This window comes from Amblyomma mixtum, chromosome 9 (genome assembly GCF_055824585.1).
Source record: "Amblyomma mixtum isolate Tamu chromosome 9, ASM5582458v1, whole genome shotgun sequence".
NCBI lineage: Eukaryota > Metazoa > Arthropoda > Arachnida > Ixodida > Ixodidae > Amblyomma > Amblyomma mixtum.
In genome coordinates, this window is record NC_143020.1 from 68,548,390 (window position 1) to 68,620,033 (window position 71,644).

A 71,644-nucleotide genomic window follows, 5' to 3' on the forward strand; every position below is an offset into this window, starting at 1 on the left:
AAGCTATAATTGTAATAGTAATTCAGTTTATGTTGTATAGTACTTGTACTCGAACGGAATGAACGCCTAAATGTGCATATGTAGCCGTATCTCAGCAGTGATGCGGTGCTGATATCAAGGTATAGCTCTGCAGTTCAAGAAAGGTGAGCGATTCTACTGCCCCTGAAGTCAACCAATAGCTGACGTGGAATCGCAGGGGGAGTTAACTTCGCAAAACTTATCAACTGTGTTGTTCGGGAGATGATTTCATTGCAATGAGTGTACCTTTTTTTGGTTTGCAGGTCAAGTGCTGGAATGCCGAGAGCGGTTGCCCGCACGTGACACCTGCTTCAAAGATCAGCGATAATTTCCAGAGGGAATGTCTGCACCACTCAACTCGCTGCTCGATGTGTTCGATCAAAGTTCTCTGCGGCCAAATGTGCGCGCACCTCAGATCCGGAACTTGCGGCTCGTTGACTGACTCCGCTTTGAAACCCCAAAGCAATTGTGACCTGAAGGATGGAAATGAGTCTTTTGGTACTTACAGCCGAGTATTTGCAAAGTAGGCGGATGAAATCAAGGGCTATCTCGACAGAATCACTGCTGATAATAGTACGCACGATGACGGGTTGAATGACATGTTTCACGATATCAACACATTCAAAGAAGGTGTAAGGCAAGAACAGGCAGCTGCCGTGCCTGAGAACTTGAAGGAAACCTTGCGTGAAATCTTAGCGTGAAACGAGGAAATCAAAGAATGCTTGACCACACGCAGCGACGCCATAAACAATCTTTCCGTAGGGATGGACCGATTGGAAAAAGTGCTGAAAGATCACTTGGGTAATATATGACAGCGGAAACTGCAGGAAGCATTTCCCAAATCACAGCTCCCCTGGAGCAAGCCACAACAGAAGGGAGGGAGAATGGTCAGAAGACGTTGGAGCGCATCACAAAAGTGCATACACTGGCTCAGCTGCAAGCAACGCGGTGCGAGTTCTTTTACAGGGTGTGAAATCACTCGAAGAGAAAGCGCTGAACGAATGCACTTCTTGGTATTACAACGAGACAGTGTACTTGCGTGATTACTGCTTGTCACGCGCCTATACTTCTGGAATGGAGGTGACTCGGTTACTGTGCATGTTTGCTTGCAGGTGCACGAAGGCGACCTGGACGACGTTGTTCTGTGGCCATTCGAGCAAAGAATCAAGCTGAGCGTCGTGCACCCGCAAGGAGGCGCCGAAGGTGAGGTCGAGGATAAAGCAATACGTTCTTGGAAGAATTACAAAAAGCCGGAGACTTCAAGCAATTTTGGCGTTTATCTCCTGAAGACGTCGTTCGTCCTAGCGGATCTCCTGATAGGCGGCTTTGTTGAGGACGACAAGCTTCGAGTCAAGTGGGAGCTCCTGCCTTGAGTTTGTCTTCTAACGGCGCAGGGACAAGGAAGTGGTGCGTGTACTTGGCAGGAATAAAGTTTTTTTCTTATTAATTACACCAAATCTGAAGAAAGCTTCGTGGCAACTATAATATTTAGCACTTCTTCCAATATAAATTTGCAGTTTATATCTCAGTTACCATGGTTAGCTTTGCACGTCATTACTGTTTCGCTCTTCATATCACTGCTTTTACGCGTCTTATAATGTCTGTTGCCAATCGAAATATGGGTTTGAAAGTAAAAGCTTTTACTCCTGCTCATACCCTGTTTCATAGTCGTAACTGTGTATTATATATTTCTGGGAATAAAGAAACCCTTGTGTTCGTCGTAATATGTCATAGAAGAATGCCCCCACGTTCATGTGCTAACTTTAAAAAAAGCTATCATTGTGCCGTGTCTACCTCCTATAGGTAAATCTAATCTTTTAAAACGGTGCCCTTGAAGCCTGGTAACCACCAATACCCACATCAAGCAAGGAAAAGTCCGCAAACCTTTGTGCAAAGCGTAAAAGCTGGACGGAAATTGCCGCCAACTGAATTCCTTTTGAACGCGCTTTGTTCTGGCCGCTACTGAACCTTTCAACACTATATGGTGGTTGCAGAGATTTATGCGGGGCAATGGGTTTACGCACCCTTTATTTTATAAGGAGGCCGCGATAAAATTCTGAGATAAATGCAATAGACAGATAAGCGCGAACTTGTATTTCCCTTCACTCCGCGGTTTAGTGGCCTTGTACAGCGATTAAGGCTAGTACCCAAATGACCATGTTCGATTTTATCGTGTCTTCATGTGAGGACTGGAAGCATGTAAAAATTTAATGCCCGCAAGACGAGTTCCCTGCCAGATATAAAAGCTTCGGATACCAGGAAATCCAGCCGTAGCGCTCTTTCGTGTGTAATTGTATTAAGCTTCGTGAACATCCGTGGAGAATTACTGCCAATATGGTACGACCACAGTGACGGTGGGGAGATTAGAAGTTCCCTGCCAAACTCTATCTATGAAATGGAGGTGATGTCTTTGGCCGTCTCCTCCCACGTATTCACCAGAATGTATTGTCATTTTGGTTTTGCGCTTTTCGGAGTGCGCTGGCCCGGTTTTTTTTTCTTTTTTAACCTCAACGCTGCAGCTATTCGGATCTTCTGAACTGCATGATGGGGGCTCAGAGCTTCCCTTTCTCCTTTTTTATTTTCCCTTTACCGAAATAAGGTTCCAAGCAACATGGTGTATTGACCATGCAATGTGCGAATAAAACAGTAGTCCTGCGTCGCATGCTCAGGCGAGCGGACGCTTCTAGGAATGCCTCAATGGTATCCAGACAAACCAGGCGTGCTTCAATATGCGCCGCTCTTATTCACGCTTACGGTAATGTAAAGCTTTTAATCTCACGCCCTACGAAAATGCCAAACCTCGGTGAGATATGGATCTCGAGAGGCAGCTCAAATTATAAATTTTCCGACTGGATATATCACATGCGGTTAGTAATAAGCCCAAGTATACTACGATGCCGAAGTTATGGCCAGTATCTCTTTATGTTAGCTGTTTATGGTTATTGTTTACCAGGAATTTAAGTTCATTAAAATTATACTCTCGTCACAGAGACTCATAGCGTCGTTCCTGGGAAACCTCTGGTTACTTCGCGTTGTAAAAAAACGTGACCTCGGTTCAAAGGGTAGGACACTGCCTCTTGAGTGGTCATAGAAAGATTCTTTGGTTATTTGCATTTTCCAGTTCCTATACAGTTCTACATTTTGCTTCTTTACATTAAGTTAAGTTTCAACTATCTGCGTATTTTACCTGTCGCTTAAAGCTCTTTATTTTATCCACCTTGTTCCCAGCATACTTACTGATTAGTTTGATAGTGCTTTGACGGCACTCTGAGCCAGCACTGTTTCTGTAGAAGTATTTTAAAACCTTAGCTGCCTGCTCTTATCGTCTAGATTCATCAGGCGTTCTTCTTATTATAACGTGACGTCAAGCCGATGAAACTAGGAATATATTTATTGTAAAACATTTTATCCATCGGAAAGAGCTTGGTGCTAAGATGTGGCGTGAAGTGGTCGAGAGTACATAGCCCTCGACGACTTTGTCAGCCCAATCCACCACCAGAACTTGCTTTCTCAGATCAAAGCTACCCAGCACGGTCTCTCACCACTCGAGAGAAGCAGCAGTAACTAGATTTATTTATTTATTTATTTATTTATTTGTGATACCCTCAGGGTACAGAGTACATTTCAGAGGGGAAGGGCAGTTGATAACAAGAAAAAAAATTAAAAAAAGCACGATTCATACAAAACTATAGAAGAACGGAGGCAGGATAAAAAGAAGTGAGCAATATTAACACGGAACAGATTAATAAAATAGTTTAAGAGCAATACTAGTACGTGGAGAACACAACACTACAATAAAATACAAAAGCGATCATTATGTAATCAGAGTGGTAAGTATTCTTCTAAATTGAGTTGAATCAGTGATGCTAGTTAATGATGCGGGTAGGGAATTCCATTTTTTAGTGGTTAGCGGAAAATATGATTGCGCACATGTCACTGTGTTACAATGAGGCACTGTGACTTTGTGTTGATGATCACGACGGTGAGAAATGAACGGTGCTGGTTGAATCCATCTAAAGCGAAGTTGAAAATTGGAGTAGAAAATCTTATGGAATAGGCAGATGCGGAAGTGCTTACGGCGGGTAGCTAGGGGCACGAGGTTTAAAGACCTTTTCATTTGGATGACGCTAGATGTACGATGGTAATTGCCTAAAATGAATCTAGTTGCACGATTCTGGACAGTTTACAGAACCTGTGTCAGTGAGACCTGTCCAGGGTCCCATATGGATGAAGCGTATTCCATTTGCGGTCGTACGTAGGTCGTGTATAATAATGATTTTAACGAAGACGGAGCAAGTGTAAAATTTCTTCGAAGATAACCAAGCGTTTTGTTTGCTTTAGATGCTCTATGTTCTATATGATGTTTCCAGGACAGGGTGTTAGTTATATGTATGCCAAGATACCGGTACGATCTTACGCTTTCAAGAGGATGACTGTGAAGAAAATAAGGAGGACAAGTAGTATTTGAACGTGAAACTCTCATAGATTTCCATTTTTTAATATTTAGTTCCATTTTCCAATTATGACACCAGTCTAGTATGTTATTAAGATCGACCTGGAGAGAGCGAATATCGGAATCGTTAGTTATTTTACGGTAAATCACGCACCCGGAGATAACCCGGAGGTGGCTCTATTTTGCAAACCCATATGAGATGATCGTAGTTTTCTCTTTGGCTGCAGTGTGTTTACAGTTCGGGTGGTATAGATCAGGTTAAATGTGCCCAATGGGTGATGGGACTGGTATCGATCTCGTCTGTAGGCGACACCACATTAACCTCTTGTTCGTTAGTCAGGCTTTTGACCGGAAGGGGGAAGTTCTTCTCTCTAGTTTAAAATGATTGGTAAGATCATAATATGTGATTATGTACTCCGTCGTGAAATCGAGGGAGCCAGTCTCATCCACTCCCCGGTCGACGAAACTTCGGGCTTTATTGTGGGCTGCCTCGTTCCCCAGATTCCACAAATGGGCTGCCACCCATATCAGTTGGGAATAATTTCGTGAGAATTTGGAGGCGTTAAGGATAGGACTACGTGAGAGATGGCGATGGCATGATTTTAATGGCGGCGGGCCTTGCGCGTGCTCTCTGTGCCACGGCACTGCCCACTTTGTCGCCTTCTAGTCCGTCACGCTACCCGGCGCCACCGAGCGATCATCCTGCTCGCGTGAATTAGAAGAATGGCAGTGACGACGAAATGCAGAACGTGACGACAGGAGCGATTGACACAGAAGAGAAGATCTAGGGCTTGCCGTCACGATGAAAGAGGCAAGGAGGTAATGGTCGGAAGAGCGCTAGACCAGGGATCTCCTGGGCCGTAGCTCTTCTTGAGCAGATGGCCAAGGCCCATGTAAGCACCGAAGGCCGGACGTTTGACACAATCATCAAACAATTCCGCCGCTTCGATTAAGCGAAGGGCAGCCGAACTGCTCCACAGTTCACGCGGTTACCGAATACAATCGCGATGTCCCCCTGCGAAGATTCGACTTCGCCGTGGCCCCCGCCTAACTCCGAGATCCTGACATGACTTTTGCGCCAGGAACTAAAGGCAGTAGCCGCCATTGCTTCTGAACCACCAGCACCAGACAGTATTCCAGCAGTATCCCTCATACTGGCTGTTTAAATCCGTTGAAATAAGTTGAAATATCTCCATTGAAAGGTAACGTTTATTGCGTCCTCAGATGCAAAAGCCGTACCTGCATTTCTGTAAAGAAGAAGTGAACAGCTTCATGAGTACAAGTGAAACAGGTATTGCTTGACAGTATGGGCTGCAGAGCAAATGCTTTGGGCGCTCTGTACGGTGATATTTTTTTCTTGTATTCACTTGTGTTCACACGGCATAGTGGCCAATGATATGTTTTTCATCAATTTTGTAGGTTCCTATGAAAAGTTTTATGTGCTTCAGCTAGCTGCCCAGGTCAGAGGTCATCAGGTCTGAATTTGAGCCATGAAACCTGGTGGCTCATTTCGCATCGACAGAGCTTTCACACACTCGATGGTCAAGAGAGCTACTCTACTAAGCGCTTAGTGCGAGCGTGCTTCTCCAACCCTGCCTGTACCCCAACCCAAACCCCACCGTGCAGTACTGGGAGGCGACCTTACTCGCTCGCTCCGACATGAAATCCCAAAAGGCGACGTTCGGACGAGCAATGGCAGCAGCGGGATCCGCTGGAGTCCTGTACTAGGAGCAGAGCACTAAGCCTGACCCCACACCAACCTCCATGTAACCCTATCTTTTGAAAGGAAATAAACATTTTACCACAAACCCGAAATTTAATTTCAACCGTTACGCGCTGAAGAGAAATCTTTGATTCGCTTGATTCCAGGATAAAAAAAAACGCGGAAGCTAAGGCTCTAAAAGAGATCGCAGTTGAAGCACAGCAGATAACGAACGCAAAGTGGCGCGACACATGATACGCCCCGCGAAAGGCAGCTGATCCAGCTGATATCGTTGGTTTGAGAAGCACATGCAAATAAAATTAGATAACAGCCCGCATCACGCGGGCTGAAAAAGATATTTTTTCAGGCGGCGTGGCAGCGAGCGGACGTTGAGAGCGATGTCTCTTGTAGGCACCCAGTACACGCTCGTCGGCTTCGGCCCGGAACTCGACTGGAGGCGTCTCAGCTTCGTGGAGCCCATTCCGACGAACAGGGTGTGCAGTGCCTGCGGGCTGGTCCGGAAAAGAGCCGCGTTGCTTTCCTGCATGCACGTCCTTTGCGACTCTTGCTACGAACAATGCGCCCAGGAAGAGATGCACGTCTGTCCTCTCGATGGCCACGAGTGGCACGACGAAGACTACGTCGACTGGAGAGACTTTCCTTTAGATGAGCTGCTGGAGAGATAGACAATGGACTAGACTCTCACCCTTTGCTTTTTCCGGCTGTTCTACCCCTTCATTTCGCAGAATAAGTCTTAGGTTGTCCACTGCTACGCATGCAGCAGGATAAAATACGGACGTGAATTAAACCTGGTTAACTTGGAGGATTGCGAAAGCAACGAGGAGAGACGATGGAGAGCGCGCGGCAGCGCCGACGGCCCCGGCACGCATGCGCGATATGGCCTTGCCTCAGCCCTGCGAAATGGCTCAGCGATTCCCGCAGTGTTGCTTTCGCAACAAAAAAAAAATCTTGGACCGCTGCGCATGTAGCGGCTGCGCGCCTCTATCGGGGACCTGCGGCTGCTCTAAGAACTATGGCCTTGGCCTGCTACTCCACAATGGGGACAGAGAAAGGGAGGAAAAGGAAAGCGCGAATCAAGGTTCATGGAACGCCGTAGCGGGGTGGCCGTGCTCACAGGTACTCATGCACGCAAGTACTCACGGACGCTGTTATCAAAGGACGCTTGAGAGTGAAGGCCATGTCTCCTTCGCCCTCTTTACTCTCGGAGAAAGTGAGCGGCGTCGCGCCGGTGGTGGCATCTACTCGATAGAGGAACTCAGGCGCTCCTGGCGCCATTATAGCTGCCTGAGGTTATTTGACCAAGACTGTACATCCTAACCTCAAAAAGCCCACGCTAGAGAAAGGCCTGGAAATCCCCGCCACGTGGGAGGGTCATAGGTTTGGGTCTGCCATTCGTGCTATTAACGCTCTAATCTTTGCTTTTCAGTTTCAAGCGAAACAATCGCGTTGCGAATAGCAATTTCTTTCTTGTTTTATGGCAATCCCATGTTGCACAAAAAAATTAGAAATACTTTCACATCATCCAGCAAGAAAGTGGTAGTAGCCATGCTCAGTCGCCTTTGGTATGTCGACCCCATGACACTGGTGCGTACAGTGGCAGGGCCTATGCGTGCATGAGGGAAGAGCCTGACATACTATTCTCACTGAAGCTTTAGCTGTCACCACACTTGCCTTATTTTTGGCCGTTGGGGAATGTGATAAGGCACTGAGAAACTGGTCGATCGACAAGGGCCTGATACTTTTGAAATATGGCTAGCTGGACATTGCGTATCAGTTGAAAGCTGTGGAGAGGGTAGGCTGATTTGTGTTCTTTACATCCCGAATATTTGAATGCTGTATTTGCAGCATGTACAAAACATGTCACGTTATGGAGCCATAACTCCCACTGGAAGGCCTTGAATGTTTAACAAAGCAAATACGTATTCCTGAATTTTTAACACCACTGTACGGTTTTGGTTTATTTCTCCCCCAGTGCTATTACCTTGCTTTTAGCTCAGCGTCTCCAGATGCACAAGTTTTGCTAAAAGAAGTCTAGGGGTTAAGTAGTGTATAATGTTGTGTTGGTGATGCAACGCGAATTTTCGCTTCCGCGAGAAAAATTAGCGCCCATTGTTACTGTACGTTTGAATCTGAGAAAGTTGGAGAGGTAGTTTTATGCAGTGCGTGATGTGGCTCTCACAAACCGGTTATCTGAATGTTTGCAGAGCTTTATGAGGTAAAAAGGAAGGTTTGAGAACAAGACGTGTTAATCAAGGGCGGTGACGACTACAGGGAAAGACCTAATTTTTGCTTTTCCCGACGAAGAGAGCCTTCTGTTTTCATCTTTTTCGCTTCCGCTGTTCACTGCAATACGGTACGTTAGTGAAAAGGAGTGCAACTTTTGTGCAAGCAATCAAAAGCGACTTGGTAAGCGCGTACCCGCTGCTCTTGCTTGTACGGCCCAAGGAGAAGGCACATCATTTGAACACAACTGGCCGCAGTAATTTCGCTTGTGTGTTTACAACTCCTACCCTTACAAGTCTTACCTCTTCCTTTAGATTTCATGCATCGTATTCTGCGAGCAACACGTAACACTTTTATCATACCCAGGAAATTTGGAAGTTGCTTATTTTTCAAATACCTGATTTCATAAATTGTGCTCTACCTCGATTACTCTTCAGCAAGAAATGACGTCTGGTGTTCCGGAAGGTTTGTACGTTGATATAGAAAAAAATAGAGAATTTTTGCGAGAGTTCTATAAACATCCGAAAACAGGATGGAATGAACGTTAGCTTGTCTTGTTAGTTTACTCTTGGCTTTCTAATACCGGTTTGTCGTGATGATTTTCAACTACTGTCATTGTATTTAGGGAAAACTAAAATTGCAAGAAGAGCCGTAGGAAGGTATAATTGTAAAAGTAATTCAGTTTATGGAGGATAGTATCCGGAGTGGAAGTGAATGAACGCCTAAAAGAGAAAATGTAGCCGTATCTCTCCAGTCATGCATTGGAGATATCAAGTTATAGCTCTGCTGTTGAAGAAAAATGAGCGATTCTACTGCCCCTGAACTCAACCACTCGCTGACGTCAAAAGGCAGGGGGAGTTAACTTCGCAAAAATTATCAACTGTGTTGTTTGGAATTTCATTGCAATGAATGTACCTTTTTTGGTTTGCAGGTCAAGCGCTGGAATGCCGTGAGCGGTTGCCCTCACGTGACAGCTGCTTCCAAGATCAGCGATCATTTCCAGAGGGAATGTCTCCACCACTCAACTAGCTGCCCGAAGTGTTCGATCAAAGTCCTCTGCAGCGAAGCGTGTGCGCACATCAGATCGGGAACTTGCGGCTCGTTGACTGACCCCGCGTTGAAACCCCAAAGCACCTGCGTCAAGGATGGAAATGAGTCTTTTGATACTTTGAGCCGAGCATTTGAAAAAAAGGCGGATGAAATCCAGGGCTATCTCGACAGAATCACTGCTGATAATAGCACGCACGATGACAGGTTGAATGAAATGTCTCACGATATCAACACATTCAAAGAAGCTGTAAGGCAAGAACAGCCAGCTGCAGTGCCTGAGAACTTAAAGGAAACCTTGCGTGAAATCTTAGCGTCAAACGCGGAAATCAAAGAATGTTTGACCACGCGCAGCGATGCCATAAACAATCTTTCCGCAGGGATGGACCGATTGGAAAAAGTATTGAAAGATCACTTGGGTAATATGACAACGGAAACTGCAGGAAGCATTTGCCAAGTCACAGCTGCCCTGGAGCAAGCCAGAAGAGAAGGGATGGAGAATGGACAGAAGACGTTGGAGCGCATCACAAAAGTGCATACATTGGCTCAGCTGCAAGCCTCGCGGTGCGAATTTTTGGTACAGGGTGTGAATTCCCTCGAAGAGAAAGCGCTGAACGAAGGCACTGCTTGGTATTACAACGAGAGAGTGTACTTGCGGGGTTACTGCATGTCACCCGGCCTATACTTCTGGAATAGAGGCGACTCGGTTTCTGTGCATGTTTGTTTGCAGCTGCACGAAGGCGACCTGGACGACGTTGTTCTGTGGCCATTCGAGCAAAGAATCAAGCTGAGCTTAGTGCACCCGCAAGATGGCGCCGAATGTGAGGTCGAGGATAAAACAATACGCTCTTGGAAAAATTACAAAAAGCCGAGGGCTTCAAGCAATTTTGGTGTTTATCTCCTGAAGACGTCGTTCGTCCTAGCGGATCTCCTGAATGACGGCTTTGTTGAAGACGACAAGCTTCGAGTCAAGTGGGAGCTCTTGCCTTGAGTTTGCCTTCTAACGGCAGAGGGACAAGGAAGTGTCGCATGTACATGGCACGAATAACGATTTTTTCTTAATAATACCACAATATCTGAAGAGAGCTTCGTAGCCACAACAATATTTAGCGTTTCTTTCAAAATAAATTTGCAGTTTAAATGTCAGTTACCATGGTTTGCTTTGCACGTCATTACTGTTTCGTTCTTCATATAGCTGCTTTTAAGCGTCTTGAAATCTCTGATGGCACTCGAAATATTGGTTTGAAAATAAACGCTTTTTCTTCTGCTCATACCCAGTTTCACAGTCATAGCTGTGTATGTCATATTTCTGCGAATAAATCGAGGCTGCGGGTTCGTCGTCATATGTCATATAAGAATACTCCACAGTTCATGAGCTAGCTTGAGAAAAAGCTATCGTTGTCCCGTATCAACCCGCGTATGGGCCAATCCAATTTTTTAAAACAGTGCCCTTGAAGCCTGGGGACCACCAATACCCACATCGAGCAAGGCAAAGTCAGGCAATACAATGAGGAACGCGGAAAAGATCGAAAGAAAAAGCCGCCAAATGAATTCCTTTGGAAATCCCTTTGGTCTGCCGTCACTGAATCTTTAAACACTATACGGTGGTTGCGGAGATATTTGCGGGGCAAGAGATTTACGCTCTCTCGCTTTGCAAGGAAGTCGCGATAAAATTATGAGATAAATGCGATAGACAGATAAGCGCGGACCTGTACTGCCCTTCTCTCCGCGGTTTAGTGTCCTAGTACAGCAATCAAGGCTAGTACCCCAATTACCATTTTCGATTTTTACGTGTCTTCATGTACAGGAAGCATGTAAACATTTAATGGCTGCAAGCCGAGTTCTATGTCAAATAAAAATGCCTCAGATACTAGGAGAAAGCAGCTGTAGCCCTTTTTCTCGTGTTCTGGTGCCAAGCTTTGTGAACATCCGTGGAGAATTACTGCCAATATGCTACGACTACAGTGACGCTGCGGAGTTTTCAAGTTTCCTGAAAAACATTATCAATGCAAATGGAGGTATTGCTTTTGGCCGACTCCTCCAAAGCATTCAGTAGAATGTATTGTCATTTGGGTCAGGCGCTGTGCGCAGTGCACTGGTTCGTTGTTTTTGTTTATAACCTCAACGCTGTAGCTATTCGGATCTTGTGAACTGCATGATGGCGGCTCAGAGCTTCCATTTCTCCACCAACCTGACATAAAAAATTTTATTTTCTCTTTACCGAAATAAGGGACGATGTATTGACCATGCAATGTGCTTATAGGACCGTACACCAGCGTCCCATGCTCAGGGGACCGGACGCTTCTAGGAATGCGTCAACGGTATCCAGACAATGCAGGCGTGCTTTTATATAGCGTCCTCTTGTTGATGGATTCTGGTAATGTAATGCTTTTTATGTCATGCCCCAGGAAAATGCCAACACTCGGTGAGATATGGATCATGAGCGGCGATTGAAAGTGTAAATTTTTCGATTGAATAGATCACATACGGTTATGAATTAGCCCAAGTGCAGTACGATGTGGAAGGTACGGCCGGTATTGCTTCATGTTAGCTGTTTATGGTTTATGTTAGCTGAAATTGAAGTTCATAAAAATTATACTCACGTCACAGAGACTCACAGCACTGTTTCTGGGAAACCCCTGGTTATTTCACGTTGTCTTACAACGCGATCTCACTTCAAAGAGTAGTACACTACCTCTTGAGTTGTCATAGAAAGATTCGTTGCCTATTTGCATTTTCCAATTCCTATGTATTCTACACTTTCCTTCTTTACATTTACTTAAGTTTCAACTTTTTGCGCACTTTACCTCTCGCTTAAAGCTCTTTATTTCATCCAGTTGGTTCCCAGCATACTTACTAGTTAGTTGGATAGTCCTTTGCTGTCACTCCGAGTCAGCTCTGTGTCTGTAGAAGTATTTTAGCACCTTAGCTACCCTCTTCGTATCGTCTAATTTCCTCAGGAGTTCTTCATATTATTACGTGACGGCAAGCCACTGAAACCTGGACTACATTCATTGTAACACATTTTATTTGTCGGAAAGAGCTTGCTGCTAAGAGGTCGCGTTAAGTGGTCGAGAGAGCATAGACCTTGACGACTTTGTCAGCACACTCCACCGCCAGAACTTGCGTTGTGGGGTCAGAGCTACCCAGCACGCTATCTCACCGCTCGAGAGAAGGAGCGGCAACTTGATAACCCGGATGTGTCTCTATTTTGCAATCCCATATGACAAGAATGTAGTTGTCTCGTTGGCCGCAGTGTTTACAGTTCGGGTTTTATAGATCAATATAAATGTGCGAGTGATGTGACTCGTAGCGATCTCATCTAGAGAGGAGACCACGTAACATGTTGTTCTTTAATCAGGCTTTTGTCCGGAAGGGGGAAAGTTCTATCTAGTTTAAAATGACTGGCGCGATCATGATATGTGATCATGGAGTCTGTCGTGAAATTCAGGGAGTCACACTCATCCACTGTCCGGTCGATGAAACCTCGGGCTTTATTGTTGGCTGCCTCGTTCCCCGGATTCCCCGAATGGGCTGCGACGCATATGAGTTCGGAATAATTTGGTGAGAATTTGGAGGCGTTAAGGATAGGACTACGTGACAGATGGTGATTGCATGATTTTAATTGCGGCAGGCCTTGCGCGTGGGCTCTGTGCCGCGCCACTGCCCACTTTGTCGACTTCTAGTCCGCCACACTACTCGGGGCCACCGAGGGTTCATCCAGATTGCGTGAACTAGAATAGCAGTGACGATGAAGCGCAGAACGTGACGACAGGAGGGATTAACACAGAAGAGAAAATCTAGGGCTTGCCGTCACGATGAAAGAGGTTGGGAGATAATGGTCGGATGAGCGTTAGACCCGGAACCTCCGCGGCCGTAGCCCACCTTGAGCCGACGGCCGAGGCCCACGAACGCACCGAAGGCGGGACGGCTGACGCCATCATCAAAGAATACCGCCGGTGCGAACAAGCGACGAGCCACCGAATTTCTCCTCAGTTCACGCGGTTACCGAAAACAATTGCGATGTCGGCCTGCGAAGACTCGACTTCACCGTGGCCCCCGCCCACCTCAAAGACCCTGACATGACTTTTGCGCCAGGAACTAAAGGCAGTAGCCGCCATTGCTTTTGAACCACCAGGACCAGACAGTATTCCAGCAGTATCCCTCATACTGGCTGTTGAAATCTGTTGAAATAAGTTGAAATATCGCCGTTGAAAGGTAACGTTTATTGCCGACCTCACATGCAAAAGCCGTACCTGCATTTCTCTAAAAAAGAGGTGAAAAGCTTTATAAGTACAAGTGGAACAGGTATTGCTTGACAGTATGGACTGCAGAGCAAATGCTTCGGGCGCTCTGTACGGTGATAATTTTTTCTTGTATTCACTTGTATTCACACGGCATAGTGGCCAATGATATGTTTTCCATGAATTTGGTAGGCTCCTATGAAAGGTATTTGTGTGCTTCAGCTAGCTGCCCAGGTCAGAGGTCACCAGGTCAGAATTTGGGCCATGAAACCTGGTGGCTGATTTCACATCGACAGAGCTGTCACACGCTCGATTTTCAAGACAGCTACTGTACTCAGCGCTTAGTGCGAGCGTGCTTCTAAAACCCTGCCTGTACCCCAACCCAAACCCCACCGTGGAGTACTGGGAGGCGACCTTAATCGCCTGCTCCGACATGAAATCCCAAAAGGCGACGGTCGAACGAGCAATGGCAGCAGCGGGATCCGCTGTAGTCCGCGGTACAAGGAGCAGAGCACTAAGCCTGACCCCACAGCATCCTCCATGTAACCCTATCTTTTCAGAGGAAATAAACGTTTTTACCGCAATGCCGAAATTTAATTTCGACCGTTACGCGGTGAAGAGAAATCTTAGATTTGCTCGATTCCAGGATAAAAAAAAAACGCGGAAGCTACGGCTCTAAAGGAGATCGCAGTTGCAGCACAACAGATAACGAACGGAAAGTGGCGCGACAGATGATAGGCCCCGCGAAAGGCAGCGGATCCAGCTGATATCGTTGGTTTGAGAAGCACAGGCAAATAAAATTCGATAACACCCGGCTTCGCGCGGGCGGAAAAAGATATTTTTTTCAGGTGGCGTGGCAGCGAGCGGTCGTTGAGAGCGATGTCTGGTAAAAACAGAAACCTGGGACCGCTGTGCATGGAGCGGCTGCCCACCCCTATCGTGGCCCTGCGGCTGCTCTAAATACCATGGCCTTGGCCTGCTACTTCACAATGGGGAAAGATAAGCGGAGGAAAGGGAAATTGTGAATGAAGGTTGATGGAACGCGGTAGTGCGGTGGCCGTCCTCAAAGGTACTCATGCGCACAAGTACTCACGGGCGGTGTTATCAAAGGAGGCCCGAGAGTGAAGGGCATGTTTCCGTCGACCTCTCTATGCTCGGACAAAGCGAACGGCGACGCGCCGGCGGTGGCATCGGCTCGACAGAGGAACTCAGGCGCTTTTGGCGCTATTATTGCTGGCTGAGATTTTTTGACCAAGACTGTACACCCTAACCTCAAAAAGCCTACGCCCGGGAAAGGGTTGGAAATCCTCGCCACGTGGGAGGGTGATAGGTCTGGGTCTTTCTTCCATTCGCTCAACTAACGCACTAATCTTTGCTTATTAGTTTCAACCGAAACAATCGCGTTGCGAATAACAATACCAAGATTTCAGAACTTCTCCTCTATTTAAAAAACACAGCATATTAAAGACAGACCAGTTGTATTATTTCAAAGCATTTTAAGTAATATACCAGGAGAAACATTACGGAATTATTGCCTCCGAAAACGCTGAATACCTTTTGAGGCACTGAAAACACCGTACACCAAAAATCCGAACAAATTATGGAAGGCAGACAATGGCGTATCAAAGACCTACTATCTTAAACAAATTTGAAGGCAAGCTAAACTTTGAATGCAAATTAAAAGCCTTTAAATGCCAACTTAGGGAGCTGTTGTTATGTTGTCACATTAAGTGTAGATATAATTGAACACTGTTTTTCATGTTTTCCTATCGTCTCATAAAAGAAACACGAAACTCTGTATAGCTCAAAATGGCTTGTGCAATTGCTTTTATCTTGGTTTTGTGTCGTTTCAAACCGTAATATGAAGTTTCGCGGACAATTTAAAAAGTGCAGTATGTTTTTTGGTATTATATTGTACAGCAGCTATTTGTGCTTATTTGGGCCGCCGCGGTGGCTCAGCGGCTATGGTGCTCGGCTGCTGACCCAAAAGACGCGGGTTCGATCCCGGCCGCGGCGGCTAGAATTTCTTTGGAGGAGAAATTCTAGAGGCCCGTGTACTGTGCGTTGTCAGTGCACGTTAAAGAACCCCAGGTGGTCGTAATTTCCGGAGCCCTTCACTACGGCGTCTCTCATAGCCTTAGTCGCTTTGGGACGTTAAAAACTATAAACCAAACCTATTTGTGCTTATTTATTCATGTTATTTGTGTGACGTCCTATTATTTGTGACTTGTTTGCGTGTGCAACAGCATATGCAATACGTTATACAGGGTGTTTCACCTAAGACTTTCTGCAATTTTTAAAAATAAGCTATTTGAATTAAATGCGCGCTTTTTCTGGCATAGCATTGTCAGTGGTGTAGTACATCATAATTCAACTGAGACGTGCTAACTAGCAGGCTTGTTAACCAATATTTAATAGTTAACTTTTAAACTATTACCGTTGGGTTCCTTAATTATTTAGAGGCATGCAGCCCACCGTAAGTAATGTCCATATCCGTTTTTAGAATTTCGAGAACGCGATTATCCTCGGCGCTGTGGCCCAACAAATTTCGCCTACATCGCGCCAAAATACATGCGGTTTGAGAAGCTTGCAGGCAAAGCAACCTCTCCAGTGAACCTAACTCGTCTAAATAGCCAAAATTTGTTGGGCCACAGCGCCGAGGATAATCGCGTTCTCGAAATTCTAAAAACGGATGTGGCCATTACTTACGGTGGGCTACATGCCTCTGAATAATTAAGGAGCCAAACGGTAATGGTTTAAAAGTTAACTATTAAATATTGGTTAACAAGCCTGCTAGTTAGCACGTCTTAGCTGCATTATGATGTACTACACCACTGACAATGCTATGCCAGAAAAAGCGCGCATTTAATTCAAATAGCTTATTTTTAAAAATTGCAGAAAGTCTTAGGTGAAACACCCTGTATACAGGTGTCAAATGTTGAGTTTTTTTATCTTTTGTGATTACAGCTGGAAGGCACAATTTATTATTTTGTTTCTAAGATGCGTATTGCATCTGCACCGCTGTGAGCTGTGTAGGGTCAGATGCCTCGTCAGGCACCATTAGCCTTTAGCTTCTGGCACTGCTTCAGGCTCTGTGTTTCGTCTGATGCTGAAAGAAAGAAAGAAAGGAAAGTGGACCTTAGCCTTTTTTTTATGCTTCTTGGCACATCTGTTGTTCCTTAAGCGCATCGCTTTTCTCGCCTTTCTTTCTTGTTTTATGGCAATCCCATGTTGCAAAAAAAAAAGGAAGAGAAATACATTCACGTCATTCAGCAAGGGAGTGGTAGCAGCCATGCACAGTCGCCTTTGGTATGTCAACCCCATGACGCGGCGCTTACAGTGGCAGGGCCTATGCGTACGTGAGGGAATAGCCTGACATACTATTCTCGCTGAAGGTTTAGCTGTCAGCACATTTGCCTTATTTTTCTGGCTTGGCCGTTGTGGACTGCGGTAAGGCGCTGAGGAACTGGTCGATCGGCAAACGCCTGATACTTTCAAAATATGGCTAGCTGCACCTTGCATGGCAGTTCAAAGCTGTGGAGGGGTTAGGCTGATTTCTTTTATCAATATACCGAATATTTGAAGGCTGTATTTACAGCATGTACTAAATATGACACAGTATGGAGCAATAATTTACATTGGAAGGCCTTGAATGTTTAACTAAGCGGACACGTATTCCTGCATTTTAAGCAGCACTCTACGGTCTGGATCTATTTCTCCCCTAATGCACTCGCCCTGCTTGTAGCGACTCTAGATGTCCAAATTATGCTAAAAAAAAATCTAGGCGTTAAGTGAGCATAGTATTGCGTTGGTAAGGGAGCGTCAATTTTCGCTTCCGCGAAAAAAAAAATAGAGCCCATTGTTACAGTACGTTTAAATCTTTGAAAGTTCCAGAGGTAGTTTTATGCAGTGTGTGATGTTGCTCTCACAGACCGATAATCCGAACGTTTGCACAGATTGATGAGGCAAAAAGGAAGATTTGAGAACAAGACGTGCCAACCAAGGGCGGTGACGACTTCAAGGAAAGAACTAATTCTTGCGTTTCCCGAAGAAGAGAGCCTTCTGTTTTCGTCTTTTTTTCTTCTGCGGTTCACTGCAATACGCTACGGTAGTGGAAAGGTGTGGAACTTTTGTGGAAGCAGTCAAAGCAACTTGGTAAGCGTGTAACCGGTGCTCTTGCTTGCACGATTAGGGTCATTGAAGAGTAGACTATTTGAACAGCATGTATCCATTGCAGCTGTACAATGCGGTACAAGTTGCCCATTATCAGTATTTATTTGTTTAGACCAATAGAAGACACATCAATTGAACACAACTGGCTGCAACAATTTCGCTCATCGGTTTACAAATCGTTCCCTTCGAACTCTTATCTCTTCCTTCAATTTCCATGCATCGCATTCTGCGTGCAACACGTAACACGTTTATCATAGAGAAGGAATTTCGAAGTTGCTTATTTTTCAAAAACCTGTCTTCATAATTTGTGCTCTACCTCGATTACTCTTTAGCAAGAAATGAGTTCTGGTGTTCCGGAAGGGCTGTACGTCCATATTGAAAAAAAAAATGAGACAATTCTTGCCTAAATTCTATAAACGTCCGAAAGCAGGATTTAATGAACGTTACCTTGTACAGTTGGTTTACTCTTGGCTTTCTAATGTCGGTTTATCATGCTGACTTTGATGTACTTTCCCTGTATTTAGGGAAAACTAAAATTGCAAGAGAAGCCATAGGTAATTCAGTTTATGTTGTATAGTACTTGTACTCGAACGGAATGAACGCCTAAAAGTGCATATGTAGCCGTATCTCTGCAGTGATGCAGTGTTGATATCAAGGTATAGCTCTGCAGTTCAAGAAAAGCAAGCGATTCTACTGCCCCTGACTCAGGCAGTAGCTGACGTGGAATCGCAGGGGAAGTTAACTTCGTAAAAATTATCAACTGTGTTGTTCGGGAGATGATTTCATTGCAATGAATGTGCCTTTTTTTTGCCTTGCAGATCAAGTGCTGGAATGCCGAGAGCGGTTGCCCGCACGTGACACCTGCTTCTAAGATCAGCGATCATTTCCGGAGGGAATGTTAGCACCACTCAACTCGCTGCCCAAACTGCTCGATCAAAGTCCTGTGCAGCGAAATGTGCGCGCACATCAGATCAGGAACTTGCGGCTAGTTGACTGACCCCGCGTTGAAACCACAAAGCAATTGTGACCTCAGGTGTGGAAATGAGTCTTTTGATACTTTCAGCCGAGCATTTGAAAAGAAGGCGGATGAAATCCAGGGTTATCTCGACAGAATCACTGCTGATAATAGCACGCAGGATGACAGGTTGAATGAAATGTCTCTCTTTATAAACACATTGTTACGCGGCGGCCAGCCGAAGAATGAGACGTGGTAAACAATGAGCAAGAGATGATTTTAATGGCTGCTGGCCTAGCGCGAGCGCTCCGTCCCGCGCCACTGCCAGCTTCGTCTTCGTCACAATATTCAAAGAAGGTGTGAGGCAAGAACAGGCAGCTGCAGTGCCTGAGAGCGTAAAGGAAACCTTGCGTGAAATCTTAGCGTGAGACGCGGAAATCAAACAATCTTTGACCACACGCAACAACGATATAAGGAATCTTTCCGCAGGGATGGACCGATTGGAAAAAGCAGTGAAAGATCACTTGGGTAATATGACAACGGAAACTGCAGGAAGAATTTCGCAAATCACAGCTGCTCTAGAACAAGCCAGAACAGAAGGGAGGGAGAATGGAAAGAAGACGTTGGAGCGCATCACAAAAGTGTATACACTGGCTCAGCTGCAAGCAACGCGGTGCGAGTTTTTTGTGAAAGGTGAGAAATCCCTCGAAGAGAAAGCGCTGAACGAAGGCACTGCTTGGTATTACAACGAGAGAGTGTGCTTGCGTGCTTACTGCATGTCACCCGGCCTATACTTCTGGAATGGAGGCGACTACGTTACTGTGCATGTTTGCTTACAGCTGCACGAAGGCGACCTGGACGACGCTGTTCTGTGGCCATTCGAGCAAAGAATCAAGCTGAACTTCGTGCACCCTCAGAGAAGCACCGAACGTGAGGTCGAGGGTAAAACAATACGTTCTTGGAAGAATTACCAAAAGCCGGAGACTTCAAGCAATTTTGCCGTTTATCTCCTGAAGACGTCGTTCGTCCTAGCGGATCTCCTGAATGACGGCTTTGTTGAAGACGACAAGCTTCGTGTCAAGTGGGAGCGCCTGCCCTGAGTTTGTCTTCTAACGGCACAGGGACAAGGAAGTGGCGCGTGTACTTGGAAGAAACAACCTTTTTTTTTTCTTGTTAATACCCCCAATCATGAAGTAAGCTTCGTGGCACAATATTTGGCATTTTATTTTAAAAATAAATTTGCAGCTTAAAATGTCAGTTACCGCGGTTTGCTTTGGACGTCATTAAAGTTTCGTTGTTCATATCACTGCTTTTAAGCGTCTTATAATCTCTGACGCCACCGAAAATATTGGTTGGAAAATAAAGGCTTTTACTTCTGCTTATACTCAGTTTCATAGTCATAGCTGTGTATATCATATTTCTGGGATTAAATGGAGCCTGCGTGTTCGTCATCAAATGTCATAGAAGTATGCTCCCACGTTCATGAGCTAATTTAAAAAACGCTATCATTGTGCCGTATCTACCCTCGTATAGGCCAATCCAATCTTTCAAAACAGTGCCCTTGAAGCCTGGGGACCACCAATACCCACATCAAGCAAGGGAATGTCCACAATACAATGAGAAACGCGGGAAAGATCGAAAGAAAAAGCCGCCAATTGAATTAATCCTTTGGAAAGCCCTTTGTTCTGGCCGTCACTGAACCTTTAAATACTGTACGGGGGTTGCGGAGATATTAGCGGGGCAAGAGAGCTACGCGCTCTTGTTTTGCAATGAAGCCGCGATAATAATTGAGATAAATACGATATACAGATAAGCGCGCACCTGTACTGCCCTTCACTCCGCGGTTTAGTGGCCGTGTACAGCAATCAATGCTCGATTTTAGCGTGTCTTCCTGTACAGGAAGTATGTAAACTTTTAATGGCTGCAAGCTGAGTTCCATGTCAAATGAAAATGTCTCAGATACTAGCAAAAAGCAGCTGTAGCGCTCTTTCACGTGTTATCGTGCCAAGCTTTGTGAACATCCGCGGAGAATTACTGCCAATTTGGTATGACTTGAGTAACGCGGGGAAGTTTTGAAGTTTCGTGCCAAACATTATCAATGCAAATGGAGGTATTTTCTTTGGCCGTCTCCTTCCGCGCATTCACCAGAATGTATTGTCATTTGGGTCAGGCGCTGTTCGCAGTGCACTGGGCCGATTTTGTTTATAACATCAACGCTGCAGGCATTCGGATCTTCTGAACTGCATGATGGCGGCTCAGAGCTTCCATTGCTCCACCAACATGGCATAAAAAATTTTTATTTTGGGTTTACCTAAATAAGGGATGATGTATTGACCATGCAATGTGCGAACATAATCGTAGTCCTGTGTCCGGAGACTACCTCGGCGCCTGGCTAGCTGCCTCCTCAGCTCATGCCATTCGACACTTCCTCGGCGCCTGCCCCTCGACCAGTCCTGCAACGCGCCGCGTAATACACCGTCCAGAACGCACGGCTACGAAAGTCTTTTCACGGGACTCAACTGGAGGACGTGGGAGATTGGCTCCTCCAGTTTGAACGTGTCGCCGCATTGAACCAATGGGATGACGCCGCCAAACTGAGGAACGTTTTCTTCAGCTTGGAGGACGGTGCTTGTACGTGGTACGAGAACCGCGAGGACACTTTTTTTCATGGCATGAGTTCCGACGGCAACTGCTCGAAGCGTACGTGAGCGCTGATCTTCGGGAGCGAGCTGAACGTGCCCTGCAGTCCGGCATGCAAATACCCAACGAAACGGTTTCGATGTACGTCGAAGACATGACGCGCCTCTTCCGACGGGCTGATCCAGCTATGTCCGAAGCCAAAAAGCTGCGCCACCCAATGCGTGGCGTTAAAGAAGAGCTTTTCGCCGGTCACGTGCGCAGCCCCCCAACCACTGTTGCCGAGTTTCAAGCAGAGGTTGTCACGATGGAGCAGGTCCTCCGGCAGCGTTCCAAAGCGTACGACCGGCCAGTCCTTGCTGCTTTTGTCCTTGAGCTAGCGAAGATCTGTGGTACGTCGAAGCGAACGGCCCTTATGGGCGTTATCCGCGAAGAGGTGCAGCAAGCACTCAGGCCTCCGTTACTACGCGGCGAACCACAGCTCATCCAGACCGACTACTACCGCCCGACGTACGCTGAAGCTCTTCGATGGCCTGCCCCAAATCCAGCGGCATTTTCGCAGCCCACGCAGACTGCTGCCCGACATATGCTGACGCTTTACGCCGCCCTGCCCCTAATTCAGCGGCATTAGTTCAAACCCCGCACGACGTCCCGCTGCCCTCCGTGCAGCCAGTGCAGCACATCCCGAGTAGTGATCGACGATCCCTGCGCAGAGCAGACGTCTGGCGTGGCCCTGACCGGCAGCGTTTGTGTCTGCATTGTGGGGAGCCCGGGCACCTGTTCCGCCGGTGCCCATACCGAGAGCATGGGCTGCAAGGTTTTTCCTCCGATGCGCCAAGACCCCGATTTGGCCAAAGGCCCCCTGCGATTGAGTAGTACGTGACCCGGCAACCTCTATGGTCCATGGCGCGCCGTCAGTCCCGGTCACCGTCACCTCGCCGATCATCATTTCCACGGAATCAGCAGAACTTCTCGCGAGCGACGGCGCACCGCTCGCCCAGCCCTCGCCGGGAAAACTGAAGACAACGACCTCCGGGGGCGTGGTCGCTGGATATCGACGCTGTAAAGACCCCCTGACGCCGCCGACATCGGATGGTAGAGCTCTGTCGACGACAGTGGGTGAAGTAAAGGACCGATTCTCACTGGACATACCCGTGCTTCTCGACGGTCACAGCATTAGCGCGTTGGAGGACACAGGAGCGGAGTATTCAATTATTAGTAGCAAATTGGCAGCAGGTAACGACTCTCTGATCTGGCGTGCAGATACGGACGGCGGGGGGCCATATCATTGCTCCGCTTGGACAGTGCACGGTTAGGGTCCCGATCACCGACTCGACGTTCATAGTGAGCTGCCTGGTGCTCCACGACTGTTGTCGTGACCGGATTTTCGGCGTAGATTTTCTCCGCCCAAAATTTTCTCCGTGAGAATGGTGCCATTATCGACCTGCGGAACGGAACCGTTACGTTTTCTACACCGAAAGCCGACGACACCTCCAATGTTCGGTAACGCAGCTCCGTCCTTCGTATTTTTAGTGAGAATATTTTTATCCCGCCGCGCGCCAGTATTTTTGCAAGCGTTGAATGCGATGATGGGCTACGTGATGAACCTGCAGTCGCCGAGGGCAACCTTTCCTTGCTACTGACACACGGCATTTGCTCGGCCCGAAGCCTTGTCCACCTCAATAACGGTCGGTCGGAGCTCCTGATTACCTATTTTTCGAACGATCCTCGTCACCTTTTCCGAGCTACTGCCATCGCGTGGGCTGACCAATTGGCTGAGTGCTGAGTTACTGAGTGCTTTGCGTCCGAGGCCATGGTACAACCAGACACGTGCCTGGATCGCATCGATGTTAGCTCCGGGCTATCAGCCACTCAACAGCGCGACCTGCGCACCCTACTGCTCCAACACAAAACCTGCTTCGCATCATCCTCGAAAGTGCGGCAAACGGCGGTCACGAAGCATCGAATCATCACTTCCGATGATGCTCGCCCCATAGGACAGCAGCCGTACAGCATTTCCCGGAAGGAACGCGACGCCATCCAAGCGCAGGTGAAGGAGATGCTTACAGACGGCCTTATTCAGCCTTCTAAGAGCCCGTGGTCGTCGCCTGTTGTTCTGGTAAAGAAGAAGGATGGTACATCGCGCTTTTGCGTTGATTACCGCAAGCTGAACGCCGTAACGAAAAAGGATGTCTACCCGCTGCCTCGCACTGACGACTCACTCGACAGACTTCGCCGCGCCAAGTATTTTTCGTCGATCGATCTAAAGAGCTGGTATTGGCAGATTGAGGTTGATGAACGTGTCCACAAAAAAACTGCCTTCATCACACCCGACGGCCTATATGAATTGAAGGTGTTGCCTTTCGGCCTTTGCTCAGCGCTAGTGACGTTTCAGCGCATGATGGACACTGTCCTGGCTGGCCTCAAATGGCAAACCTGTTTAGTTTATCTAGATGACGTGGTGGTGTTTTCAGAAACCTTCGACCAACACCTTGAACGCCTGCGGACCGTGCTGGATGCCCTGCGGTTGGCCGACCTGACACTTAAACCCGAGAAGCGTCGCTTTGGCTAAAAAGAGCTCAAGTTTCTCGCCCATGTTGTGAGCGCCGACGGTGTAAGACCCGATCCCGAGAAAACTGCTGCCGTAGCCGAGTTTACCCGTCCTACTACAAAGAAAGCGCTAAAGCGCTTCTTGGGTTTGAGCGCCTACTACCGCCGTTTCAACGCAGACTTCGCCACGATCGCTGAACCCCTGACCCGTTTAACGCGTGAAGATACACCGTTCGTCTGGACTGGCGCGCAACAAGCTGCTTTCACAGAGCTGCGACGACGGCTGCACACTACCCCTGTGCTTGCTCACTTTGATGAGGAGGCTGCTACCGAGATATACACCGACGCTAGCAATATTGGGCTTGGTGCCGTCATCGTTCAACATCAAGAAGGTGTGGAACATGTGATCGCGTATGCGAGTCGCACACTCTCGCGCACCGAAATCAAATACACCACCTCAGAAAAGGAGTGCCTCTCTGTCATCTGGGCCACAATAAAATTTCGGCCTTATATCTACGGTCGCCATTTCAAAGTCGTCACAGACAATCATTCCTTGTGCTGGCTGACCAATCTCCGGGACCCATCAGGCCGCCTAGCACGCTGGAGACTTCGCCTTCAGGAATTTGATTATACAATTGTCTATACGTCCGGACGTAAACACGAAGATGCCGACACGCTCTCGCCCGCACCCGTCGAGCAAGCTGATCACAGCACAGAGGACGACAATCGTTTCCTAGGCGTGTTCAGCAGTTCGGACTTGGTGGCAAGGCAGCATGCTGACGCTGACCTACGGTCTGTCGTGGATCACCTAGAGGGCAATGCTTCCAACGTACATTGACCCTTTTCCCGCCACTTGTCCTCTTTTTGCATTCGCAATGGCGTACTGTACAAGAAAAACTCACGCAACGGTGACCGGACCTACCCTCTAGTCGCGCCATCAGACCTCCGCGACGACATCCTTTCCGAGTGTCATGATGAGCCCACATCTGGCCACTTGGGATTCGCACGCACGCTCGCTCGAGTGCGTCAGGCCTATTATTGGCCTAAAATTGCAGCGACCATCCATCGCTACGTCAGAGGGTGCCGTGAGAGCCAGCGTCGTAAGTCGCCACCGCCAAAGCCTGCAGGTTTGCTACATCCAATTGAACCACCTCGCACACCTTTTGACCAAGTCGGCATTGATCTTCTCGGCCCATTCCCTGTATCATCATCTGGCAATAAGTGGATTATAGTTGCGAGTGTTTATTTGACCCTCTATGCGGAAACCAAGGCGGTGCCGCGCAGTACATCCCCGGAAATCGTGCATTTCTTCATACACCACATCGTTTTACAACACGGCGCCCCGTCCTCCGTAATCACCGACAGAGGGACTGCGTTTACAGCACAGCTCATGCACGAGGTGTTCCAGCTGAGTCACACGACCCAGCACAAAACTACAGCATACCACCCGCAGTCAAACGGATTCACGGAGCGCCTCAAAAAAACCTTAGCGGACATTCTTGCAATGTACTCCGACGTACAGCACAAGACCTGGGACGATATCCTCCCATACGTGACGTTTGCCTATAACACGGCGATTCAGGAAACGGCTCGCTTTACGCCGTTTCGCCTCGTCTACGGGCGTGAAGTACAAACAATGTTCGACGCCATGCTTCCGAGCGCCCCTGACGACCAGGCGCTCACGTCAGACGCCGAGGAGTTTGCCCGCCACGCAGAGGAAGCCCGGCAACTGGCCCGTATGCACATCCGACGGAAGCAGGCCAAGGATACTCAACGCTACAACCAACGGCATCGACACGTGGAGTACCACCCCGACGACAAAGTGTGGGTATGGACCCCAGTACGTCGCCCAGGCCTGTCGGAGAAGCTCCTCAGCCGCTACTTTGGACCGTACACAGTGCTGCGCCGTATCACGGATGTGACGCATGAAGTCCTCCCCGATGGCACTCTCCCGAGTTCGCGCCGTCGAACTCAGCCTGAGGTCGTGCACGTACTGCGCATGAAGCCTTACTTTACGCAGTAACGGGCGTCGCGTCTTCCGCGTTTTCTTTTTATTTGTACCTGCCGCCGTTGAGCGGCATGTGACCGTTTGTTGGCTTGCTTACTTCCTCCCGTTCGCTCAAAGTGCGCCCACGTTTTTGCTTTCTTTTTTTTTTTGGGGGGGGGGGGGGAATAAAGCCGCCAGGTGCGCCCGGGCGGCGCCTGGAGGACGAAGAAGTGAGGAACTCGCGTGCTCTCGTAGCTGGGACTCTATTCTCTGCTTGCGGCCTGTGCGTAGCCCTGCTGTTTCCGGTCCTATTTGTGACAATATTAAGCATCATTTAGAAATTACACTTTCAATATGTGTTGCGAGTACCTTCTCGCACACTGCGCGCCACTAAAATCAATGTGTTATTTTATTTGATGTCTTGTTTTCTGTGATGGTTGTACTTACATTCATGATCACATCATGCGTGTCTTTGCAGCTTCGATGTACAGCCAGGTCATCGTGCAACAGCTTGGCGAGGAATTAATTTCAAGGCACTGCAAAAGTTCTCTTACAAGAGGAGTGCAACGATTAGGGCCAATATGACTCATGAATGCAGCGGCTCCAGGCTCAGTGCATTTCAGGATGTACTGCACCGTAGATGACATAAATTTCGTTCCTTGAATCCGTTCCTTCTTTTTTGGTATGTCCGCTGACTGCTTATATGTAAAATGTTACATATACAAGCTCCGGCTGGTGGAAAACAAGCGGAATATGTCTGCATTGTTGTTGGCCAGCAAGAGGTGTTGTATAAAACCAGGTGGGACCCCCGATCGCATACAATTTCCCAAAGGCCTTGCAATTGATATGCCACCTATAATAGTTAGCTGAAGGGTGGAAAAGCGGGCACACGTCGGAGCGAACCTGGGGCCATTATTGATACTGGCTGAATGTGAGCATACCATTGGTGCGAACGCAGGGCCATTATTGACAGATCGGGTGAATGTGGGCATACTATTGGCGCGAATGTCGGGCCATTATTGGCAGATCGGCTCAATGTGGGCATACTATTGGCATGAATGTCGTGCCATAATACATAGATTGGCTGAATATGGGCATAGCCTTGGCACGAATGTCGGGCCATAATTAATAGATTGGCTGAACATAGGCATAGTCTTGGCACGAACGTTTTGGGCCTTTGTGGATAGACTGGCTGAACGTAGGCCCAACCCAGGCGTGAATCATGGGTCAATGATGGTAGCTAGACTGGCTGAGTATAGGCCCAATTTTGGCATGAATGAAGGGCCGTTGTTGGAAAAAGTCTCGGATTGCTCAAATACCGATGTAGGACCAATATTCATGCCAATTTCCGCCACTCTTTTGCAACTGTTGGACCAATCAATTTGTACTTCTTGGGCCAACTCAGGAGAGCGGACGCTTCTAGGAATGCGTTAACGGTAACCACACAAAGCAGGCGTGCTATAATATACGGCGCCCTTGTTGAGGGCTGACGGTAATATAATGCTTTTGATCTCATGACCTAGGAAAATGCCATCACTCGGTGAGATATCGATCTCGAGCGCCAGCTCAAAGTGTAAATTTTCGATTCGATATATTACATACGGATATGAATGAGCCCAAGTTTAGTACGATGTGGAAGGTAAGACCAGTATTGCTTTATGTTAGCTGTTTATGGTTCTTGGTTAGCTGAAATTGAAGTTCATAAAAATTATACTCCCGTCACACAGATTCACAGCGCCGTTCCTGGGAAACCCCTGGTTACTTCGCGTTGTAAGAAAACGTGATCTCGCTTCAAAGAGTAGGACACTGCCTCTTAAGTAGTCATAGAAAGATGCCTTGGTTATTTGCATTTTTCAGTTCCTATATAGTTCTACACTTTGCTTCTTTAAACTAACTTAAGTTTCAAGTTTACGCGTTTTTCACCTGTTGCTTAAAGCTCTTTGCTTTATCCAGCTTGTTCCCAGCATACTTACTGGTTAGTTTGATAGTGCTTCGCTGTCACTTCGAGTCAGCTCTGTTTCTGTACAAGTACTTTAATACTTTAGCTGCCCTCCTCTTATCGTCTAGTTTTCTCAGGTGTTCTTCATATCATTACGTGACGGTAAGCCGTGAAACCAGGATTACACTCATTGTAAAACATTTTATTCCTCGGAAAGAGCTTGGTGCAAACAGGTCGCGTTAAGTGGTCGAGAGTACATAGCCCTCGACGACTTTGTCAGCCCACTCCACCACCAGAACTTGCGCTCTGAGATCAACTAGACAGCAGCAACTAGACAACACGGAGGTGGCTCTATTTTGCCATCGCATATGACATGATCGTAGTTTTCTCGTTGGCTGCAGTGTTTACAGTTCGGGTTGTATAGATCAGGATAAATGTGCCCAAGGAGGGATGGGGCTGGTATCGATCTCGTCTGTAGACGACGCCACGTAACCTCTTGTTCTTTAGTCAGGCTTATGTCCGGAAGAGGGAAAGTTCTTCTCTGGTTTAAAATGATTGGTTAGATCATGATATGTGATTATGAAGTCCGTCGTGAAATCGAGGGAGCCAGTCTCATCCATTACCAGGTCGACGAAACCTCGGGCTGTATTCAGGGCTGCCTCGTGCCCCAGATTCCACGAATGGGCCTAGACCCATATATGATCGGAATAATTCGGGGGGAATTTGGAGGCGTTAAGGATAGGACTACGTGACAGATGGTGATTGCATGATTTTAATGGCAGCAGGCCTTGCGCGTGCGCTCTGTGCTGTGCCACTGCCCACGTTGTTGTCTTCTAGTCCGCCACACTACCCAGGGCCACCGAGCAATCGTCCCGATTGCGTGAACTAGAATGGCAGTGACGATGAAGCGCAGAACGTGACGACAGGAGGGATTAACACAGAAGAGAAGATCTAGGGCTTCCCGTCGCGATGAAAGAGGTTAGGAGATAATGGTCTGATGAGCGCTAGACCAGGAACCTCCCAGGCCGTAGCCCACCTTGAGCCGACGGCCGAAGCCCATGAACGCACCGAAGGGGAGATAGCTGACGCAATCATCAAAGAACACCGCCGGTTCGAACAAGCGACGAGCCGCTGAATTTCTGCTCAGTTCACGCGGTTACCGAAAACAATTGCGATGTCGCCCTGCGAAGACTCGACTTCACCGTGGCCCCCGCCGACCTCTGAGATCCTTACGCGACTTCTGCGCCAGGAACTAAAGGCAGTAGCCACCATTGCTTGTGAACCACCAGCAGCAGACAGTATTCCAGCAGTATCCCTCATACTGGCTGTTGAAATCCGTTGAAATAACTTGAATTATCGCCATTGAAAGGTAACGTTTATTGCCGTCCTCACATGCAAATGCCGTACCTGCTTTCCTGTAAAGAAGAAGTGAACAGCTTTATGAGTACATGTGAAACAGGTATTTCTTGACAGTATGGACTGCAGAGCAAATGCTTTGGGCCCTCTGTGCGGTGATAATTTTGTCTTGTATTCACACGGAATAGTGGCCAATGATATGTTTTCTATCAATTTTGTAGGCTCCTATGAAATGTTTTTATTTGCTTCAGCTAGCTGCCCTGGCCAGAGGTCATCAGGTCTGAATTTGGGCCATGAAACCTGGTGGCTCATTTCGCATCGGCAGAGCTGTCACACACTCGATGGTCAAGAGAGCTACTGTACTCAGCGCTTTGTGCGAGCGTGCTTCTCCAACCCTGCATGTACCCCAACCCAAACCCCACGGTGGAATACTGGGAGGCGACCTTACTCGCCTGCTCCGACATGAAATCCCAAAAGGCGACGGTCGAACGAGCAATGGCAGCAGCGGGATCCGCTGGAGTCCTGCACGAGGGGCAGAGCACTAAGCCTGACCCCACAGCAACCTCCATGTAACCCTATCTTTTCAGAGGAAATAAACCTTTTTACCGCAAACCCGAAATTTAATTTCGACCGTTACGTGGTGAAGAGAAATCTTTGATTCGCTTGATTCCAGGATAAAAAAAAACGCGGAAGCTACGGCTCTAAAGGAGATCCTCGTTGAAGCACAGCAGATAACGAACGCAAAGTGGCGCGACACATGGTACGCCCCGCGAAAGGCTGCGGATCCAGCTGATATCGTTCGTTTGAAAAGCACAGGCAAATAAAATTAGATAACAGCCCGCTTCGCGCGGGCTGAAAAAGATATTTTTTCAGGTGGCGTGGCAGCGAGCGGACGTTCATAGCGATGTCTCTTGCAGGTGCCCAGTACTCGATCGTCGGCTTCGGCCCGGAACTCGACTGGAGGCGTCTCAGCTTCGTGGAGCCCATTCCGACGAACAGGGTCTGCAGTGCCTGCGGGCTGGTCCGGAAAAGAGCCGCGTTGCTTTCCTGCAAGCTCGTCCTTTGCGACTCTTCCTACGAGCAATGCGCCCAGGAAGAGATGCACGTCTGTCCTCACGATGGCCACGAGTGGCACGACGAAGACTACGTCGACTTTCCTCTATATGAGCTGCTGGAGAGAGAGGTAATGGTCTAGACTCTCACCCTTTGCTTTTTCCGGCTGTTCTACCCCTTCATTTCGCAGAATAAGTCTTAGGTTGTCCACTGCTTCGCATGCAGCAGGATAAAATACGGACGTGGATTAAACCTCGTTAAACTTGGAGGATTGCGAAAACAACGAGGAGAGACGATGGAGAGCGCGCGGCAGCGTCGACGGCCCCGGCACGCATGCGCGATATGCCCTTGCCTCAGCCCTGGGAAATGGCTCGGCGATTCGCGCAGTGTTGCTTTCGCAACGAAAGAAAAATCTTGGACCGCTGCGCATGTAGCGGCTGCGCACCTCTATCGGAGCCCTGCGGCTGCTCTAAAAACCATGGCCTTGGCCTGATGCTCCCCAATGGGGACAGAGAGAGGGAGGAAAGAGAAAGCGCGAATGAAGGTTGATGAAACGCCGTAGCGCGGTGGCCGTGCTCACAGGTATTCATGCACGCAAGTACTCACGGGCGCTGTTTTCAAAGGAGGCCCGAGAGTGAAGGCCATGTTTCCTTCGCCCTCTTTACCCTCGGAGGAAGCGAGCGGCGTCGCGCCGGTGGTGGCATCGAATCGGTAAAGGAACTCAGGCGCACCTGGCGCCATTGTAGCTGCCTGGGTTTTTTTGACCTAGTCTGCGCATCCTAACCTCAAAAAGCCCACGCTAGAAAAAGGCCTGGAAATCCCAGCCGCGTGGGTGGGTGATAGGTTTGGGCCTTCCATTCGCGCTATTCAAATTCAAATTCAAATTCTTTATTTCTGCCTTGTAAAGATACAGACAGCGTAGGCGCAGAAAAAGCTGTGAGAGACAGCTTGACTAAGCCGCAGCCCCCTTTCGCTTGGCAGCAGCTTGACAGCAAGGCTTTTAATACAAAAGGCAGTTGCAAAGCGTGATAACAAGTATACAATAATGAGCAGGTACAAGAGAACCTCTAATCTATTAACGCTCTAATCTTTGCTTTTGAGTTTCAAGCGAAACAATCGCGTTGTGAATAGCAATTTCTTTCTTGTTTTATGGCAGTCCCATGTTGCAAAAAAAAATTAGAAATACATTCACATCATCCGGCAAGAAAGTGGTAGTAGCCATGCTCAGTCGCCTTTGGTATGTCGACCCCATGACTCTGGCGCGTACATTGGCAGGGCGTATGCGTGCATGAGCAAAGAGCCTAACATACTATTATCACGGAAGCTTTAGCTGTCACCACACTTGCCTTATTTTTGGCCGTTGTGGAATGTGATAAGGCGCTGAGGAACTGGTCGATCGGCAAGCGCCTGATACTTTTTAAATATGGCTACCTGCACATTGCGTGGCAGTTCAAAGCGGTGGAGAAGTTAGGCTGATTTCTGTTCTTTACATCCCGAATATTTGAATGCTGTATTTACAGCATGTACTAAACGTGCCACTTTATGGAGCCATGACTCCCACTGGAAGGCCTTGAAGGTTTAACTAAGCGAATACGTATTCCTGCATTTTTAAAAGCACTTTACGGTTTTGATTTATTTATCCCTCGTTGCGCTGAGCTTGCTTGTAGCTCAGCGTCTCCAGATGCACAATTTATGCTAGAAGAAGTCTAGGCGTTAAGTAGTGTATAATATTGTGTTGGTGATGGAACGCCAATTTTAGCTTCTGCGAGAAAAAATAGCGCCCATTGTTACTGTACGTTTGAATCTGAGAAAGTTCGAGAGGTAGTTTTATGCAGTGCGTAATGTGGCTCTCACAGACCGGTAATCTGTACGTTTGCAGAGCTTGATGAGGTAAAAAGGAAGGTTTCACAACAAGACGTGTCAATCAAGGGCCTTGACGACTTGAGGGAAAGACCTAATTCTTGCTTTTCCCGACGTAGAGAGCCTTCTGTTTTCATCTTTTTGCTTCCGCGGTTCGCTGCAGGACGATACTGTAGTGCAAAGGAGCGCAACTTTTGTGGAAGCAATCAAAGCGACTTGGTAAGCGTGTAATCGCTGCTCTTGCTTGAACGGCCCAAGGAGAAGGCACATCATTTGAACACAACTGGCCGCAGTAATTTCGCTTATGTGTTTACAACTCCTACCCTTACAACTCTTATCTCTTCCTTGAGATTTCATGCATCGTATTCTGTGAGCAACGCGCAACACGTTTATCGTCGGAGGAAATTTCGAAGTGGCTTACTTTTCGAAAACCTGACTTAATAATTTGTGCTCTATCTCGATTACTTTTCTGGAAGAAAAGACGTCTGGTGTTCCGGAAGGGTTTTACGTTGATATACAAAAAAACCAAGACTTTTCGCCTTAACTCTATAAACAACCGAAAACAGGATTTAATGAACGTTAGCTTGTATAGCCAGTTTACTCTTGGTTTTCTAATGCCGGTTTATCATGCTGATTTTCAACTACTGTCGCTGAATTTAGGGAAAACCAAAATTACAAAAGAGCCGTAGGAAGGTTTAATTGTAATAGAAATTCAGTTCATTGAGTAAAATACCCGGAGTGGAAGTGAACGAACGGCTAAAAGAGAAAATGTAGCCGTATCTCTCCAGTCATGCATTGCAGATATCAAGTTATAGCCCTTTAGTTCAAGAAAAAGTAAGCGATTCTACTGCCGCTGATCTCAAAGAATAGCTGACATGTAATCGCAGTGGGCGTTACCTTCTCAAAAATTATCAACAGTGTCGTTCGGGAGGTAAATTCATTCCAATGAATATACCATTTTTTGACGTGCAGGTCAAGTGCTGGAATGCCGTGAGCGGTTGCCCTCACGTCACAACTGCTTCCAAGATCAACGATCATTTCCAGAGGGAATGTCTGCACCACTCTACTAGCTGCCCGAAGTGTTCGATCAAAGTCCTCTGCAGCGAAGTGTGTGCGCAGCTCAGATCGGGAACTTGCGGCTCGTTGACTGACCCCGCGTTGAAACCCCAAAGCAACTGCGACTTCAAGGACGGAAATGAGTCTTTTGATACTTTGAGTCGAGCATTTGAAAAGAAGGCGGATGAAATCAACGGCTATCTCGACAGAATCACTGCTGATAACAGCACGCACGATGACAGGATGCATGAAATGTCTCACGATATCAACATGTTCAAAGCAGGTGTAAGGCAAGAACAGGCAGGTGCAGCGCCTGAGAACTTAAAAGAAACCTTGCGTGAAATATTAGCGTCAAACGCGGAAATCAAAAAATGTTTGACCACACGCACCGACGCGATAAACAATCTTTCCGCAGGGATGGTGCGATTGGTAAAAGTAATGAAAGATCACTTGGGTAATATGACAACCGAAACTGCCGGAAGCATTTGCCAAATCACAGCTGCCCTGGAACAAGCCAGAACAGAAGGGAGGGAGAATGGTCAGAAGACGTTGGAGCGCATCACAAAAGTGCATACACTGGCGCAGCTGCAAGCAGCGCGGTTTGAGTTTTTTGTAAAAGGTGTGAAATCACTCGAAGAAAAAGCGCTGAACGAAGGCACTGCTTGGTATTACAACGAGAGAGTGTACTTGCGTGGTTACAGCATGTCACCCGGCCTATACTTCTGGAATAGAGGCGACTCGGTTACTGTGCAAGTTTGCTTGCAGCTGCACGAAGGCGACCTGGACGACGTTGTTCTGTGGCCATACGAGCAAAGAATTAAGCTGAACTTCGTGCACCCGCAAGATGGCGCCGAACTTCAGGTCGAGGATAAAACAATACGTTCTTGGAAGAATTACAAAAAGCCGGAGACATCAAGTAATTTTGGCGTTTATCTCCTGAAGACTTCGTTCGTCCTAGCGGATCTCTTGAATGACGGCTTTGTTGAAGACGACAAGCTTCGAGTCAAGTGGGAGCTCTTGTCTTGAGTTTCCCTTCTAACGGCAGAGGGACAAGGAAGTGTCGCATCTACAGGGCACGAATAAAGATTTTTTTTTAATAATACCACAATATCTGAAGAGAGCTTCGTAGCCACAACAATATTTAGTGTTTCTTTCAAAATAAATTTGCAGTTTAAATGTCAGTTACCATGGTTTGTGTTGCACGTCATTACTGTTTCGTTCTTCATATCACTGCTTTTAAGCGTCTTGAAATCTCTGATGGCACTCGAAATATTGGTTTGAAAATAAACGCTTTCTCTTCTGCTCATACCCAGTTTCACAGTCATAGCTGTGCATGTCATATTTCTGGGAATAAATCGAGCCTGCGGGTTCGTCGTCATATGTCATAGAAGAATACTCCACCGTTCATGTGCTAACTTGACAAAAAGCTATCATTGTGCCGTATCTACCCGCGTATGGGCCAATCCGATCTTTTAAAACAGTGCCCTTGAAGCCTGGGGACCACCAATATCCACATAAAGCAAGGGAAAGTCAGCAATACAGTGAGGAACGCGGAAAAGATCGAAAGAAAAAGCCGCCAAATGAATTCCTTTGGAAATCACTTATGTCCGCCGTCACTGAACATTTAAACACTATACGGTGGTTGCGGAGATATTTGCGGGGCAAGATATTTACGCGCTCTCATTTTGCAAGGAAGGCACGATAAAATGGTGAGATAAATACGATAGACAGATAAGCGCGGACCTGTGCTGCCCTTCACTCCGCGGTTTAGTGGCCTAGTACAGCAATCAAGGCTAGTACCCCAATGACCATTTTCGATTTTAGCGTGTCTTCATCTACAGGAAGCATGTAAACAATTAATGGCTGCAAGCCGAGTTCTATGCCAAATAAAAATGCCTCAGATACTAGGAAACAGCAGCTGTAGCACTTTTTCTAGTGTTATGGTGCCATGCTTTGTGATCATCCGTGGAGAATTACTGCCAATATGCTACGACTACAGTGAGGCTGCGGAGTTTTCAAGTTTTCTGCCAAATATTATCAATGCAAATGGAGGTATTGCCTTTGGCCGTCTCCTCCAACGCATTCACCAAAATGTATTGTCATTTGGGTCAGGCGCTGTGCGCAGTGCACTGGCCCGCTTTTTGTTTGTAACCTCAACGCTGTAGCTATTCGGATCTTGTAAACTGCATGATGGCGGCTCAGAGCTTCCATTGCTCCACCAACCTGGCATAAAAAATGTTATTTTCTCTTTACCGAAATTAGGGACGATGTATGGACCATGCAATGAGCGAATAGAATCGTAGTCCAACGTCCCATGCTCAGGAGAGCGGACGCTTCTTAGTATGCGTTAACGGCATCCAGACAAAGAAGGCGTGCTTTAATATACGGCGCTCTTGTTGAGGGCTTACGGTAATGTAATGCTTTTGATCTCGTGCCCTAAGAAGATGCTAACACTCGGTACGATATGGATCACGAGCGGCAGCTCGAAGTGCAAATTTTCCGATTGGATATGTCACAAGTGGTTATAAATGAGCCCAAGTGTAGTACGATGCGGAAGGTACGGCCGGTATCGCTTTATGTTAGCCGTTTATGGTTCTTGGTTAGCTGGAATTGAAGTTCTTTAAAATTATGCTCTCGTCATAGAGACTCACAGCATCGTTCCTGAGCCACCCGAAGCATAAGGTGATACTTTATGTTGCCCTGGTTATTTCGCGTTGCCTTACAATACGATCTCATTCCAAAGAGTAGGACACTGCCTCTTGAGTTGTCATGGAAAGATTCCTTGGTTATTTGCATTTTAGAATTGCAATACAGTTCTAAATTAATTTAAGTTTAACTTTGCCCGTATTTTACCTGTCGCTTAAAGCTCTTAATTTTATCCAGCTTCTTCCCAGCATACTTACTAGTTAGTTTGATAGTCCTTTGTCGTCACATTGACTCAGCACTGTTTCTGTAGAAGTATCTTAATACCTTAGATGCCATCGTCTTATCGTCTAGTTTTCTCAGTTGTTCTTCATATTATTACGTGAATGCAAGCCAATGAAATCGGGAGTATATTCATTGTAAAACATTTTATTCTTCGGTAAGAGCTTGGTGCTAAGAAAACGCGTTAAGTGGTCGAGAGTACATAGCTCTCGACGACTTTGTCAGCGCACTCCACCGCCAGAACTTGCGTTCTGGGGTCAGAGCTAGCCAGCACGGTCTCTCACAAACTAGATGACTGGGAGGTGGCTCTATTTTGCAATCCCATATGACATGATCGTGGTTGGCTCGTTGGCCGCCGTGTTTGCAGTTCGGGTTGTATTGATCAGGATAAATGTGCCCAAGGAGTGATGGGACTCGTACCGACCTCGTCTGTAGACGAGGTCAGTACGAGTCCCATCACTGCAGACGAGGCAACGTAACCTCTTGTTACTTAGTCAGGCTTTTGTCCGGGTGGGGGAAAGCTCTTCTCTCTAGCTTAAAATGATTGGTTTGATCATGATATGTGATCATGGAGTCCGTCGCGAAATTAAGGGAGTCACACGCATCCACTGTACGGTCAACAAAACCTCGGGCTTTATTGTGGGCTGCCGCGTTCCCCGGATTCCTCGAATGGGCTGGGACCCTTATCAGTTTGGAATAATTTTATGAGAATTTGGAGGCGTTAAGGATAGGACTACGTGACAGATGACGATGGCATTATTTTAATGGCGGCAGGCCTTGCGCGTGCGCTCTGTGCTTTGCCACTGCCCACATTGTTGTCTTCTAGTCCGCCACAGTACCCGGGGCCACCGAGCGATCGTCCTGATTGCGTGAACTAGAAGAATGTCAGTGACGATGAAGCGCAGGACGTTACGACAGGAGGGATTAACACAAAAGAGAAGATCTAGGGCTTGCCGTCGCGATGAAAGAGGTTAGGAGATAATGGTCGGATGAGCGTTAGACCCGGAACCTCACAGGCCATAGCCCACCTTGAGCCGACAGCCGAGGCCTATGGACGCACTGAAGGCGGGACGGTTGACGCCATCATCAAAGAATACCGCCGGTGCGAACAAGCGACGAGCCGCCCACATTCTCCTCAGTTCACGCGGTTACCGAAAACAATTTCGATGTCGCCCTGCGAAGTCTCGACTTCACCGTGGCCGCCGCCAACCTCTGAGAGCCTGACACGACCTTTGTGCCTGGAACTATAGGCAGTAGCCGCCGTTGCTTTTGAACCACCAGGACCAGACAGTATTCCAGCAGTATCCCTCATACTGGCTGTTGAAATCTGTTGACATAAGTTTAAATATCGCCTTTGAAAGGTAACGTTTATTGCCGTCCTCACATGCGAAAGCCGTACTTGCATTTCTGTAAAGAAGAAGTGAAAAGCGTTATGAGTACAAGTGGAATAGGCATTGCTTGACAGTATGGACAGCGGAGCAAATGCTTTGGGCGCTCTGTACGGTGTTAATTTTTTATTGTATTAACTTGAATTAACACGGCATAGTGGCCAATGATATGTTTTCCATGAATTTTGTAGGCTCCTATGAAAGGTTTTTATGTGCTTCAGCTAGGTGCCCAGGTCAGAGGTCCCAAGGTCTGAATTTGGGCCATCAAACCTGGTGGCTCATTTCGCATCGACAGAGCTGTCACACACTCGATGGTCAAGAGAGCTACTATACTCAGCGCTTAGTGCGAGCGTGCTTCTCCAACCTTGCCTGTACCCCTACCCAAACCCCACTGTGGAGTACTGGGAGGCGACCTTACTCGCCTGCTCCGACATGAAATCCCAGAAGGCGACGGTCGAACGAGCAATGGCAGAAGCGGGATCCGCTGGAGTCCTGTACTAGGAGCAGAGCACTAAGCCTGACCCCGCCGCAACCTCCATGTAACCCTATGTTTTCAAAGGAAATAAACGTTTTTGCCGCAAACCCGAAAATTAATTTCGGCCGTTAGGCGGTCAACAGAAATCTTTGATTCGCTTGATTCCAGGATAAAAAAAAACGCGGAAGCTACGGCTCTAAAGGAGATCGCAGTTGAAGCACAGCAGATAACGAACGCAAAGTGGCGCGACACATGATACGCCCCGCGACGGGCAGAGGATCCAGCTGATATCGTTGGTTTGAAAGCACATGCAAATAAAATTAGATAACAGCCCGCTTCGCGCGGGCTGAAAAAGATAATTTTTCAGGTGGCGTCGCAGCGAGCGGACGTTCATAGCGATGTCTCTTGCAGGTGCCCAGTACACGCTCGTCGGCTTCGGCCCGCAACTCGACTGGAGGCGTCTCAGCTTCGTGGAGCCCATTCCGACGAACAGGGTGTGCAGTGCCTGCGGGCTGGTCCGGAAAAGAGCCGCGTTGCTTTCCTGCATGCACGTCCTTTGCGACTCTTGCTACGAACAATGCGCCCAGGAAGAGATGCACGTCTGTCCTCTCGATGGCCACGAGTGGCACGACGGAGACTACGTCGACTGGAGAGACTTTCCTCTAGATGAGCTGCTGGAGAGAAAGGTAAGGGACTAGACTCTCACCCTTTGCTGTTTCCGGCTGTTCTACCCTTTCATTTCGCAGAATAAGTCTTAGGTCGTCCACCGCTTCGCATGCAGCAGGATAAAATACGGACGTGCATTAAACCTGGTTAAACTTGGAGGATTGCGAAAGCAACGAGGAGAGACGATGGAGAGCGCGCGGCAGCGGCGACGGCCCCGGCACGCATGCGCGATATGGCCTTGCCTCAGCCCTGCGAAATTGCTCGGCGACTCGCGCAGTGTTGCTTTCGCAACAAAAGAAAAATCTTGGACCGCTGCGCATGGAGAGGCTGCGCACCGCTTTCGCCGCCCTGCGGCTGCTCTAAAAACCATGGCCTTGGCCTGATGCTCCACAATGGGGACAGAGAGAGGGAGGAAAGAGAAAGCGCGAATGAAGGTTGATGAAACGCCGTAGCGCGGTGGCCGTGCTCACAGGTATTCATGCACGCAAGTACTCACGAGCGCTGTTTTCAAAGGACGCCGGAGAGTGAACGGCATGCTTCCTTCGCCCTCTTTACCCTCGGAGAAAGCGAGCGGCGTCGCGCCTGTGGTGGCATCGAATCGATAGAGGAACTCAGGCGCTCCTGGCGCCATTATAGCTGCTTGAGTTTTTTTAACCAAGACTGTACATCCTAACTTCAAAAAGCCCACGCTAGGGAAACGCCTGCAAATCCTCGCCACGGGGGAGGGTGATAGGTTTGGCTCTTCCATTCGCGCTATTAACGCTCTAATCTTTGCTTTTCTGTTTCAAGCGAAACAAACGCGTTGCGAATAGCAATTTCTTTCTTGTTTTATGGCAATCCCATGTTGCAAAAAAAAAAATTAGAAATACATTCACATCATCCAGCAAGAAAGTGGTAGTAACCATGCTCAGTCGCCTTTTGTATGTCGACCCCATGACACTGGCGCGTACAGTGGCAGGGCCTATGCGTGCATGAGGGAAGTGCCTGACATGCTATTCTCACTGAAGCTTTAGCTGTCACCACCCTTGCCTTATTTTTGGCCGTTGCGGAATGTGATAAAGCGCTAAGGAACTGGTCGATCGGCAAGCGCCTGATACTTTTCAAATATGGCTAGCTGCACATTGCGTGGCAGTTCAAAGCGATGGAGAGGTTAGGCTTATTTCTGTTCTTTACATCCCGAATATTTGAATGCCGTATTTACAGCATGTACTAAACGCGCCACTTTAAGTAGCCATGACTCCCACTGGAAGGCCTTGAAGGTTTAACTAAGCCGATACGTATTCCTGTATTTTTAAAAGCACTTTACGGTTTTGATTTATTTATCCCTCGTTGCGCTGAGCTTGCTTGTAGCTCAGCGTCTCCAGATGCATAATTTATGCTGGAAGAAGTCTAGGCGTTAAGTAGTGTATAATAATGTGTTGGTGATGGAACGCCAATTTTCGCTTCTGCAAGAAAAAATAGCGCCCATTGTTACTGTACGTTTGAATCTGACAAAGTTCGAGAGGTAGTTTTATGCAGTGCGTGATGTGGCTCTCACAGACCGGTAATATGTACGTTTGCACAGCTTGATGAGGTAAAAAGGAAGGTTTTACATCGAGACGTGTCAATTAAGGGCTTTGGCGACTTGAGGGAAAGACCTAATTCTTGCTTTTCAATACGCAGAGAGCCTTCTGTTTTCATCTTTTTTGCTTCCGCGGTTCGCTGCATTACGATACTGTAGTGGAAAGGAGTGCAACTTTTGTGGAAGCAATCAAAGTGACTTGGTAAGCGTGTAACCGCTGCTCTTGCTTGCACGGACCAAGCAGAAGGCACTTCTTTGAACACAACTGGCCGCAATAATTTCGCTTCTCAGTTTACAACTCCTACCCTTAGAAGTCTTATCTCTTCCGTGAGATTTCATGCATCCTATTCTGCGAGCAACACGTAACCCGTTTATCATACAAAGAAAATTTCGAAGTTGCTTATTTTTCAAAAACCTCTGTTCATAATTTGTGCTCTATCTCGATAACTCTTTAGCAAGAAATGACGTCTGGTGTTCAGGAAGGGTTTTCCGTTGATACAAAAAAAAAATCCAGAATTTTTTCTAAATTTTATAAACATCCGAAAACAGGATTGAATGAACGTTAGCTGGTCTTGTTAGTTTCCTCTTGTCTTTTTAATGCCGGTTTGTCGTGCTGATTTTCAACTGCTGTCATTGTATTTAGGAGAAACTAAAATTTCAAGAGGAGCTGTAAGAAGGTGTAATTGTAAAAGTAATACAGTTTGTTGAGTATAGTATCCGGATTTGATGTGAATGAACGCCTAAAAGAGAAAATGTAACCGTGTCTCTCCAGTCATGCATTGGAGATGTAATGTGATTGCTCTGCTGTTCAAGAGAATTCAGCGATTCTACTGCCCCTGAGCTCAAACAATAGCTGACGTGAAATCGCACGGGTAGTTACCTTCGCAAAAATTATCAACTGTGTTGTTCGGGAGATAATTTCAATGCAATGAATGCACCTTTTTTTTGCCTTGCAGGTCAAGTGCTGGAATGCCGAGAGCGGTTGCCCGCACGTGACAGCTGCTTCCAAGATCAGCGATCATTTCCGGAGGGAATGTCTGCACCACTCAACTCGCTGCCCGAAGTGTTCGATCAAAGTCCTCTGCAGCGAAATGTGCGCGCACCTCAGATCGGGAACTTGCGGCTCGTTGACTGCACCTGCGTTGAAACCCCAAAGCAACTGCGACCTCAAGGATGCAAATGAGTCTTTTGATACTTTCAGCCGAGCATTTGAAAAGAAGGCGGATGAAATCCAGGGCTATCTCGACAGAATCACTGCTGATAATAGCACGCAGGATGACAGGTTGAATGAAATGTCTCACGATATCAACACATTCAAAGAAGGTGTAAGGCAAGAACAGGCAGCTGCAGTGCCTGAGAACTTAAAGGAAACACTGCGTGAAATCTTAGCGTCAAACGCGAAAATCAAAGAATGTTTGACCACACGCAGCGATGCCATAAACAATCTTTCCGCAGGGATGGACCGATTGGAAAAAGTACTGAAAGATCACTTGGGTAATATGAGAACGGAAACTGCAGGAAGCATTTCCCAAATCACCGCTGGCCTGGAGCAAGCCAGAACCGAAGGCAGGGAAAATGGTCAGAAGACGTTGGAGCGCATCACAAAAGTGCATACACTGGCTCAGCTGCAAGCAACGCGGTGCGAGTTTTTTGTAAAAGGTGTGAAATCCCTCGAAGAGAAAGCACTTAAAGAAGGCACTGCTTGGTATTACAACGAGATAGTGTACTTGCGTGGTTACTGCATGTCACCTGGCCTATACTTCTGGAATAGAGGTGACTCGGTTACTCTTCATGTTTGCATGCAGCTGCACGAAGGCGACCTGGACGATGTTGTTCTGTGGCCATTCGAGCAAAGAATCAAGCTGAACTTCGTGCACCCGCAGAGAGGCACCGAGCTTGAGGTCGAGGATAAAACAATACGTTCTTGGAAGAATTACAAAAAGCCGGAGACTTCAAGTAATTTTGGCGTTTATCTCCTGAAGACGTCGTTCGTCCTAGCGGATCTCCTGAATGACGGCTTTGTTGAAGACGACAAGCTTCGAGTAAAGTGGGAGCTCCTGCCGTGAGTTGCCGTGAGTTCTAACGGCACAGGGACAAGGAAGTGGCGCGTGTACTTGGCAGAACAACCTTCTTTTTTTCTTGTTAATACCCCCAAACCTGAAGAAAGCTTCGTGGCGCTACAATATTTAGCTTTTCTTTCAAAATAAATTTGCAGTTCAAATGTCAGTTACCATGGTTTGCGTTGCACGTCATTACTGTTTCGTTCTTCATATCACTGTTTTCAAGCGTCTTATAATCTCTGATGGCACTCGAAATATTGGTTTGAAAATAAACGCTTTCTCTTCTGCTCATACCCAGTTTCACCGTCATAGCTGTGCATGTCATATTTCTGAGAATAAATCAAGCCTGCGGGTTCGTCTTCATATGTCATAGAAGAATGCTCCACCGTTCATGTGCTAACTTGAGAAAAAGCTATCATTGTGCCGTATTTACCCGCGTATGGGCCAATCCAATCCAATGTTTTAAAACAGTGCCCTTGAAGCCTGGGGACCACCAATATCCACATAAAGCAAGGGAAAGTCAGCAATACAGTGAGGAACGCGGAAAAGATCGAAAGAAAAAGCCCCCAAATGAATTCCTTTGGAAATCCCTTTCGTCCGCCGTCACTGAACATTTAAACACTATACGGTGGTTGCGGAGATATCTGCGGGGCAAGATATTTACGCGCTCTCATTTTGCAAGGAAGGCGCGATAAAATTTTGAGATAAATACGATAGACAGATAAGCGCGGACCTGTGCTGCCCTTCACTCCGCGGTTTAGTGGCCTAGTACAGCAATCAAGGCTAGTACCCCAATGACCATTTTTGATTTTAGCGTGTCTTCATCTACAGGAAGCATGTAAACAATTAATGGCTGCAAGCCGAGTTCTATGTCAAATAAAAATGCCTCAGATACTAGGAAACAGCAGCTGTAGCCCTTTTTCTAGTGTTATGGTGTCATGCTTTGTGAACATCCGTGGAGAATTACTGCCAATATGCTACGACTACAGTGACGCTGCGGAGTTTTCAAGTTTTCTGCCAAATATTATCAATGCAAATGGAGGTATTGCCTTTGGCCGTCTCCTCCAACGCATTCACCAAAATGTATTGTCATTTGGGTCAGGCGCTGTGCGCAGTGGACTGGCCCGCTTTTTGTTTATAACCTCAACGCTGTAGCTATTCGGATCTTGTAAACTGCATGATGGCGGCTCAGAGCTTCCATTGCTCCACCAACCTGACATAAAAAATGTTATTTTCTCTTTACCGAAATTAGGGACGATGTATGGACCATGCAATGTGCGAATAGAATCGTAGTCCAACGTCCCATGCTCAGGAGAGCGGACGCTTCTTAGTATGCGCTAACGGCATCCAGACAAAGAAGGCGTGCTTTAATATACGGCGCTCTTGTTGAGGGCTTACGGTATTGTAATGCTTTTGATCTCGTGCCCTAAGAAGATGCCAACACTCGGTAAGATATGGATCACGAGCGGCAGCTCGAAGTGCAAATTTTCCGATTGGATATGTCACAAGTGGTTATAAATGAGCCCAAGTGTAGTACGATGCGGAAGGTACGGCCGGTATCGCTCTATGTTAGCCGTTTTCGGTTCTTGGTTAGCTGGAATTGAAGTTCTTTAAAATTATGCTCTCGTCATAGAGACTCACAGCATCGTTCCTGAGCCACCCGAAGCATAAGGTGATACTTTATGTTGCCCTGGTTATTTCGCGTTGCCTTACAAAACGATCTCATTCCAAAGAGTAGGACACTGCCTCTTGAGTTGTCATGGAAAGATTCCTTGGTTATTTGCATTTTAGAATTGCAATACAGTTCTAAATTAATTTAAGTTTAACTTTGCCCGTATTTTACCTGTCGCTTAAAGCTCTTAATTTTATCCAGCTTCTTCCCAGCATACTTACTAGTTAGTTTGATAGTCCTTTGTCGTCACATTGACTCAGCACTGTTTCTGTAGAAGTATCTTAATACCTTAGATGCCATCGTCTTATCGTCTAGTTTTCTCAGTTGTTCTTCATATTATTACGTGAATGCAAGCCAATGAAATCGGGAGTATATTCATTGTAAAACATTTTGTTCTTCGGTAAGAGCTTGGTGCTAAGATATTGCGTTAAGTGGTCGAGAGTACATAACTCTCGACGACTTTGTCAGCGCACTCCACCGCCAGAACTTGCGTTCTGTGGTCAGAGCTAGCCAGCACGGTCTCTCACTAACTAGATGACCGGGAGGTGGCTCTATTTTGCAATCCCATATGACATGATCGTGGTTGGCTCGTTGGCCGCCGTGTTTGCAGTTCGGGTTGTATTTATCAGGATAAATGTGCCCAAGGATTGATGGGACTCGTACCGACCTCGTCTGTAGACGAGGTCAGTACGAGTCCCATCACTGTAGACGAGGCAACGTAACCTCTTGTTACTTAGTCAGGCTTTTGTCCGGGTGGGGGAAAGCTCTTCTCTCTAGCTTAAAATGATTGGTTTGATCATGATATGTGATCATGGAGTCCGTCGCGAAATTAAGGGAGTCACACTCATCCACTGTACGGTCAACAAAACCTCGGGCTTTAGTGTGGGCTGCCGCGTTCCCCGGATTCCTCGAATGGGCTGGGACCCTTATCAGTTTGGAATAATTTGATGAGAATTTGGAGGCGTTAAGGATAGGACTACGTGACAGATGGCGATGGCATTATTTTAATGGCGGCAGTCCTTGCGCGTGCGCTCTGTGCTGTGCCACTGCCCACGTTGTTGTCTTCTAGTTCACCACAGTACCCGGGGTCACCGAGCGATCGTCCTGATTGCGTGAACTAGAAGAATGTCAGTGACGATGAAGAGCAGGACGTTACGACAGGAGGGATTAACACAAAAGAGAAGATCTAGGGCTTCCCGTCGCGATGAAAGAGGTTAGGAGATAATGGTCGGATGAGCGTTAGACCCGGAACCTCACAGGCCATAGCCCACCTTGAGCCGACAGCCGAGGCCTATGGGCGCACTGAAGGCGGGACGGTTGACGCCATCATCAAAGAATACCGCCGGTGCGAACAAGCGACGAGCCGCCCACATTCTCCTCAGTTCACGCGCTTACCGAAAACAATTTCGATGTCGCCCTGCGAAGACTCCACTTCACCGTGGCCGCCGCCAACCTCTGAGAGCCTGACACGACCTTTGTGCCTGGAACTATAGGCAGTAGCCGCCGTTGCTTTTGAACCACCAGGACCAGACAGTATTCCAGCAGTATCCCTCATACTGGCTGTTGAAATCTGTTGACATAAGTTGAAATATCGCCTTTGAAAGGTAACGTTTATTGCCGTCCTCACATGCGAAAGCCGTACTTGCATTTCTGTAAAGAAGAAGTGAAAAGCGTTATGAGTACAAGTGGAATAGGCATTGCTTGACAGTATGGACAGCGGAGCAAATGCTTTGGGCGCTCTGTACGGTGTCAATTTTTTATTGTATTAACTTGTATTAACACGGCATAGTGGCCAATGATATGTTTTCCATGAATTTTGTAGGCTCCTATGAAAGGTTTTTATGTGCTTCAGCTAGGTGCCCAGGTCAGAGGTCCCCAGGTCTGAATTTGGGCCATGAGACCTGGTGGCTCATTTCGCATCGACAGAGCTGTCACACACTCGATGGTCAAGAGAGCTACTATACTCAGCGCTTTGTGCGAGCGTGCTTCTTCAACTCTGCCTGTACCGCAACCCAAACCCCACTGTGGAGTACTGGGAGGCGACCTTACTCGCCTGCTCCGACATGAAATCCCAGAAGGCGACGTTCGAACGAGCAATGGCAGAAGCGGGATCCGCTGGAGTCCTGTACTAGGAGCAGAGCACTAAGCCTGACCCCACAGCAACCTCCATGTAACCCTATGTTTTCAAAGGAAATAAGCGCTTTTGCCGCAAACCCGAAAATTAATTTCGACCGTTAGGCGGTCAACAGAAATCTTTGATTCGCTTGATTCCAGCATAAAAAAAACGCGGAAGCTACGGCTCTAAAGGAGATCGCAGTTGAAGCACAGCAGATAACGAACGCTAAGTGGCGCGACACATGATACGCCCCGCGAAGGGCAGAGGATCCAGCTGATATCGTTGGTTTGAAAGCACATGCAAATAAAATTAGATAACAGCCCGCTTCGCGCGGGCTGAAAAAGATATTTTTTCAGGTGGCGTGGCAGCGAGCGGACGTTCATAGCGATGTCTCTTGCAGGTGCCCAGTACACGCTCGTCGGCTTCGGACCGGAACTCGACTGGAGGCGTCTCAGCTTCGTGGAGCCCATTCCGACGAACAGGGTGTGCAGTACCTGCGGGCTGGTCCGGAAAAGAGCCGCGTTACTTTCCTGCATGCACGTCCTTTGCGACTCTTGCTACGAACAATGCGCCCAGGAAGAGATGCACGTCTGTCCTCTCGATGGCCACGAGTGGCACGACGAAGACTACGTCGACTGGAGAGACTTTCCTCTAGATGAGCTGCTGGAGAGAAAGGTAATGGACTAGACTCTCACCCTTTGCTGTTTCCGGCTGTTCTACCCTTTCATTTCGCAGAATAAGTCTTAGGTCGTCCACCGCTTCGCATGCAGCAGGATAAAATACGGACGTGCATTAAACCTGGTTAAACTTGGAGGATTGCGAAAGCAACGAGGAGAGACGATGGAGAGCGCGCGGCAGCGGCGACGGCCCCGGCACGCATGCGCGATATGGCCTTGCCTCAGCCCTGCGAAATGGCTCGGCGACTCGCGCAGTGTTGCTTTCGCAACAAAAGAAAAATCTTGGACCGCTGCGCATGGAGAGGCTGCGCACCGCTTTCGCCGCCCTGCGGCTGCTCTAAAAACCATGGCCTTGGCCTGCTACTCCACAATGGGGACAGAGAGAGGGAGGAAAGGGAAAGCGCGAATGAAGGTTGATGAAACGCCGTAGCGCGGTGGCCGTGCTCACAGGTATTCATGCACGCAAGTACTCACGGGCGCTGTTATCGAAGGACGCCGGAGAGTGAAGGGCATGTTTCCTTCGCCCTCTTTACCCTCGGAGAAAGCGAGCGGCGGCGCGCCGGTGGTGGCATCGAATCGATAGAGGAACTCAGGCGCTCCTGGCGCCATTATAGCTGCCTGAGGTTTTTTAACCAAGACTGTACATCCTAACTTCAAAAAGCCCACGCTAGGGAAACGCCTGCAAATCCTCGCCACGGGGGAGGGTGATAGGTTTGGCTCTTCCATTCGCGCTATTAACGCTCTAATCTTTGCTTTTCAGTTTCAAGCGAAACAATCGCGTTGCGAATAGCAATTTCTTTCTTGTTTTATGGCAATCCCATGTTGCAAAAAAAAAAATTAGAAATACATTCACATCATCCAGCAAGAAAGTGGTAGTAACCATGCTCAGTCGCCTTTTGTATGTCGACCCCATGACACTGGCGCGTACAGTGGCAGGGCCTATGCGTGCATGAGGGAAGTGCCTGACATACTATTCTCACTGAAGCTTTAGCTGTCACCACCCTTGCCTTATTTTTGGCCGTTGCGGAATGTGATAAAGCGCTAAGGAACTGGTCGATCGGCAAGCGCCTGATACTTTTCAAATATGGCTAGCTGCACATTGCGTGGCAGTTCAAAGCGATGGAGAGGTTAGGCTGATTTCTGTTCTTTACATCCCGAATATTTGAATGCCGTATTTACAGCATGTACTAAACGCGCCACTTTAAGGCGCCATGACTCCCACTGGAAGGCCTTGAAGGTTTAACTAAGCGGATACGTATTCCTGCATTTTTAAAAGCACTTTACGGTTTTGATTTATTTATCCCTCGTTGCGCTGAGCTTGCTTGTAGCTCAGCGTCTCCAGATGCACAATTTATGCTGGAAGAAGTCTAGGCGTTAAGTAGTGTATAATAATGTGTTGGTGATGGAACGCCAACTTTCGCTTCTGCAAGAAAAAATAGCGCCCATTGTTACTGTACGTTTGAATCTGACAAAGTTCGAGAGGTAGTTTTATGCAGTGCGTAATGTGGCTCTCAGAGACCGGTAATCTGTACGTTTGCAGAGCTTGATGAGGTAAAAAGGAAGGTTTGACAACGAGACGTGTCAATTAAGGGCCTTGGCGACTTGAGGGAAAGACCTAATTCTTGCTTTTCAATACGGAGAGAGCCTTCTGTTTTCATCTTTTTTGCTTCCGCGGTTCGCTGCATTACGATACTGTAGTGGAAAGGAGTGCAACTTTTGTGGAAGCAATCAAAGTGACTTGGTAAGCGTGTAACCGCTGCTCTTGCTTGCACGGACCAAGCAGAAGGCACTTCATTTGAACACAACTGGCCGCAATAATTTCGCTTCTCAGTTTACAACTCCTACCCTTAGAAGTCTTATCTCTTCCGGGAGATTTCATGCATCATTTTCTGCGGGCAACACGTAACCCGTTTATCATACAAAGAAAATTTCGAAGTTGCTTATTTTTCAAAAACCTGTGTTCATATTTTGTGCTCTATCTCGATTACTCTTTAGCAAGAAATGACGTCTGGTGTTCAGGAAGGGTTTTCCGTTGATATAAAAAAAAAATCCAGAATTTTTCCTAAATTTTATAAACATCCGAAAACAGGATTGAATGAACGTTAGCTGGTCTTGTTAGTTTCCTCTTGTCTTTTTAATGCCGGTTTGTCGTGCTGATTTTCAACTGCTGTCATTGTATTTAGGAGAAACTAAAATTTCAAGAGGAGCTGTAAGAAGGTGTAATTGTAAAAGTAATACAGTTTATTGAGTATAGTATCCGGATTTGATGTGAATGAACGCCTAAAAGAGAAAATGTAACCGTGTCTCTCCAGTCATGCATTGGAGATGTAATGTGATTGCTCTGCTGTTCAAGAGAATTCAGCGATTCTACTGCCCCTGAGCTAAACAATAGCTGACGTGAAATCGCACGGGTAGTTACCTTCGCAAAAATTATCAACTGTGTTGTTCGGGAGATAATTTCAATGCAATGAATGGACCTTTTTTTTGCCTTGCAGGTCAAGTGCTGGAATGCCGAGAGCGGTTGCCCGCACGTGACAGCTGCTTCCAAGATCAGCGATCATTTCCGGAGGGAATGTCTGCACCACTCAACTCGCTGCCCGAAGTGTTCGATCAAAGTCCTCTGCAGCGAAATGTGCGCGCACATCAGATCGGGAACTTGCGGCTCGTTGACTGACCCCGCGTTGAAACCCCAAAGCAATTGTGACCTCAAGGATGGAATTGAGTCTTTTGATACTTTCAGCCGAGCATTTGAAAAGAAGGCGGATGAAATCCAGGGCTATCTCGACAGAATCACTGCTGATAATAGCACGCAGGATGACAGGTTGAATGAAATGTCTCACGATATCAACACATTCAAAGAAGGTGTAAGGCAAGAACAGGCTGCTGCAGTGCCTGAGAACTTAAAGGAAACACTGCGTGAAATCTTAGCGTCAAACGCGGAAATCAAAGAATGTTTGACCACACGCAGCGATGCCATAAACAATCTTTCCGCAGGGATGGACCGATTGGAAAAAGTACTGAAAGATCACTTGGGTAATATGAGAACGGAAACTGCAGGAAGCATTTCCCAAATCACCGCTGGCCTGGAGCAAGCCAGAACCGAAGGCAGGGAAAATGGTCAGAAGACGTTGGAGCGCATCACAAAAGTGCATACACTGGCTCAGCTGCAAGCAACGCGGTGCGAGTTTTTTGTAAAAGGTGTGAAATCCCTCGAAGAGAAAGCACTTAAAGAAGGCACTGCTTGGTATTACAACGAGAGAGTGTACTTCCGTGGTTACTGCATGTCACCTGGCCTATACTTCTGGAATAGAGGTGACTCGGTTACTGTTCATGTTTGCATGCAGCTGCACGAAGGCGACCTGGACGACGTTGTTCTGTGGCCATTCGAGCACAGAATCAAGCTGAGCTTCGTGCACCCGCAAGATGGCGCCGAACTTGAGGTCGAGGATAAAACAATACGTTCTTGGAAGAATTACAAAAAACCGGAGACTTCAAGTAATTTTGGCGTTTATCTCCTGAAGACGTCGTTCCTCCTAGCGGATCTCCTGAATGACGGCTTTGTTGAAGACGACAAGCTTCGAGTCAAGTGGGAGCTCTTGCCTTGAGTTTGCCTTCTAACGGCAGAGGGACAAGGAAGTGTCGCATCTACATGGCACGAATAAAGATTTTTTTTTTTAATAATACCACAATATCTGAAGAGAGCTTAGTAGCCACAACAATATTTAGCGTTTCTTTCAAAATAAATTTGCAGTTTAAATGTCAGTTACCATGGTTTGCGTTACACGTCATTACTGTTTCGTTCTTCATATCACTGCTTTTAAGCGTCTTGAAATCTCTGATGGCACTCGAAATATTTGTTTGAAAATAAACGCTTTTTCTTCTGCTCATACCCAGTTTCACAGTCATAGCTGTGTATGTCATATTTCTGGGAATAAATCGAGCCTGCGGGTTCGTCGTCATATGTCATAGAAGAATGCTCCACCATTCATGTGCTAACTTGAGAAAAAGCTATCATTGTGCCGTATATACCCGCGTATGGGTGAATACAATCTTTTAAAACAGTGCCCTTGAAGCCTGGGGACCACCATTACCCACATCAAGCAAGGGAAAGTCAGCAATACAAAGAGAAACGCGGAAAAGATCGGAAGAAAAAGCCGCCAATTGAATTCCATTGCAAAGCCCTTTGTTTTGGCTGTCACTGAGCCTTTCGACACTATACGGGGGTGGCGGAGATATTAGCGGGGCAAGAGATTTCCGCGCTGTTTTTTTTTGCAAGGAAGCCGCGAAAAAATTGTCAGATAAATACGATAGACAGATAAGCGTGGATCTGCACTGCCCTTCACTCTGTGGTTTGGTGGCCTTGTACAGTAAACAACGCTAGTCGCTCAATGACAACATGACCTTCGTATGTCTTGTCTTCGTATGAGGACATGAAACATTTAAACATTTAATGGCTGCAAGCCGAGGTCCATGTAAAATTAAAATGCCTCAGATACTAGGAAAAAGCAGCTGTAGCGCTCTTTCGCGTGTTATCCAGCCAAGCTTTGTGAACATCCGCAGAGAATTACTGCCAATATGGTACGACCACAATGACACTGTGGAGTTTTGACGTTTCCTGCCAAATATTATCAATGCAAATGGAGCGCTATGTGTGTGTGTCTCTATCTTTCAGTCCGTGTCTTTTAAGCGCAGGTATATTTCAATATGGCAAACCAACTCGCCCAACAAACCACTCTGCTACACTCTGGAGGTATTGCGTTTGGCCGCCTCCTCCCACGCATTCACCAGAATGTATTGTCATTTGGGTCAGGCGCTGTGCGCAGTGCGCTCTCCCGTTTTGTTTTTTTCTTTATAATCTCAACGCCGCTGCAGCTATTTGGATATTCTGAACTTCATGATGGCCGCTCAGAGCTTCCACTGCTCCACCAGCATGACGTACCAACATTTTATTTTTTCTGTACTGAATTAAGGGACGGTGTTTTGATCATGCAATTTCCGAAGAGAACCGTAGTCCTGCGTGCCATGCTCAGGGGAGCGGACGCTTCTAGGAATGCGTCAACGGTATCCAGACAACGTTGGCGTGCTTTGATATACGGCGCTCATGTTCAGGGCTTAGGTAATGTAATGCTTTTGATCTCATGCCCTAAGAAAATGCCAACACTCGGCAAAATATGGATCTCGAGCGGCAGCTCAAGGTGTAAATTTTTCGGTTGGATATGTCACATACGGTTATGAATGAGCCCAAGTGTAGTATACGATGTGGAAGATACGGCCGGTATTGCTTTATGTTAGCTGTGTATGGTTACTGTTTAGCTGGAATTTATGTGCATTAAAATTATACTCTAGACACTTCTGGCAAACCCCTGGATACTTCGCGGGAAACCCCTGGATCTCGCTTCACAGAGTAGGACACTGCCTCTTGAGTGGGCATAGAAAGATTCCTTGGTTATTTGCATTTTCCTGTTCCTATATAGTTCTACACTTTGCTTCTTTACATTAACTTAAGTTTCACCTTACTGCGTTTTTTACCTGTCGCTTAGAGCCCTTTATTTTATCCAGCTTGTTCCTAGCATACTTACTGGTTAGTTTAATAGTGTTTTGCCGCCACTCTGAGTCAGCACTGTTTCTGTAGAAGTATTTTAATACCTTTGCTGCCCTCCTCTTATCGTCTAGTTCCCTCAGGTGTCCTTCATATGATTACGTGACGGCAAGCCGCTGAAACCAGGATTGCATTAATTGTAAAACATTTTATTCGTCGGAAAGAGCTTGGTGCTAAGATGTGGCGTTAAGTGGTCGAGAGTACATAGCCGTCGACGACTTTGTCAGCCCACTCCACCACCAGAACTTGCGTTCTGAGATCAAAGCTACCCAGCACGGTTTCTCACCGCTCGAGAGAAGGAGCAGTAACTAGATAACCCGGAGGTGGCTCTATTTTGCAAACCCATATGAGATGATCGTAGTTTTCTATTTGGCTGCAGTGTGTTTACAGTTCGGGTTGTATAGATCAGGTTAAATGTGCCCAAGGAGTGATGGGACTGGTATCGATCTCGTCAGTAGACGACACCACGTAACCTCTTGTTCTTTAGTGAGGCTTTTGTCCGGAAGAGGGAAAGTTCTTTGGACTAGTTTAAAATTACTGGTTCGATCATGATATGTGATTATGGAGTCCGTCGTGAAATCGAGGGAGCCAGTCTCATCCCCTGCCCGGCCGACAAAACCTCGGGCTTTATTGTGGGCTGCCTCGTTCCCCAGATTCCACAAATGGGCTGCCACCCATATCAGTTCGGAATAATTTGGTGAGAATTTGGTGGCGTTAAGGATAGGAGTACGTGAGAGATGGCGATGGCATGATTTTAATGGCGGCGGGCTTTGCGCGTGCTCTCTGTGCCGTGCCACTGCCCGCTTTGTCGCCTTCTAGTCCGTCACATTACCCGGCGCCACCGAGTGATCATCCTGCTCGCGTGAACTAGAAGAATGGCACTGACGACGAACTGCAGAGCGTGACGATGGGTCTGACAGGAGGGATTAACACAGAAGAGAAGATCTAGGGCTTGCCGTCACGATGAAAGAGGTAAGGAGGTAATGGGCGGATGAGCGCTAGACCAGGGATCTCCTGGGCCGTAGCTCTTCTTGAGCAGTCGGCCAAGTCCCATGTACGCACCGAAGGTGGGACGTTTGACACAATCATCAAACAATTCCGCCGGTTCGATTAAGCGAAGGGCAGCCGAACTTTTCCATAGTTCACGCGGTTACCGAATACAATCGCGTTGTCGCCCTGCGAAGACTGGACTTCACCGTGGGCCCCGCTGACCACTGAGAGCCTGACACGACTTTTGCACCAGAAACTAAAGGCAGTATCCACTGTTGCTTTTCAACCACCCACACCAGACAGTATTCCAACAGTATCCCTCATACAGGTTGTTGAAATCTGCTGAAGTAAATTGAAATCTCGCTGTTCAAAGTTAACGTTTATTGTCGTCCTTATATGCGAAAGCCGTACCTGCATTTATGTAAAGAAGTGAAAAGCTTTATGAGAATAGGTATTGGCAAGATGTGACCAGCTGCAACGACGGAACGGCACTCCTGACATCTCTCAGAGAAACCCTGGGAGGGCACGCCTGAATATTGAAGGCGCTTCTTGAGCGGCTCCTCGTCGAAAGTGGCGCCAACAGCGAGATACTCAACCAAGTTGTTCACGGAGAAAACCGCTGCCAAGAAGTGCTCAGGCACGAACTCAGTAAATGCATTAACGACATCAAGGAAACAGTAAGGCAAGAAGTGCTTGCACAAAATCACCGCGTTCAGTAAGGAAGCTGGTGTGAGCTGGTTTGAGCTTAAGAGAGAGAGTTTGGGATTTCCTCCACAATTACATAATTGCTACCGGCAGGTTCCCTTGCTAATGGTACCCAAAATTTCCGCATTGCAAAATCATTCAGAATTTTTCTTGTATTCGATTCTCTAATCTTTATGCCCGTTTCTTTTTCCCATTCATTTTTTCTTATACTTTCTTTTTAATCTATAATTTCATCTTTAATTCCTCGGAATACGCACCATAGTTAAATCATTAGTTTGGAAATAAAAGGTAATCCATTAGCATAGCACCAATTTAAATTCTTTGGGCTCTACTCATTGAACCCCTGCCAAACCCCCGTCGTGGGCCCGTCGTGCGTAGGTGTCATGCCACCAAGGCAACAACAACAACAACATGATGACTTGGTCTACATGCGTCCCAGCGCCAGCCTCACAACTTATTGCCTTTTGTGGAAATATGTTAGGCTGCGGCAAATCCGCGTTGTGTACCGCACTCCGGATATTCGCTACTTGCGAGTCTGGATCGTGCCCCGGTGCTACAGTCACGCTGAAGACACGCTTCTATCATTGATGCATCTTGTGCGTGCCTCCGGCGTTGAACACGGCATGGGATCTTTCCTCTCCCTACTCCTTTTCCCTATCACTAGTCCACTGAGCCACCCTGATTCGCATTAAAGGATTAAATCGATATTTGTTGCATGATTGCTGATGTATCCCACTTAGATTCTTAGGGTATTGGACACTGCGTTCTTTTCACGGGACAGGATTTCACGGGACAGTGATTGCCCGATGTTGGTGTGGACAGCGTTAGCGACCCTTTGAAGCCTCGCAACCGCTCTCAGGAAAATTTGATGAAAGATCCCCAAAGAAGCAGCCTAGAAGCCGGATGGGCCGCATAGGTCACGTGGAATTGTGGCGTCGTCACACCCTGCAACACTGGACTGTGAGCAAGCTGCCCACCACGACAGGTGGCAGTTAAGTGAATAATTTGTCGCGAGAGGTTGCTCGGGAATAGCAAGACCTACTGAACTACAGACCTGAGCTCATGGCGGGGTTCTGTGGAGCAGCATGGGCCAATTTTAGTTACTTTTTTGGCCGTTGAGGACGCTCGGTTGACCTGTTCGTCTGCTATGATCATCACCATCGTTTGCCGTTTTGTGCGCGCTATTCAATACATTTGTTTCGTCTTTCTCTGCTATTTTAACATCAGCAATGAAAATAGCTGTAATAATGACATTTTTCGCTTTGTAAAAATATAAAAAATATCTTTTTTTGTCAGCTTTCTTTTCGTCGGCACCACCGGCCTAGCATAGATAAATGGATGATAATGATTACGTGGGCAAACGATAAAACTGCCTTGTTTGAAATAAAATGATGGAGGAGGCCATTTTTTCAACAAGTATATATTAGCGCCGCGCAGCCCGTAATGCTTCTATCCTAACGGCAAAAGGCATGAACTACAACATGCGCGCTGGAGCAGGGCCATTTGTGCAAGACCTCCTGAACTACAGACCTGCACAAATGACCCTTCTCCAGCGCGCATGTTCTAGTTCATGCCTTTTGCCGCTAGGATGGAAACATTACGGGCGGCGTGGCGCAAACATGTACAGGGTCCGTCAAAAGTTCCAAGGCCACAGGGTTTGCTTTTGAGCAGCATAGTCGGGCTGTTGAGATACCCTCGAAGCTCAAAATATCTGTAGAGAATATAGAAGAAGGATCGTTCTACCATCTGAGAACCTCGATAGCTCTATCGGAATCTTAAGTGCCAGGATATACCGATGAAAAGCGGACCATGTGGCCTGGGAACTTTTGACGGACCCTGTACCTGTTTAGAAAATGGCCTCCTCCATCATTTTATTTCAATTAAGGCAGTTTCGTCGTTTGTCCACGTAATCATTATCATTTATTTATCTATGCTAGGCACGGTGGTCTGACGAAAAGAAAGCGGACAAAAAGGAAGGCGTTTTTATAGTCTTTCAATGCGAAAAAAGTTGTTATTATGGATATTTTTATTGCTGATGTTAAAATAGCACAGGAAGACAAAACAAATGTATTAAATATCCTGCACAAAATGGCAAACATTCATTATGATTATAGCAGACGAACAGGTCAATCGAGCGCCCTCAACGGCCAAAAAGCTAACGAAAGTTGGCGCACGCTGCTCCATAGGACCCTGCCATATGTGCAGGTCTGTAGTTCAGTAGGTCTTGCATTTATGCATGTCGGTAGTAGAGTAGGTCTTCGGCAAGAGCAACCTGGGTCGCGCAGCACCTGCCATGGCAGGGCAGCGCAGCATCCCTTAACCGCTGCACCACTGCGCCAGGAGTAGTATGAGGACTTCCAGCGATCTATTAATGATAAGTAAAGGAAGACCAATTTCGCATGAACGGGAATTTACGCTTTAACGCTGTTGCTTCAAACACTTAAGACGGAGCTTAAGTGTCTCCTGCTTTTTTTTTTGTGGTTTTCGAGTGGCCGTTCGGTCTAGAGCATGCATTTTAATTAACGTTGCGTATTCCTCGTTTGAAGTGTTCCCCACTTGCTCCGTTTATTAGTTTTGTGTCTTCTTTCGTTTTTCGTCGGGGCACTAAAATCTGCAGTGCGCTAGCGCCAGCGTTTGCGTTCTCGTTCATTCCTCTGCCTGGCCGGTTACACTTAGACAGCATTTTTATTTAAATCCTTAGAGGTGCTCCTACAGGTAGAATTTCCGCAATGGACCTCTGACCGAGGTATTGTCTTGAAAAATTTCAAATAAATCCATGTAATTTCACATGCAAAGCGGTAGCAACCCGCAAAAAACTCCCCCCTTCGTGACGCACCTGTTCGTAAGACGCTTCGTCTGCAAATTGCTTAGAGCAAGGGGTGACGTTGATAATTATTTCGCTTTGGCTTTCATCCAGCAAAACAGGAAAAACGCCCCGTACAGCCGGTGCGTCATATGTGAGAAGTTCCACATCTGTGGCCGTGGCCTTGCATTTGCTCACTGAGAAAGTCAGCCACAGTTCTTAGAGGGTGACGTACAAGTCCGGCGAACAACTAGTACCTAATATAGTCGAGGGTTCGACGGAAGCCCGTCTGACGAGGGAAATTCAGCATATCAACAAACAAACTTGCTCGCCAAATGACAAGCCAAGTGATTAACAGGACACGAGGCAATCTACCGGAGATATACATCCACATGATACGGAACGTTTTTTCTACATAACCAGCAGTCCATCTCGTTTCCATCCAGTTGTGAACAAGGCACCCGTGGTGGTGCCGTAACGTCAATGCTTTTATATTTGTTCATTTTTATTGTATGACTTAGGCGAGTTTTTGATTGTTCATAATTTAAACTAGAACTCTACACCTCACGTATCTGACATACCGTCGCGGCCTCGTGCTACACCAGGGTCGACCCGAGTTAAGAGTCGCGCCATGTCTTTGATGAACTTAGCGATCTTCTCGTTCGACTGCTGCAACCTTCAGTGAAGGGCGATTTAAGTATTTTCCTTTTATACGCTGGTACAGAAGGTCGCTAGTAACTCTCGGCGAAAAGATTTTTAGTAGGGCAAGGAAGCCTTCTGATTCTCCTCTAGCAGAGAGTACAATTCCTTCAGCTTCCGCTCATAGTTCCGCTGGTGGAAGGCAGCTGCGCGGTCATAATTGGCCACCCATACTTACATGTCCTCCAACGTTTCGTCGTGGAAGGATGGAGTGATTGAGTTTCATGAAGGGTGAACTGCGGGGCGCATCCGGAATGCTTACTTCTCAGGCTGCCGGGGGTGGAAGCCATTGTCTTTACCCGCGTTGTCAGTAGGCCAAACACAGCTTGTAGGCCACGCCGGTGGTGCGTCGCCTTATGGACAGGCGACGCGTTCAGAGTGAACTTCAAGGGTGTATTCCGGGTAGCGTTTGCAGGAAATATGTCTCAGAAAAAAAAAACGTTAGATGAAGTCAGAGAAGGTTTACTAGTACATATTAGGACGCGTAGAGAACGAGAACTCGGAAGTAGTGGATGCCGCCAGTCCACATCACGAATAAGGCAACGCAAATAATAGTACAGGTCGACCGTATGGAGGCGCCACGAGAGGTCTTCTAGTGTGAAAATCTGCAACAAATGTAATAAATCCACAGGGTCGTCCTCTTCTAATGTGAATGGAAAAGCACGGATTTGACGCAAATCCTGCAGACCTATACTTTTTTGTATTCAGCGCATAAATGTCCACGTAAAAGAGGAGCACGATGTTGGGAGATACCCCCGATGCCTTCGCCTGCTGTCTAACTGCTGATTACTTCTCAAGTATCGAAGGTATTCGCGCACGGGTTGACTGTACGATGCATGTTGACACTCGAGTGTGATACAGGCTCCACTTCACTGAGTCAAATAACCGAGCTGTGATTCAATTTGTGTAGCTGTCATGGCCGTTTCCGCGTGCGCATGTGTGTGTTTGGGGGGGTGATGCATAGATATAAAACTAACCTGTTATACTTCACATGAGCATATCATTTTACACTAACAGCCAGTGTACTTACAAGAAGCGATAAAAGTTATACAAATAACCATGCACTGCCTTGATGTACAATTTATTAAGGCCGTCTTTCTTCTGGAAAGCCAAACAAAGCGGAAAACCAATGGGAAAGCGAAACTTATCATTTGTTTAAACACGGCATTAGTGGGGCGATCAAATCTCGAACTATAACTAGCTGAACACGAGCGAAGGCAACCTGGGAAGTCACAGGAAATGTTTTTTCTCAAATGCCATCCGGCATTTCGCGCCACAGAAAAGCTCGTGCCCTACGCGAAAAGGCCAGGTCGTATGCCATTCCTCGATCAAATGTTTTTTTTTCGCTCAAAGACCGCATGGTAGACTCTAAGGGTAGCCCGGACAGTCCCTGAAACGCGTTTCTAAGCATTTGGAGGCCTCTTGCGACACAGACTAACACAATAATGACCAAGTTTAGACGAAGCGAAAGATTCGGATGGCGCATAAGCGGCAGTCAAGTGATGCCGAGTAAAGTGCGCCCTTCCGAAGACCACTACTGGCGCGGTAGAGGCACATGCAGAGAGGCTAGCTTAATCCGTTGGATTGGAGGTACTTGTCGACAACGGGGGACGTGTCGCAGATGAAGTTCTTGCTTTAAAAGAAGGTGAACTGAAGCCGACTTAAAGTGTTCGTCTGGTAACATGCTGGACCCGTCCGTAAAGATAGAGAATGTACTAAAAGGCATTCTTAAGTTGTTAGTGCAAAGCATTTCGCGTATCTCGCAGTCACCTTTTTCATTCCATGAAAGCAATGCTGGCGTCACCCTTCACCCCCCCCTCCCCCCTGGAGATTTGACTTTTGTTGAAGTAAAGTGTTAAGCCTTATCAAAGAGCCTCCACCTTTACCCTTCAGAAGTACCACCCACCTGCCATGTCATACCGACACCCTAGCTGGGGGGCTACCGTCTTCCCACCGCCGCCCTACGCTCTAACCACGAATACGCCTATGTGGGAGTGCAAAGAGAGTAAGCTCCCCTATAGTGAACTAACTTTTTACTCTTCTCACCTCTTCTCACCTATAGTGCAGATCCTCCGTCCCCAGCCACTCTAGCGCCCCCAACACCATCCATCAGCAATCAAAAGAACTCCACAGTACAGAAGCGTCACCTATCACCATGCCACCTAATCCGGCCCTGCAGATGTCGGTGCACGTTAAAGAACCCCAGGTGGTCAAAATTTCCGGAGCCCTCCACTACGGCGTCCCTCATAGCCTTAGTCGCTTTGCGACGTTAAACCCCATAAACCAAACCAAACCAGAAGTTCTAGATCTACTAGAATCCCACGCAGCAATGGATAGAAAAAGCGACAGCGAAATCTGATGCAGAGATCGAATGGAAAAACCAGCTGGCCTAAAAAAAACACCACCCAACAGTTCCCTCATCACCCCACTCCAATCTCCTAGTCATGGGGATGCCACCCACCTATCCCCAACATCGGCGCACTGCCGCCAACCTTCACCCTCAGGGTCAACTTGGTCGTGTGTGTGAAGCCTTAGCCTATAGGAAAAGCATTCATTAGAGCAAAGACATCAAACTAATCATAGATGGTGAATCAAACTTGTTTTCGGAATAGTCGCATTTGCTGTCTGTATTAACTCTATCGTCCCGCAGACTGTTTTCTTTTAGGTTTAGGTTCATGGAGTTTAATGTCCTAAAGCGACTCAGGCTATGAGGGACGCCGTAGTGAAGGGCTCCGAAAATTTCGATCACCTGGTGTTTTTTAACGTGCACACAGACATCGCACAGTACAAGGGCCACTAAGATTTCGCCTCCATCGAAATCCCACCGCCGTGGCCAGGATCAAACCCGCGTTTTCAGGTCACGAGCCGAGCACCGGAACCACTAAGCCACCCGCAGCTGAGTTTGTTTTTTCTGTTGACTTAGTTAATACAGATCTGGCCAACACAGCCCCTCACTACTCAGTATGGATGTCGATTATGGCTCATCAATGTCATGGGAGCGCTTCAGATCTCGTCTTGCAGCTGCAGTCTAAACCCGGAGCCCAACGCGACAGCTAAAGGGCGACGTATAATACTGCGTCGCAGTAGTGTTTTTCTTTCACCTCTCTCTAGATGAAGAGGAGGCTAATATATTCTATCTGCAGAAAACGTCTGCTTTTCGAGAGAAAACGTCTGCTTTTCGAGAGAAAACCATCCCGTTTTTCCTCTTGCATTAATACACCTTTGAGGCCAATTTCTATAGCAAACCATCTTTTCAAGATAAGCAGAACTGCACAGCTCAAGCTGAAGTTCTATTTTCAGTGACATTTACTGTATGCGAAGATGTGCTGAGATCTTCAAGCAGGTGTCTTAGGTGTACAACAAATTTTGCATAAGCGACATTTTTGGGACAAATGGCTTGAGCTTTCAGCACGACTGCTCTCATAGTACGTCGTAAAAGAAAATTCTCGGCGTTCGCCTGCTACCAGAAATGAGTTGGCCTAGGTGGGCCAGAGCCTAGTGGTACACATGTGGCCAGGCCTATAGTGAGGGTTCTGCACACATGTGGCCAGACCTATTGTGAGGGTTCTGCACACATGTGGCCAGGCCTATAGTGAGGGTTCTGCACACATGTGGCCAGACCTATAGTGAGGGTTCTGCACACATGTGGCCAGGCCTATAGTGAGGGTTCTGCACACATGTGGCCAGGCCTATAGTGACGGTTCTGCACACATGTGGCCAGACCTATAGTGAGGGTTCTGCTGAATTTCCTCCAATCTTTAAAATGTGTAGTCAAGTTCAACATTATGTTCTCAGTGAGAGGAACCTGGGGTTGGAGCATAAAACCTTGATGTCTTACAGAGGCTATCACGTGCATACCACTCCTTTGCTCTGCTCTGCTAAGCGCGTCGAGCTTGTTCCTCAGCTGTTCCTCAAACCAAGACCGATCTAAGAAGGTTGAAAGGCCAATCTGAAAGGTCTCGAAGCAGAGCTTACCATTACAGCGCCCAAAGTGTAGGTCAGTGAACGCAGATAAGCCTTTGCGTTTATTGTGACCTCGAGTCGCAGGTCGGAACCAGAGCCGAAAGATATGACTGCTGTACTGTCGAGTCCTGTGACATCTAACTAGTCTTAACGTACGTTCACACCTAAGGTAAAGGGGTGCTGACATTTCTGTTTTGACTTCAGTTTGTTAGAAAGAAATATGACTCTAAAACAGAGAGGTTAGAAAAGAGCTAATGTAAATACGATATCAGGCGCTGGGGCATTATATTTATTTGCTGGTCAGGATCTCTTGAATACTGCCTCTTCAGCCACGCTCTTTTATGTTCGCGGTGGAAATAAATTCTAATAATATTCATGTGTTATTACATACTTACAGGTCTCTAATGTTGCTTGCATGTCAGAACCGATATGCACCACCTTCTGCTCATAATGGCACTGTTTTTTGTGAGATTTTGCGTCATTTATTTGGCTTAATGTAATTGTATTTAAAAACAGTATGAATTCTTTTGAACTGCGGCTCCTGCACAATGCAACAATTATTTCTCGAATAATATATACCGTACGGTACTTCTATGATGGAGGTTTATGCCAGCGATAATGTAGGCGTGGCAAATTGAAAAGTGCCGAATACAGAAGCAATAACGAGCTGTTCGAACAAAAAGTGTTTCTCTTTTCAAACTCCATATTGTAAGTATGCACATAATGACCGTTACATTTTTGCACTCTTTAGTAGGCTTTGACGATTTCCTTGGTCACTGTTTGCAAAGCCACACGATAATTTACGATAGATGTAAATCTGTTACAGCGGGACAATTTACCGTGTAGTAATTTTTTTCCTCGCTTGAAATGTGCGCACCTCCGTTGGCTGTGCTGAGCTATATGGCAGTGATAGTTCTGCAAAAAAAATTTTGGAAATTATTTGTTTTTTTAGTAAAGATATTGAACATGTCTATGAAGACACCATAGATTTTGACTTCTAGTTAATCTCAATTTCTTTAATCATATTGCAGCGAAGAAGCACGAACACAAGTAGAAGGAACACGCAAAAAACACGGACGAACGCTGCACTCACAACTGGTTTACTGCGAAAAGATTTCGAGCTTAAAATGGCTCACGCATCTGCGCACTACAGAAAGAAAACCATAACAAACACGTGCCAAGAAATAACATCTTATCATAATGCCGCAAAAAGGTTGTATTCCGAAGCGTACAAAAAAACGGATGCATCACTAATGCAGCAATCTGCTTTTTCCTTTATGCGAAAGGCCTCCTTTCCTTTATGGAAAGGTCTCCTCATAATCTCAATTACAAAGACTCTCTTGAACGTGCATTGAAATATTAGTAGACTGGTATTTTTGTATCGCGCAAAAATTGTTCAGCTGACGTAGCGGACAAGTCAAGTCTCTGAACTGCCGTTCAGCACATGAGCGCGAAAGCTATTGAGACGCCGCAGACGCTTCGAAAGGGCAAAAGAATAGAAACGTGTAAAAGAGATTGTCATTAGTTGAGTTGCCCAAAATGTGCCAAGGAAGCTGAACTTCGACAGCGTCTCATACCTCCAGACGAAAATGGTTGTGGAGTCAATTAGCGCATAACCTCGGTACAAGCGAGGTGGTACAGATATTATTAGAAGCTGGTCATTAGTCGCCTTGCCCCGTCACTTTATTAATCTAGACTTTTTCATTGAAGTCTTTGCACTGCGACGGCCCAATTCGTGTCAATGCTTTCCTGTTCTGTTTCTTTTCTGACAGCGGCGGCATCGCATTGTGTAGCTTAGATAATAAAGCTAATTCCCACGCAGGATTCAACCTCACCTCCGGTTCCGGTCGTGAAGGCATCCTCCTACCAGCACTTCCAAGATCAATATCAACCACAGAAACATAGTTCCGCACCGAACTTACTTTTCACTGCGAAACTGCGAAAGCAACTCACGCTATGGATGAGACGAGGCAGGCTCGCTCATCCCGATTTTACGTCAAGTTGTTCGTGGCGGCGCCGCAGTGTGGCGTGGGCTTCACGTGAACGGCGGATAAACCGAAATTTTTGAACGGCAGATTCTCTCAGATCATGAATGGCAGTTTACCAATATCCTTCAAGAGAAAACAATAGAACAGCTGCATCTTAGCGGCACTCACCTTTCGAGCAGAAACGTCGAGGCCAACGAAGAGGGTTCAGCTTGAGTAAAAAAGAACGCAGCTAGCTACGGAAAGAAAAATGGTAGGTACAACGTTAAGAGACCGCAAGCTTTCAGAGTGCGTGAGGGAGAAAACGTGGGTTAATAACATCCTAGTTGAAATCAAGAGGAAGAAGTGGGCTTGGGAAGGGCACGTAATGTGAAAGCAAGATAACCGCTAGTCCTGAAGGGTAACGGAGTAGATTTGAAGAGAAGGCAAGCGTAGTAGGGGGCGGCAGGAAGTTAGGTGGACGGATGGGATTAAGAAGTTTGCGGGGACACGGTCGGCGCTGCTGGTGAAGGACAGGGTTAATTGGAGAAACATTGGATAGGTGTTTGCCTTGCAGTGGGTGTAGTCAGGCTGATCATGATTATGATGATGAGGATGATGATTATTATGATGAGGATGACGATGCCTCACTGGTCATGGCCACTAACGACTACTGCCCCTTAAGAATTTGGGAGCGTTGTTTTGACACCATGCTACTGACAGTTACACTTCTGAATTCGAAGCATCAAATTCCTAAACATATTTAAAAAGCTTAAGTATATATGGTATGAAAACTCTTTTGCGTTTTGACCAACACGGCGCTGCGTCTCGTGATGGATGATTACATTCTTGTTACATGTTTTTGAGACGAACGCTAAATCGAAATACTGCCGTTTATTCGCGTTTATTTTCTTGGCGAATGCTGTCGAGAGCTGAATACATGAGAGAGCACCGGCTACAGGTGTGGCCGTTGATCTCTCGGACATCTGACACTGCAGGTGTTTGCGGTCCATTCTTCCCTCAGCCGCCAACTTCACTCGATCCAAGAGGGTCACCAAGTGTCAAAAACACATGGCGTAGGTACATCTTGTAGGTTGAGAACTTTACACCTCCTGCATGAGTGATCGTCCCGACATTTATCTGCCTTATGTCGACGAGAGCGACATTAGTTTTATATCGCAGTCAGTCAGACGCGAGAAGCTGCACTGACATTCTACGCTCATTCGTGGACGCGATGTACAAGCTTATAAATCGCAGAATAGCCATACCATAAGAATAGTTCGTGCAACTCGCCGGGTTGTAATGGATCAGGCAGTGGTGAAGTATTTCTTGTTCTGCACACTACTTGGTAAATACCCACTTATTTTATCCCATATTGATTTCAAACACAGAGGACCTTTATCTTATTGGCAGACATCATCATCATCACCAGCTTGACTACACCCACTGCAATGCAAACGCCTCTCTAATGTCTGTCCAATTAATCCTGTCCTTTGCCAGTTGCGGCCACTGTATCCCCGCAAACTTCTTAATCTCATCCGCCCACATAACTTTCTTCCGCCTCCTGCTATGCTTGCCTTCTCTTGAAATCCACTCCGTTGCCCTTGAGGACCAGCGGTTATCCTGCCTTCGCATCACGTGCCTTGCCCAACCCCACTTCTTCTTGATTTCCACTAATATGTCATTAACCGCGTTTTTTTCCTCACCCACTCGGCCTGTTTCCGGTATCTCAACGTTACGCCTATCATTTTTCTTTCCATGGCTCGCTGCGTTGTCCTTAACTTAAGCTGAACCCTCTTCTTTAGCCTGCATCTTTCGGCGGACATAGTAACAAAAAATGCAAACTTCTGTGCCCAAACGACAGAGTTCGCCAAGCATTCCATCATTTTTATCGAAACAGATTGAGCCCCCTTAAGAAGTGCGGAAACTATGGAAGAAAGCCTTTCTGCCATTTGACGTCATTTCTTTACATTTTATTTTTTCTGCTCGAATATTCCAGCGAGAACAGTAACGAGACCTACAGCCGTACTCTGAAAAACAAACTCACCACATCTGGTACCTTGTAACATATTGAAATACCTTTTTAATTAAAGTTGCCGCGAGTGATAACCGGGCTCTTTAAATCGAGAGTTCGACAAAGATTCTTCTGGTTAGGGACAAACATTTTATACGGGTAAATTCAAACGCCGATAATAAAAGTTGAGTATTCGGTCTATCCTTTTTCACGACTATTATAACTATGCACTTCCTTGTTGATGTTCTGTGTTAGCCCAAACCAGCAATGCTAAACAGTTCTGCACTTTAAGCGGGCTGCGTTTATCACCACCTACGTCTCATTCGCGCACTCCAAAAGATGATTAAATTGCGATCGTACAGGCAGCTTCAACATGAACGGGATTATCCGCCTTCAACCAAGGATTGCTTCTTATATTCGAGGGAAAATCACATCTTCCCTTTTGTTACATGGTTTGCGTCCTGAGAGAAAACAGCGTGAAACATTTTAAATTTCAGTCAAGAAGTAACGACAAAATTCATTCCTACCTTGAAACTGGCCGTTCCCTCTTTATTTCAGCTACGCTTGCAACTTTTATGTATCGTCATTTTCAGAAGAACATTTTTAATCACATATGTTTTTAACTGGCATGAATACTTGCACATTGTCGCTGCAGGTTCGGCTCCACTATGTGACTCCATTCGTCACGTATTCATTATTCACTCTGCCCTGCCGCCAAAAGCTGCATGTTTAAGAAGGCGCGGGGGGGGGGGGGGGGGGGCAACGCGGCTTAGAAATCCCCGCAAAAATTTGTTTTAGAATTGTTGCACCCACTCGTATGCCTCGTTTTCAATGCTCTCCCAAAATTTCTGCCCTCAAACTGACTCACCATACAGTGATGTGTTCAAGAAAGATTCATCTATTTTGACCCCTTATGTTTTCCGTACTCCTAAGACCGTAGTACAGGTCAAAACAAGTTTCTTTTTCAAATTCGTGACTTTCAAACTTGCATGAAATTTTCTTCTCACTCTTGATGTGTCAATGAAGACTGCATCTCAATAATTCTGAAGCAAAATTAGTGCTCCTCGAAAAAAACTTTAAGAATGTCTTGACCTGTAGCACGCCAGTAGGAACGCAGTGAAAGTTTTTACATGCAGCCTTCCGTCACATTTTCTTAACACTGCAGGAATTTTGCAGGATTCAGAGTGGAAAAATATATTGGAACACAATTTTCGGGGCTTGAAACAATAGAATTTGATGACAGTAGTGATAAAATTATTTCCAAAATGCGCAAAACATTTCATGTAATTACAAAAACATTTAAAAAAGTTTTCGGAAAGTCCCCGCCTCTCCCCCATCTCTTGTAGAGACTAGCGCTACCTGGGGATCTTTAACGTGTACTGTGCGCTGTCAATGCACTTTAAAGCACACGTTAAAGATCCGCAGGTGTTCTAAATTATTCCAGGGCCCTGCCCTACAGCTACCCTTTTTCTCTTTCTTCTTTCACTCCCACCTCCCTCTCTTCCCTTACGGCGTGGTTCGGGAGTCCATTGAGATGAGAGACAATTACTGCGCCATTTTCTTTCCTGAAAAGCCAGTTTTAATTTTTTATGTCCCCATGAGAAGTGACGCATTTTTTGTGATAGTTTGGTCTGGCTAATGGGGTCTAACGTCCCAAAGTAACTCAAGCTATGAGAAACGCCATAGTGAAGGGGTCCGGAAATTTTGACCACCTGGGGTTCTTCAACGTGCACTGCCATCGCACAGTACATGGACCTCTAGAATTTCAAGAAGAACAGCGCGAAAAGACAAGGACCACAGGAAGATGGCATACCAACTCGCCCAAGCATCAGTCCTAACGATCTAGAATTTCGCCTCCTTCGAAATTCGACCACCGTGGCCGGGGTTGAACCCGCGTCTTTCTGGTAAGCAGCCGAGCACCATAACCACTGAGCCACCGCAGCGGCTGCAATTTTTGGTGATCTTGATTACGTCCAGAACTAGTATAAACTGCAAATATCACGTAGCTAATACCCCCCGCACAAGTAAAATTAACCTGCAAACAATGCCATTTCTTGAAAACGTCTACAGAAACCTCAGTTTACAGACAGCCTTGACAAGGCTTGCCCCCCAGTTCGTTGTTAGCTACACCTGCTGTAATGGCGAGACTAGCAATGGGGAAAAGAGTGCGAGCCTTAAAATGTGCGCAAATGTCGGTGAATATGCTAGTAGGGAACAAAGTTCTTCCTGCGGCGAGTCCATTAATGCAAAAAGAGCATGCCTGGGTTTTATCTTCGTACGAAAGCGGCGAAACATGTGTGCGAAAAGCAGCTTTAATTTTTAGATCTGCATGTTCTCTTGCAGCCATCAGCAGCCAAAAGGAAGTTTCCGAGCAAATCCTTACGGTCTACCCTCAAGTGTACGAAGACCGGGGAGATGAGTCCGAAAAACTGCTCGTCATTCACGATGGCTATTTTCTTCAACTGAGGAAAGCATCCGTGCTTGCTGACAGTGTTCTACTCCGAGATGTCACAGACGACGGTATCAGCGACAGATATGTAATCATGCGCTACTCCTTCTTAGATTATTTGTGCTTAGCAGCTTTGCAATCAAACTTTGCTAACGTAGATGTAGCTGATAGTAGCTCAACTGTATAATGCAGAAACATCCCAAGCAGCATATGTAACCGGCCCAATATTGCAAATGGATGGGTTCATTCTGGTCCTCTGTAGGGTAGGCCTTTGCCAATACGTTGCCAATATGAAGCCGACTGCCCGTGCTGCTTGGGATACGGTTGGTTTTTACGATTAACCATTGCACAGCTGATACGCGGCTAGCTATATTTCATTCTGTTTCAACCTTAAATTGGGAGCATGATCGCAGGTTGATGGATCTCACCTAGAGAGGTATCTGTACGAAGATACCAGCAAGAAGGCTTCACTCCTACTGAAACCTCAAGCGAAAGGACATTATCATATCGTAAGTGAGCCGTCTTTAAACTTACACTCCCTCTTCTACTGCCATGGCCTTGATTAGGCTCGTACCTTTCTAGGTTGGACTCTTAAACTCCACACATCGAATTGACCCGGTGCCGCTTACGGAAAGATCGACGTCCGGCAGAGGGTCACACAGAGTATCGAGGATAACTGTGCATGAGGGAATTGACGGCGTGGTCGAAGTCGGTGAGATTCTTCCATTCATTCATTCATACCGAGGAATTGTGGAGAAGCAATTTTTCGAACTAATTTTGTTCATGAGCTCCATTTATTCGTAAACTGTAAGATTCTACTATATCAGTGAATGTATGCCCCAAGCTTGCCATCTGTGGGCTTGGAGATTTTCGACTATAAACGTTTTCGCTAGCGTAACACCGTTCCCTTTTCGTTTCCTGAAGCATTTTATAAGTACTCGATGCGAGCGATAGACAAAGTTTAAAAGAAAGATTTCGAGACGAATCGGAAGAATGGGCCACTACCTTCAATACTGCACTGCTTCCTCACAATTAAAAATTTGGTAGACATCCGAGCTCCCCCTTTAAGGTTATGACGCCATAGAACTATTGGGCGCCGTCAGCGACTCCACTCGATCTCATTAGCATATTTCCCGATCACGTGCTCTAATGTTGTCAGCAGGTCACGGCACACCAATGTAACAGGGCACTAGAGTACAGTTGTTCGCGAACACTCACCCCTGACCCACATGCACTTTGCTGCTCGCCTAATCACTACTACCTTAATTAGTCCCTCTCTACTCACATACACTCTTTAGCATACATTTGTAAGCTACGCATTATATGAAACGCTGCAAGATATACATATAGAACTGCACTTTAACCAAGCCGCACGAACGTGTCTGCGTGGCCTAGGGATAGCATGTCGACTTGCAATCCAAAGGTGTGGAGTTCGATTCCTCGCCTATTAAGCAGTTTTATTTTCAGCGAAATGCATTTCCTTCTTATACGTACATATTGTAATTATATTTGAGTCATGCTCCGGCCCGGAAGTCAAAGTTTATAATACATTTTAATCACACCTCAACTCCGCCGCTTCATGCATGACGCCAAGCCGATTAGACCAATCCGGACTTTAGCGATTCAACGCCTTTTCCTATGAACGGGGTCGTTAACGCTCTCGCATTAAAACTGATGTCCGATAATCTTGGACTTCTTATCTCAAGAAGCAATCAACGCCGCGCTGATAGCGTTGCTACTAAAATTAAGCAGCAGGTATAATGTTTCGTATGAAATTTGTTTTTCAACAAAAATATTGGGAAGTGAATATGTGTTCCGTAAAATCTTATCGATGTGGAATGGTAGTGATAGATCCAGTATGTGATAAAATAATGAACTTTCTCAACGTATGTTCATGAGCGAAGATCAAATGTTGTCCACACATCACTGAACGAGAATAAGTCACGGCGTTTATTAAAGTATTTGTCAGCTGAAGCAAGTTACCAAATTTATTATTACTTCACCATGGAAAACACTGTGCACTCAGGACAACAGACAAGCAAAACGGAGCGAAAGTTCTCACCAGGTGCAATACACAGCTTTTTTTTTTCGAAACATCGAGTTACTCAAAGAAGTGCAGATATCTTGTCACACTTAATTTCGTACATTTAGCCTATCCAAATAACTTTACCATCCAGAAAATGTACAGGTGTGGAAAAAATATTCTGACGTGGAATTAACGCACCAACGTTTGGCCGTTTTTTTATATCGCCTTTCTTTTCCGTTCCTGATTGGGGTAGTGAGAACTCTGCAACCCATGGGCAAATGCCATTCTTGCTTAAACTGCAGTACGGTGTCGTGTAGAGTATGTTTATTCACCGCCTCAATGTGTGAATAATTACTTGCTAGCAAAGAGTGCCATGATTACTGTGTGGCATGCTCTTCAAAGGTGTCCGCCTCTGCAAGAAAGTGCAACATTTCAGAACCCGCATGTTGACGAGATGGAAGAACGATGCTGTGTGATTAAAATTCTACCGTATTCCTTTTATTCAACCTACCTCTCGACATCGGACTTCGACCTCTTTCCAAGAATGAAGTCATCTTTTATGTGCAAGCATTTTCCAGATTATCAGACTCACTTCCGAAGTCACAACATGGCTTTTGTTGTAACCTGTCTACTTCTAAAAACGAGATGTTTACATTAGCATGAATAGATTGATTAGATGGAAGATGGAACAAATGTGTGTTCTTGGATGGAACCTATGTAGAGAACGACAAGTAAATCAGCTCGTAGGCGTCAGGCATCATGACGTGTGTAGGTGTCACATATCTGTTTCAGGGTTTTGTGGCAGGCATCCTTATATGTTTCACGCATGACAGTCAACAAAGCTGTAATGATACATATATTACAGAAGTACAGAGTGCAGGAGAGCCAGAAACTGAATGATTCTTTAGCAGATGCAGTACGAAGAGAAACAACTTCAATACACCGCAAATATTATTGCGAATGATTTGTGTGCCATTCGTAACTATTTAAGTCACACCAGCGAAGCGAAAAGCTACAATACTTCCCTTACAGATGTAAACATTAAAGTGGTTAAGAAAGTTTTGAAGAATTTTTACCTTACAAACTGAGCATTCCGGTCAAAAATGTCATTGTTGTGCAGTGCTGTTAAAATGCGCTAATCAATTATACATTTGGCAGTAACTTTGCTTACTATATTTTCCAGAACCTAACGTGCATCAAGATGAAGTTACTGAGAGAGCCGAGAAAGGTGGGTCTCGTGAAGTTGTACGAAAATCGCAAAAAAAATCGGCCCAAAATTCTTTCGCACTACATTGCAGGAGTCAGAGACTTGCCAAACAACTTTACATTAGAGTTGTATTTTATCAGTGACTTCAACCACACGGCATATTTTAAGAAGCGAGAAGACCATTACGAGTATGTAATAATATTCGTGCACGCGGTAAGTACAAGTGTTCCTTCCCAATTTCCTCATTGAACCTCCATAGAGTATTGCGAAGTTTGCAGCGCACTTCCTTGGAGCTCGTTCTCGGGCACAAATTTTAATTCCAAAAATATATAACGTTTTTCAAAGGCATGTGCCCCATAAAACAAGTGCTTTTCTTAGTCGCTCGAAGTTTTTAATATGTAGAGCGGAATT

The 71,644-nt window shown here is 46.6% G+C and overlaps 2 protein-coding genes and 2 pseudogenes across 3 annotated transcripts in view; all 4 read left to right on the top strand.

Annotated features, from left to right (window-relative positions):
• Positions 1 to 6,571: 6,571 nt before the first annotated feature.
• Positions 6,572 to 24,935, top strand: LOC149329540 (uncharacterized; annotated as a pseudogene).
• A 736-nt stretch (positions 24,936 to 25,671) lies between these two features.
• Positions 25,672 to 42,355, top strand: LOC149329541 (uncharacterized). Its single transcript, XM_089559266.1, has 5 exons — positions 25,672 to 25,847; positions 30,179 to 30,488; positions 33,191 to 33,269; positions 38,474 to 38,748; positions 41,246 to 42,355. The coding sequence occupies exons 1-5, from the start codon at positions 25,672 to 25,674 to the stop codon at positions 42,353 to 42,355; spliced, it is 1,950 nt and encodes a 649-aa protein (XP_089415392.1).
• Positions 42,356 to 46,524: 4,169 nt separating this feature from the next.
• On the top strand, positions 46,525 to 50,475 carry LOC149329542 (uncharacterized). Its single transcript, XM_089559268.1, has 2 exons — positions 46,525 to 46,812; positions 49,310 to 50,475. Exons 1-2 carry the CDS (start codon positions 46,525 to 46,527, stop codon positions 50,417 to 50,419), a joined length of 1,398 nt encoding a protein of 465 aa, XP_089415394.1. The 3' UTR covers positions 50,420 to 50,475.
• A 14,356-nt stretch (positions 50,476 to 64,831) lies between these two features.
• LOC149329543 (venom metalloproteinase BumaMPs1-like) overlaps positions 64,832 to 71,644 on the top strand; it is a 22,593-nt pseudogene continuing 15,780 nt past the window's right edge. Inside the window, exons 1-5 of the transcript XR_016285575.1 lie at positions 64,832 to 64,885; positions 67,895 to 68,088; positions 68,414 to 68,509; positions 68,583 to 68,712; positions 71,210 to 71,446. The product of XR_016285575.1 is annotated as a venom metalloproteinase BumaMPs1-like (transcript). The remainder of the gene's footprint in view (positions 64,886 to 67,894; positions 68,089 to 68,413; positions 68,510 to 68,582; positions 68,713 to 71,209; positions 71,447 to 71,644) is intronic.

Coding starts and splice junctions, on each gene's coding strand:
- LOC149329541 (XM_089559266.1), top strand. CDS start 25,672: ATGCTTCCGAGCGCCCCTGACGACCAGGCGCTCACGTCAGACGCCGAG. Junction 30,489..33,190: donor ATGAGCTGCTGGAGAGAGAG/GTAATGGTCTAG, acceptor TTTGACGTGCAG/GTCAAGTGCTGGAATGCCGT. Junction 33,270..38,473: donor CGATCATTTCCAGAGGGAAT/GTCTGCACCACT, acceptor TGTCTCTTGCAG/GTGCCCAGTACACGCTCGTC.
- LOC149329542 (XM_089559268.1), top strand. CDS start 46,525: ATGTCTCTTGCAGGTGCCCAGTACACGCTCGTCGGCTTCGGACCGGAA. Junction 46,813..49,309: donor ATGAGCTGCTGGAGAGAAAG/GTAATGGACTAG, acceptor TTTGCCTTGCAG/GTCAAGTGCTGGAATGCCGA.